Below are 71,806 nucleotides of genomic sequence, written 5' to 3' on the forward strand. Positions count from 1 at the left end.
CATCGGATTTGGCTACCTTGCAAGGATCGCCGCAAAAGCACATGGGTATTGGAACACCACTAGGCAGAGGCAATGGATCGAAGGCATTTCTGATCATCCGGCTATAACTACAATTTAGTCATTTTCGTTGTAAGAACCGAAAGCAATTAACATTAAACCTACATATAGGGTTTTCCATTCGATCCACAACAATGAACCCATAACATAACAACGTGCGCTACTGAGGTTACCTTGGTTTCCTAGCTTTTCCATGCCTTGACAACCTACGGTTGCATGAAACCCTAAGTTAAAAAATCCGACTATTATATACTGAATCGACGTGAAAAAAACTATGAAGGAGCGATGATACCTTGCTCTTGAAGATCCACGGAGCAAATCAAAGTTTCCAAGGTCCCATAGGGCAATTTGTGATGCATGGCAAAGTGGGGAGATAAAAAAAACCGAGAGGAGGAGAAAGAAAAGGAGGAAGGCTCGGGCAGGAAGGAGGTGGGTGGTAGGAATTCAAAACTTGGCGCCATCGTCATATCAGCATCCAGGTCAGCAGCTGTGCAAGGATCTAGACGCCAGCGGCTCTAGCGCCGAGGCGTGTATGCTTGGCACCACCAATGCTAGCACCAACCTAAGGGTCCATTTTCCGAAATGTTTTCACCAGGAGCCTATTTGTGAGAACCTTTTTAAAAAAAAAAGTCGGCAAGTTTGGACAGGACAACAAGCAGACCCAAAAGGAAACGCCGAACACGTAGTGTTTCCAATACGCTTCCTCCTTGCTGATACGTCTCACTACCTTGGCGCTACCACGCAAGCACAGCACGAGCTAAGCACCTGCACCGCTGCGAAATTTTTTTTATTTTTAACCCTTTTTTTTCTTTATTTTTAAAAATAACCTCAGCGGGGGTTTATTTGCGCGTCGTGACCCTTTTGGCCGCGCCAGACCGCCTGGCGCGGCAGGAACATGCTGCCGCGCCACATGCACTGGCGCGGCAGCCCCCTGCCACGCTGGCGCGTCGACCCGCGGCGCCAGGCGGGCGCTGACGTGGTCCGCGCTTTCGCCGCGCCAGCCCGCCTGGCGCGGCAGCTGCCGCGCCAGCCCGCCTGGCGTGGCAGGGCCGACACTTAGGCCGCGCGCCGGCTCCCTTCCTCCTCCCTCCCTCCTTTCTTCCTCCTCCAGAAACCTGCGCCCGAAGCTCCTGCGCCGCCTCCCGTCGCCCCACCCCCAAATCCACCCAAAATCCGGCGTTTTCGGTGGGGGAAAGTAGTGGGAATCGATCCCTGCTTCGTGTGGAAGGTATTCCCCTACTTATTCTCGTGTTTTACCGTTGCATTTGGTAGATCGGAGGATGTTTAGGTGACTTAGGGTTAGGTTAGTGATTTGAAATTTCAATGAAATGCAATGATGTTTTGTGTTAGATGATACGTAGTTCATACGCAATTGAGTTTCTGCCCGCGATATTGACGTGTAGAACTTATTGATTTAAGGATATATTCATTGAATCGTATAGTGCAATGTATATGTGTATATTTTGTTTGCAATTTGTCCAATATATGTAATGTGTGTAGTTGATATGTCGAATATGTGCAATGTGTAGTGTATATGACATGGTGAAATGTTTGTATTTTGTAGATGGATCGTTTAGTTCGATTTTTTCATGGTGGTGTTGTGAAACAAAATGGGGAGTTAGAGAATATGAATGAGTCAATTGAAATATTTGATGGTCCTCCAAGTTTTAGTGATTTAGTTGACCGTGTAATGACGAAGTATGGATGTAGAGTGGATGAGATAAGTTTGAGAGGTCGTTTTGATTGTGGGAAAGCTAGAGCTCATTATGTTCTCATGAAGTTAGCATCCGATGCGAATTGGAAGCACTATAAGGATGTTGTGCACGAAGCTAATGTTGCATGTTTGGAGGTTATAGTCGAAATTGTTCGTATGCCTGGCCCAAATGTTGTCATGAGGGAGGAAGTGACGGTAGTGAACCATAATGGTACCCAGGAGTCAGAAATGTTGCATCACGTGTTAGGTGAAACAGAACGTGATTTTGACTTGGCTATTGCCAATGATGATTTTCCCAATAACTTTTTTGAGAGGGATGAAGCAAATATAGATGTTGATAATGTCTCTATGGGTTCCGAAGATTGTGAATTGGAGGAAGATGGGGTAGTAGGTGAGGAGGTAGAGGAGGAATCACTATTTGAGAGTGGTGGGCATGAATATGAGAACGTCGGGGTAGAAAATGAAGAGGATGGACTGCAATTTGACACCGCAACCGTACATGATGTAGAAGGCATTCGTCGTATGGACGATTGTTTTTCTTACACCCAGTGTGAGTTGCGGATGTTAAAAGAACGTGATGTCGAACTGCCATCCGTTCCCAATGATAAGGACATAAGTATGGTTCACAAAGCAATTTGTGAATCTAGTATGGTGAATGCAGAAGGGACGTCCATTGGTGAGAGTCCAGTGATTAAGAAGGGGATGAAGTTCAATAGTCTTGAGGAGCTGAAGTTTTTCTTGGCTGACTACGCGGTGAGGTTACATAGACCTTTTAGCGTAGTTCACTCTGACAAGAACTTAAGATACAATGTGATGTGCAAGCAAGGATGCCATTGGCGTGTATGGTCTCGGCTAATATCAAGCACCGGACAATGGAGAATTTCAAATGTTGTGCAACCGCATACTTGTCGGTCGTCACAGCCGAAGCGAGAGCATGTACAGTGCACAGCAAAGTACCTTGGACGGCGTATCCTAGGCATTATCCGTAAAGACAGCGAGACATCGGTGCCATCACTCGTGGAGTCCATCTTCATCTTTAGTGGGTACCGTGTGAAGTATTCCAAGGCTTGGCGGGCGAAGCAACACGCTGTTGCCCTGCTTTGGGGCGACTGGAAGGAGTCGTACGGCATGGTTCCTAGGGTACTCTCAGCTATAACCTACTACAATCCCGGAGTTAAATGGTGGATCGACTCATGTGGCATGATGGTTCCTGACAATGGAGTGTTGAAGCATATACTGCAACGGGTATTTTGGTGCTTCCCTCAATGTAGTGAGGCATTTCAACATTGCCGTCCTGTGATACTGGTGGACGGTACATTCTTGACTGGCAAGTACAAGGGTACATTAATGATAGCAGTTGCTGTAGATCCAGAGCAACAGATTGTGCCTCTTGCTTTTGCCTTGGTCGAGAGTGAGAATAATGAGAGTTGGTCATGGTTTATGAAACTTGTTCGGGTAAATGTTCTTGGACCTTCACGGATAGTGTGTATGATATCAGATAGGCATCATGGGCTTCTAAATTGTGCAAGGGACCACATTGATGGTTTTCCACCGCTTGTGCATAGGTGGTGCATGAGGCACTTTGCTGCCAACATGTCGCGTCGGCAGAAGAGCAAGGGTGTGATTGGAAAATTGAAATTATTATGCACGGTTCATACAGAGAGTGAATTTCGTGAGAAGTTAGAAGATTTAGTGAAGGACTTGAACGACGACGCAAAAGAATGGTTGAAGGGTGAAATGAGGGACAAGGATAAATGGGCGCAGGCTTTCGATGAGGGAGGGATGCGGTGGGGTATTATGACCACGAACTTCTCGGAATCAATCAACGGAGTTTTCAAAGGCATCCGAAGTAGGCCCGTCGCTGGAATTATTGAATACACATTCGAAAAATGCAACGCCTACTTTGTGAACCGATGGGGAAAGGCGCGTGATATGTTAGATCAAGGCTATAGAATTGGGCAAGTTGCAGATAATTATTTATCAGAGGCTGAGCTTAGATCCGTGCACCACTTAGCAGATCCGTACGGGCCAGAAAGGATGGTGTATTCTATAAGAAGTTACGGTTCGACTAACATTGGGGGTGAGAGTCATGGAGGCCGACACTATAGAGTGGATCTGCACGAAGTTTCGTGCACCTGCAATGTTCCTCAATTGTTGCACCTTCCATGTTCACACTTCATTACAGCTTGCAAGGCAAGAGGTCTTAACTTTGAAAGCCCCATGTACTTGTCACCGTTGTACTCTAGGGAGCACACCATCAAAATTTGGGAATCAAGCTTTCAACCTTACCTAGATCCGTCGCAATGGACGGCATATGAAGGGGTAGGGTACGTGCCTAACCCCAATTTAATGAGAAATAAAGTAGGAAGGTGGAAGAAGAAGCGTTTCACAGGCGAGATGGACGTGTCGGAAGGGAGGCTTTCTGCAGATTATGATACTGGTGATTTTGATATTGACAAGTCGGAAAATCGTTGCTCCAAGTGCCACAAGATTATTAGGAATTGCACATGCCGCACTAGAAAATCAAAAGGCACTAAATCTAGACCGAGCAGTAATGGGCCGGGTAATTCGAACAATTGGGTATGCGCGTTGCCTATCATATTTTCCGTACATTATCATATTTTCCGTACATTATCATATTTTCCGTACTTATCATGTAATGAAGTTTTTTACTAACGATCATTTATGTTGTTTTTTTAGGATGGCGGCCCCGGGATACCCTCTTCTTGAGGCTGCTTACGATTTGCACCACCGTGCCCACCACCTCGCGGACAATAATGAGGTATGACAATGGTTGCTATTTTTTGCTGATGAATGCATACCTTAGGATGAGAATTGCAAGATTTTCGTATGAAATGTTCTTATAAATTAATTAAGGATGTGCCTTTCGTTACTATTCGCTTGTGTAGAGTGTAAACAATTTCATACTGAAAATGTCATTTGTATCATATTTGTGTTACTTACCACTTTAGAAGCCCGTTATTCACAATTGGTAAGACTTCTCATACTGAAATGTTCTTATAATATTTTGCAGAATTTGACACCACTGAGGGCTAGGGTGCACTCACCACTTAGGTGGGATGAGCGGTACGCCCAGTACCTGCAGAGAGCAGGTTTCTTGGATATCGCTGTTCAGGTCGTGGGGGGTCTCCCTCCAATGGACGGACCACTGTTGACTGCTATGGTCGACAGGTGGCGTCCGGAGACTCACACGTTCCACATGCCCTTCGGAGAAATGACTATCACAATGCAGGATGCGGCTATGATACTCGGCCTTCCACTGCATGGGCTGCCAGTGACAGGTATTATCCAGAATGAGAATTGGCGTGATATGGTCGAGATGCATATTGGGATTAGGCCGCCAGAGCCAGAGGGCGGAGATAGCTCGAAGAAGACGTCCGGTGTTAGCTCGGCATGGTTGAGGGAGCACTTCGAGGTGTGTCCTCCGGGAGCAGATGACGAGGTCGTGCAGCGCTTTGCTCGAGTGTGGCTATGGCACTTTGTCAGTACTTTCCTCCTTCCAGATGCTGCTGGGAACACAGTATCGTGGATGGTTCTTCCCATTCTAGGTCAAGTTTGGGAAAACATAGCCACTTACAGTTGGGGCTCAGCGGCTCTTGCCTGGCTGTACAGACAGTTATGTGAGGCTTGCCGGCGCACAGCGAGAGATTCTAATGTTGGAGGGTGCACTTATATGCTCCAGATATGGATTTGGGAGCGAATGCCCGTGGGTCGACCTTCCCGCCTCCGTGTCGATGTAAGTGACAACGGCTAATTCCTTTTTCTACGTTAATGTTCGAAAAACTATTGTATCATGTGACCAATTGGATTTACTTGCAATTTCAGCCATGGCATCGACACGATTCTCTTCCCACGTTCTATCACGTGTGGAAGCATGTGCGGCCCGTTCGTGGCAATCCCGACAGGCGCTACAGGGCCTACACGAACGAGTTTGATGTTCTCACGCAGTACCAGGTAATTTGGTAACCATAATAGTTTTTTAAGGTAACTTGCATATAATGGTAGATGAAATAAGTATTGCGTGAAAATTTTTGAAGGTGGAATGGAAACCGTATGATCGTCAGCAGCTTAGCGATATCGTCTTTTCACCGATGTGCTACAGAGATAGAGAGCTGTGGAGGTGCACAACCCCCATGATAATGTACTTCGTGGTAGAGTTTCATATGCCGCATAGGGTGATGCGGCAGTTTGGGAGGATGCAACCGTGCCCTCCTTTGGAATTATCGACTTCGCAGCAGCTGCACAGGTACGCAGGAATAAATAACTATTGGAGGGTATTCAATTAACGCAATTAACGTGTTATACTAATACTTCACTAATTTCTGATGCAGTATCGACCGCAGAAAGCGGTACAAGGAAAATGATTGGAGGGTGAAGCATGACCGGTACATCCACATGTGGAACAACAAGGAAGGATGCGATCCTGAAGGTGGACCGTACTGGCGACCCAACAATGAGTACATAAGATGGTATTGTACTTCGACGAGAACCAAAGTGAAACCATCTTGGACTAATGTGCCCATTGAGGATGTACCGTCTGAAGATGACGCTGACATAGCTGACGCGTACGACACCGTGACACGCCATGGGACACAGCCTGAGCGTGCACCTCTCCACGACTATATGGTAAGCTTTCGGTTTGTAATTATAGTATCGTCACATTGATCACTTATGGAATGAAAAATACTGCGTGCAGGGACAACAGCTTGCAAGGCTCTCTAACGAGGCGGGCGTGATTATGGAGCACGCTGTTGGGGAAGGTGATAGTCTGCTTCGTGCTTTTGCAGAGGTAGAAGTCCAAACAAATTTTCACTTACGCTCGTATTATCTTTGTAGCCATTAATAACATAGTCGTGAATATATGGCAGAGGGTTCGTAAAAGTTGCAGGCGAATGGCGCAGAGGATGAACTGCATGACATCCTCAGATGCGCACGACGGGGCCAATGTCCAGGGTACTTCTTCAGGATCACGTCGGACTGCATTGGTGACTACCCCCAGGGCTGCAACACCGTCCACTGCGGCAGGTCCTAGCAGGAGATCGCGAGGTAAGGAACCCGCATCCCCTCAGGAAAGCGAGGACTCGGAAGGTGAGCAGTCCGAGGATGATGACCCGACGTATGGTGAGGAACTCGAGATTTCTCACGATGCTCCACCTGTGACTCAGACGCAGGGAGAGTCCAGCCAGGTATATTCAGAAGCTCCTCCAATTTCAATTATACATTTTAATGTTCGCTCCCGAATTGTCATACAAATTTTATGATTTGTGCCCAATTATTCAATAGGAACCTGCAACTCATACCCGGTTGCCACGCCGACGTCGTCGTTCCCGGGACCACACCGACGTTGGCAGCGCCAATGTGCTGCCCACGCATCCAAGGAGGGAGCGTCGCCCAAGAGATCCTTTTAGTCCTCCGGATGAGCGGCGGTCACGCCACTGAACCTATCATGTGCCCAATTATTCCATGTCACGTTTATTCATGTCACGTTTGTAAAAGACTAAGTTGGTAAAAGACTAAGCATGTTAGGTTTATTCATGTCACGTTTGTAAAAGACTAAGTTGCTTGTATTTCGTGTATTTTTCCGTAAATGTTTAGCACAAAAAAACGTTTCGGCGAAACCTACTGAAATTGGCTCCGCCGCGCACCCTTGCCGCCACCACCCCCCGGCGAAACCTACTGAAATTGGGTTGCTGCCACCACCCCACGGCGAAACCAACTGAAATTGGGTTGTATTTGGCGCGGCACGGCACCCCTGCCGCGCCAAGCGTACTGGCGCGGCAAGGCCGACCTCACCCGGCGCAACCTACTGAAAGTAGGTTGTGCGTGGCGCGGCAGCTCAGCCCTGCCGCGCCAGGCGTCCTGGCGCGGCAAAGCCGGCCTACCACCCGGCGCAACCTACTGAAAGTAGGTTGCGCGTGGCGCGGCACCCCAGCACTGCCGCGCCAGGCCGCCTGGCGCGGCAGGGGCCTCCCCCCGGGCGACCTACTGAAAGTTGGTTGCGCGTGGCGCGGCAGCCCAGCCCTGCCGCGCCAGGCCGCCTGGCGCGGCAAGGCAGCCCCCCGCGCAACCTACTGAAAGTTGGTTGCGCGTGGCGCGGCAGCCCAGCCCTGCCGCGCCAGGCCGCCTGGCGCGGCAAGGCTGCCCCCCGCGCAAAGAAAAAAGAATATAATTAAAATGGAATTGGCAATATAATTTTTATGCACTTTTGAAATGAAAGAAAAAGGAAGGATTTTTTGCAATCGTTATTTCTTGCCTCCGTCATATCATGAAAACCTTTCGATTTAGAACGAGGAGAGATGGCTGAGTGGACTAAAGCGGCGGATTGCTAATCCGTTGTACAATTTTTTTGTACCGAGGGTTCGAATCCCTCTCTTTCCGCCCCCTCGGATCATTTGGGACTTTCAAATTGTAAGGAATTCTGACCCCCGGATTTTCTCATCGATAAATGTACGAAATAAATCCAATTTGTAAGAAAAAATTCCTCCGACCTTACCAGTAGATTTCAGTTCAGTACATTTTCGAGTATTTATCTAAATCATAATATTCTTAGATTTTTATATGAAATTCCACTCCATTTAGATCTAAGAAAGAACCCAATACAATGAAATTTCACTAGTACAAAAAAGATAAACAGATACAAACACAAGGTCTCAAACCTTGTTATACAATTTGTGTTTCAAAGAAAAGAAATATCATATATATTCAGCGAATGAAATAGAGTCGGCGAATAAAGCGGTTTCATTAACAACTCAATTTACAGATCACAAATGAAAAAAAATAAAGCATTGCCTTCTTTCCTATACCTTATTCCTTCCGGGTCGGGAAGATGCATGGAGATTGACTACGGTGATCCGTGGACAGGAGTTCAGGAAAACAGCACGCCAAAACCACAAGAAGCCAGTCATATCACGGCAAACTTTAATGCGGCTGAACATAGTTCTCTCGGAAATGAAAATAGTTTTTGACAACTAATTATAGTTCCCAGAATAAACATAAACATAATGTTCTACATTGTTTTCACAGCTACAGAGAAACATGATCCAGCTACATCAACACGTTCATCTAGTCCGAGTCACCTTCATATAGTAACTCGTCATCATCATCATCATCATCAACATCTCCGGCAACAACAACTCCCTTGCCTTTCTTATCGACATTAACCTTACCAACAGGTAAATCGGCAACAAGAGCCTTCATTGCCTCCATCTGTGCCTCTTCCGCTTGTTGTTGTAACTCTTCCATTTGAAGCCTTCTTTTTCTTGCCGCTTTTTGTTGCAAATATTGTTCCCATGAACCCTCAGGGTATTTCACATTCGGATCAACCACATAACCTAAGCGATCTCTTTCCTCCATCAACCTTTGTTTCTCCAAGTCCCTCTCCTCCTGCAACTTCCTCCTATTTTCTCTCTTCTCATTTTCAGTTAGAGGTCGTGGATACTTGGATCTATTTTGCCTCCAATACTTAATAATAGTTTCCCTTGCATAAAGTCCATTAGGTTTCACTCCAGTCTCATGCACCATATCTTGATATATTTTTCCCCAAAGCAAGTCGTCGTCAGGAATAGGCACATCATACTTTTTCCTAATCTTTTCTTTAATTTCTTGTTGTTTCCTTAACTTCCATGGTTCCGATGTATTTCCCAACTTTAATAACAAATCATATCGACCACAAAAATCTTCCCAATCACATGTCCTTCCCTCCTGCAACAACAATTCAATATTCTTACAAATTTGAACCAAGTTACAACCTTCATAAAACATAAGAGACGAGTATTTACTAACCCAGTAATCGCCATGTGCATTTCCACAGAACGAACCATATCCAAGTTCAGAAGGCACCACACCTTCTGTTGCCAATATACCACACTTGCATCTATCACTAGGAGAGGACACACACGGCCACGGTGCATTTTCACTTTCAAACTCCCGCACTTCCTCCTCTGTTGGCCACATTGCCATTGGGCCGTATATATACTCATTGAAATCACACAACGGCCACCCATCCTGCAAAAAACCCATGACGTGAACTACTCAGATGTAAAGTAACTACAAAACGCTTCTCCAACTACCAACGACATACTAATATTCTCGTAATATACTTACATGAGTCTTTAGGGAGCATCGAAAGAATGGAGTAAACTTAGGTGGATCCCCTAAGTTAGGACGCATAAGCTTAGCAGAAACACCACACTTGCACATGGGAGGATCCCTCACACGCCTACAAGCAGCCTCCTGCTTCTCCTCATCGGTCATCCTAGGTGGGTTTGGTGGAGGAGGAACCCAACGCCTAAACTTATGGTATGGTTTAAGCTCTGTGCTATGATATGGGAATAGGCGGATCCTAGGATCATATTTGTCGGGTCCATCGATCCACTGAAAGAAATCGCAAGGTGCGGCAGGCAATGGATCAAAAGTCCATTTGCATACATAGAAGGCTCTTCCGGCTGTCTTTGGATGCCTTGATTGTTTCACCTCTGCTTGCGCGCCACATCTACAAAGTGGTACCGGAAGAGCAGGAGGTACGGGACCAGCAACATTGGACTCGCCCACATAACGCACATACCACCTACGCCGTTTGTATTCAGAACCAAACGACGCCATCTCACCTGTAAATCAAGTGCAATAAATTTAATACACAAATAAACTTTACACACGTAATCCATACTAGCTATATACATCATTTTGATAAAATGTAAACACTCGATCTACAAAATACAAACACTGAAACAAAAATGAGACTAATTAATTGAACATATAAAAAAAATACATGTCATGTAAAGCACACAATTGGATGAATATATACCTAAATCGAAGCATTCAACAAGTTCTACACGTCAATATCGCGGGCAGAGACTCAATTGCGTATGAATTACGTATCATCTAACACAAAACATCATTGCATTTCATTGAAATTTCAAATCACTAACCTAACCCTAAGTCACCTAAACATCCTCCGATCTACCAAATGTAACGGTAAAACACGAGAATAAGTAGGGGAATACCTTCCACACGAAGCAGGGATCGATTCCCACTACTTTCCCCCACCAAAATCGCCGGATTTTTGGTGGATTTGGGGGTGGGGTGGCGGGGGCCGGCGCTGCAAGGTGCTGCTGTGTGGTGTGTCTGGAGGAGGAAGAAAGGAGGGAGGGAGGAGGAAGGGAGCCGGCGCGCGGCCTAAGTGTCGGCCCTGCCGCGCCAGGCGGGCTGGCGCGGCGAAAGCGCGGACCACGTCAGCGCCCGCCTGGCGCCGCGGGTCGACGCGCCAGCGTGGCAGGGGGCTGCCGCGCCAGTGCATGTGGCGCGGCAGCATGTTCCTGCCGCGCCAGGCGGTCTGGCGCGGCTAAAAGGGTCACGACGCGCAAATAAACCCCCGCTGAGGTTATTTTTAAAAATAAAGAAAAAAAAGGTTAAAATAAAAAAAATTTCCACCGCTGCACGGCAGCACCGCGCTCCGCAGCATCCGACCGGGCGACCGGTCATCAATGTCCCCGGAGGCCGGAACCCCGACGGCCAGAGAAAAGAAAAAAAGAAAAAGAAAAGGCTAAACCCTAATCCACACCGAAGCCGGCCCGCCCGCCTCTTCCGGTGATGCCGTCGCCGTCACCGCCGGTGCTGCCGATCTCGGAGCACGAGGACGAGATTGTCGCCGCGGTGGACACGAACCCGGTGGTGGTGGTTATCGGCGAGACCGGCTCTGGCAAGAGCACCCAGCTCTCCCAGATCCTCCACCGCCGCGGATACACCCGCCGGGGCGCCATCGCCGTCACCCAACCCCGCCGCGTCGCCGCCGTCTCCGTCTCCAGGTTCTCCACACCCATTACATCTCTCGTTCTATCCCATGCGCGCGAGGGCGTGTTTTTTCGCGACCGCAGAGGACACGGGTGACTTCGTCATCTGGTGCTTATTTGTTAGTGCCAGAGTATTGCTTCATCTGTGTGGCTTATGTCAATGCTCCCCGATATAGCCTATGTTTTGGTTATGCTTTGCCTTGCTGCCAATTTGTGGGTTGCAATTTGGCAATTGGAGGGCTTTATGAATTGGGATTGGAACTACTCTTGCATTTAGAAAGGAGACTTACTCGACAGCTAAGTGGCCGGGGAAATACCAGAAACCTCATCATATTCTGAGTTGTGAGAGGATCTTTTTGTTGGATAGCCTGCCAAGTGTCATGCAGAACAAGCTTATAAAGAACTGTCATGTGAGGGTTGTCAGGTGGTTCTTCCTGTTTGAGCAACTACTCTCAATTTTGAATGACTTTCTGCCTGGTTGATCAGCTAGCCGTTGTCAATTTAACAGTATGGGATTCTGTTTTAGTTGTTTTACTCACTGTTAAAAGTTATTTCACTTACTGTGTTGTTTACTGCCATCAAATACAAAACATATATGTAACTGAGTTGTGAATAAGAACACTTTTATTTGTTATTTCACAGAAGAGTAGCTCAGGAGCTTGGTGTCCCACTCGGGGATGAAGTGGGTTATGCAATTCGATTTGAGGACAGAACTTCAGAGAGAACATGCATAAAGTAAGCCTCAGAAACATGCAGAAATATTACATTCCAAGTTTAATAACCACTGGATGTGCCCCATGTAATAAACCTTTTGGTTTGGGAACAATATCAACACAAAAGGCTTGTAAGAAATTGATACTGTGGTCCATAGAGTGTTGTAGCTACCAGTGTTAGAAGAAGGTAACACTGCCATTTCCTCTTTTTTTTTTTCATTTTAATTTATCTCCTGTCAGTGTTTTGTCACACTTGTTGCTTGTAACGCAGAGTGATGTTGAAGTTCTATGCATAGGTAGAGTAAAATGAGCACTACATCAAGTCTTGAATTTTGATTTAGTAATCAATTTAAAAGTGATTGCAAGAATTCATCATAAAGAGTAATTGCAGAGCGGAACCCAATAGGGTGATTATGCTTGATGTTTCTACCCTATACCTATGTGCTCAATTTTTGGATTTAAATTCTTCACTTGTTTTATAGATACCTCACGGATGGCGTTCTTCTTCGTGAAAGCCTTTCAAATCCTGATTTGAAGCAATACTCAGTAATCATACTGGACGAAGCTCATGAGCGTAGTCTAAACACGTATGTGTATCTGAACCTTATCTACCCGAGTCAATTTAAAACTAGCTTGGTAGCATGTGTTTTGATATTCATATCTACTGTTTTGCATTTCAGTTACTTGACAGTTGTGTCAACTACTATAATATGAACTCTTGTCTTAAATTTAAATGTATTACGTTACTGTAAGCATTTCATATACTCTGTTTTCTTGTAAGGAAATACCTCCATCAAAGATTCGTTATATGGCCACTGTATTTAGTGTGGCTATTACAAATATTTGTGCAAATGCTAGTCAGTACCACTTGTTACTTATTTTAGAAGAGTTTGCTACACACTACCACAGAATAGATAATAATTTTAGGGCCTACCAGATCATTTGGTGTGCTTAGGTATCTTTGTTGTAGCAGTTCTTGTCATGTTGTGTGTTGGTTATTTCTGTCCTAAGTCCTAACCTGTACCGAGGAAAGGTAGTTGGTAGTTGGCACTTGGCACATGTCTTACTAACAAGCTACTTATGTGCCATCCTGCCACATATTTGGGATTCAGCACAGATGAATTGGAATATTTTTTTTCCTTCCTATACATAACACACACAATACAAACGATAGTTTTGAATCAGGATTACATCTAGCTTAATTTTATTTTTGTCAATGCCTTCTTTCTCTGCTGGTAGGGCATGTAGGACCTACCAAATAATACCACTTACTAGCCTATCTTTTCGGGAAAAGTCTATATAAGCCCCCAACATATCGAGGGTGTACTACATCACCCCATGAAGTATAAAATTGAGTATTTAACCCCTTAAGCTTTGCAAAACCGTTTAAATGACCCCCCGAGGTGGTTCTGCATGGTGGTTTTGCCACGTTGGTGTGCTGAAGTTGGTCGAGAAGCTGACATGGACTGACTGACACGTGGACCCCGCTTATAAGTGGGCAGATCAGAGTCCCCATCTCTTTTCTTCTCCCATGGCCACGGCGAAGTCCTACTTACCATGGGCGTGCAACAATGCTTTGTCACATGCATCTCCCGCCGCGGTGCTTCCCATGACTGCAGCTGCACCGCGATTGGTGTTGCTTGCTGCTCCTCCATACGCATCGTCCTGCTGCCGGTCTGCCGCAGATCTCCTGCTAGGGCCCCTCCGCCCGCTGGCGCTCTCCCACAGCTGCAGCTCATGCCTTGCCCTCGTTCGTCCGCCGGTGGCACTTGCCTGCAGTAGCAGCTTGAGCTCGCAGCGCCCACCCTTGGCCCCATCGATTCCGTCCGCACCGCTGCATACTCCATCCTCGCAAGGCCAATCCTTGTCCGACTGTCATTCTTTTCTGTTGAGTGGCGTTGATTCGATGGCTGTGAGCCTGTTACCTCTGAATTGAAGATTAGAATGATTCAGCCATCCAGGACCAATGGAGTCGCTGATGTGAACTAATATCTACCTGCTGACTGCATGCGAGCCGACGTGAGCTTACGAGGAGCGTGCGCAAGCTTACAAGGAGCGTGCGCAAGCGAGAGTGTTAGAACTAATCTTAATTGTTTCTGCATATGCACGTTTATTATGTTTGTTTTCACGTAGACAAGTAGTACTTGCATGTAGTCAATAATGTCATGTACAGAGTGTAGTAATTTGCATTGCAGCAGTGAGTTGTGCTGAAAGCAATGCAATGGCGATGTGTGTGAAGCGCACAAGCATGGTGGCTTGAGCCGGTGTGTGGAGTGAGTCGTGTGATTTGCGAAGCGGCCGGAGGCTCCAAATATCTGAGGCATGCATGCAATGTGATCTGCATGAGATAGCACGTCAGGAATGCATGGTGCTCTGTTAGTCCGGGTCGAGCCACGATGTGAAGTCTAGGTTTGTGAATAGGTCCTGGCTTGCATGGTCGTTGCACGTTGCGTTATTTTAGGATCATGGCGTGAGTCATGGACAAAGGGAAGCGGCCAGTTGTTATCCCTTGCATTTTGTTAATTTTATATATAATGAGAAAAACGATGAGGCCAGTGGTGGCTGTATCGACAGAAGCTTGTACCTTGTGCTGTGACAAACACAAAGTAGAGAGAGAGGGGTGATGAGGATGAGGATGAAGTTCCTACTGCAAGCCAATGAGGCATGGGGTGCTGTTGATCGTGGGAAGGTACCAGCAACCGAGGATGTCGACGAGGTCCAGGACCAGCTGGCCTTGTTGATCATCTCCCAGTCAGTCGACTACGAGATGCTGCCATGAGTTTCGAAGGAGACCGCCTATGATGTGTGGGAGGCGTTGCGCTCCATGCATGTGGGCGTCGAGTGTGTCCGGGAGGCAAGGGTCCAGTCGTTGCAAGCTGATCTTGATAATCTCGAGACGAGTTATGCGGAATCTATTGATAATTTCGCTGAGAAGTTCACGACGCTATCCGTGAGCTCGGAGATGAGGTGGAGGAGAAGTATGTTGTGAAGAAGCTGCTGCGATCCGTCTCCACCAAGTTCATCAATGTTGCTTCGACGATGGTGCTGTTCGGAGACACCAACAAGATGTCCATGGAGGAGGCCATTAGATGATTTAAGGCTCATGAAGAGCTTCTCAAGGGACGGGAGGTCCGATCTGAGCAGCGGCTCCTCATGGCAAGTGGAGAAATCCGTGCTAAGTGCTAGCGCCTTTTACTATGCTTGCACGCCTCAGCGTCGATGTCGCCACAAGCGTCGAGTTGCTGCCCGGCCAGAATCGTCGCCATTAACGTCATGTGATTAATGTGCTAGCACAGCACCCTCCTCCGACCTGTAAAAGGGCATCATTGAGGTCTCCACCATCCAGTGCTTGCCAAGCCATCCTACTGGCCAGATCGTTCACCATCTCTGAGTCTCTCATTCTCTCCACCAGTGCTCTTTACCACATAAAACATGATGCTGACGGATCTCCTTTCTCAAGACATTCCCCGCTAAGGTGAGACACCAGAGAGCCTCTCCACCATCAACTCCGCCTCTCCATCATCTCTATCCGATCCTCCCTGCTGTACCCGATCTCCTCATGACTCATGAGCTTCCAGAGCTGCAACCATGGCCGCCCATGGCCCCCTCTCTTCCAAGCACCAATGTACATTGTGGGCACCCAAACTGAGTTGTCATCCTCCTCTCTCTCCCTATGCCCTTGGATTCGAAATCCGTGCTTGGATTCGCTGGTCTGGTGGAGCTCCGGCGAGCCCCACGGCTCCGTGCGGCGTCGTGCATGTTGCACCCCTGCAGCGCTGCAAAACCGCTGTGGAAAGCCATGCCAGGGGGTTATTTGAATGGTTTTGCAAAGATGAGGGGGTAAAATATCCAGTTTTATAGTTAGGGGGTTTAATTAGTCCACTTACAATAGGTTGGGGGGGGGGGGTTATACAGACTTCTTCGTATCTTTTCTAGGTGACACTAACTAAACACAGGAGGGCTGTTTGAATGAGAAATGTTTCCCAAGGAATTTTAGGATTTAGAATATAATGAACTGAATCTGAAGGACATGGAATGAAATAACAGGCCCTTAATATTGTTTCTGGTTCGGCAGTGTGTATCCTTAGTGGTGGAATGGAGAATAGAAGAAATCTCATAGGAAATAGTAAGTAGCTGCTAGCTATAGAGTTTGTGCACTGAGGTTCTCATTCTCCATAGTTCACACATTAGATATATTAATAGTGCTAAGCTGCTTTGTGCTACCCTGGAACCTGCAAATACACATTACCCACTATAGTTCTTAGATGATAGACATTCAGTACTGATCTCTTCTTTTTAAAATGGGACTAGTGTTACATGGGATGAGTTGTGTAGGTTCTTGTGGAAACTGTTTGCATACGCTCATTTTAATATTTATCTGGTTATACACAGTGATATCCTTTTAGGTTTGATGAAAAGATTGGTCAAGGACCGAGCTTCAGATTTAAAAGTTCTGATCACCTCTGCGACTCTTGATGGTTTGAAAGTTTCAAAGTTCTTCTCAGGATGCCCTGTGTTAAACATTCCTGGAACTTTATTCCCTGTGGAGAAATTTTACAGCACTGAGCGCCCAACAAATTATATAGAATCTTCACTCAGGACAGCTATAGGTAAGAAGAACCCTCTTTTTTGGTGTAACCTTTTGCATTTTTGTGATCGTCCTGTCAATATTGTTAGTTTATTTGTGTTCTGCATGTGCATTGCGTCACTCAGAAACTTATTCATTATTATCAATGGAGATAATGTTTGTGACAAAGGCCGCATGTTTATTTTGGTATGTGCCATGAAGAATGGTCATTACAGTGGTAAGAGGGAAACTGGGTTGCTGCCATGGGTCCTTATGTTGGACACACTGTCACTATTCTACTATGAAATTGGTCGATAGGGAGGAAAGAGCCAAGGAAGAAATTCTCTTTATGTTTTAGCTGCCTAGTGTAATATAATGTGGAGTGGCGTTACAAATACCAGGGTCTCGCAATCCTGTACGCTTTCCTACAATTCAATTAACTCGGGTCTCCTTTGAGCCTCTCAGTACAAAGGAATATGCTAGCCCCATTTGAATTCTTGTGCATCCACAATAGTACTGCCAAGTTTATCTAATGGATAGTACACTTTATCGCTAAAGTCTTAACACAGAAAACAACTGTGGGTATATGATGATTGGCAGTGATTGTACCATCAGTTTTGCAGTACTTCACAAAGTGAAAAGGTTGACCAACAATAACTTATCTCAAGAACCTTAGTCAATTATGATGGGCTTGAATCATGGTCATCTCAAGGTGGCCCTGTTTGGAGCAGCTTCTGCTTGTGCCAAATCCACTTATGCCGAATCCACTTATGTAGAAGCTTAGATTCTGCTTATTGATAAGCTGCTGCAATTATGTCAAGCACAGCTTTTGCTTTTTATGTGGAGATGCTGAGAAATAAGTTGCGCCCTGCATTGGCTTTTATGAGCCTCCTTTTGAACTTAATTGTTAGCAATATATTTTGGAAACTATGAAAAATCTGAACTATTCATATGTAGTGTCTGGTCACTCTACCTCGCTATTTTGGCCTTTCTTCTCTTTTAATGAAATAATACCTTGGTCTCATGCGTATTCGTGTAAAGAGTCTTAACGAGGGTATGGTTCAAATTAGGTTCATATCTCTTTTTATATCACATATCTATGACATGGGAATATTATAGTTACATTTTTACGTTTTGTTGATTTGTTCAATGTTTGAGTTACTTAATGTTTACAACTTCTTAAACTTTTAAATTCTCATTTCTTTCACTAACAAAACTGAAAAATGTTTGTTATCAGATATCCATGCCAAGGAACCCCCTGGGGATGTCTTAATATTTATGACAGGAAAGGTCAGCACCTCAAGATTTGTCATTGTTTACCCCTTACCCCTTTCTTTCTGCAATTTTTAAGTATATTTTTGTAGTCGCTGGCATCATGGCCTTAATTGACATTTATACTGGAACTGCCGAGAAATATATTACACGGTATCCAATAATGAGTCAAGTAGAACAACCGCTGTAATGGTACCTTATAACCCTCCGCAATCTGTTTACCTTACAATCGCCGAACCAAAAGCTCCTTTTTTATCAATGTAGGAATTTCTCCCCCTTTTTTATCGTAGTGCTGAATATTAATAATTTTGTGGATATTTAATTCCTATTGATATAAGAAGTTCTAGTTTCTTTTTCTTGTAGGATTAATAGGGAAACCTATATTGTATTCCCCGAGTATAATATGTAAAGATAACTTTTATTGGTGCTTATGCTTATTCTTTCCTTTATTAATTATGTTTTGTCTGCTCATGCTGAACTATGATTATTTGAGATTTCTGCAGGATGATATTGACAAGATGGTCTCAAAATTGGAGGAGAGAATTCAAAATCTTGAGGAAGGCTCCTGTATGGATGCTCTTGTCCTTCCTCTTCATGGTTCTTTGCCACCTGAACTGCAGGCAAGTTCCAAGCCATTTTGCTCCTCTCAGCCTTCCAACCAAACTTTGCTATTATATTACAGGATAAATACCATACCCTTGCAGTCCTTCACATTTAGTTTTCTATTTCTTCCTTCTGTTAAACATTTATCATGCTCTGCAGTGTTTCTGATTTTGCACACTTCTCATTTAGGTTAGGGTATTTGCTCCAGCACCTCCGAACTGTCGACGCTTCATTGTTGCAACAAATGTTGCTGAAACTTCTCTGACTGTAGATGGAGTCGTGTAAGCAGCAAACATAATCAGTTGAGGAGCATGTGCTTTTCATTTCCATCTTCAGATCGTAGTTCTTGTATTTAAATTGGAGTGACAAATTTGCTTGGTGTTTTCTGAAGTAGTAATAGAATAGAAAAATAATATGCTAGCAATGGATTATAGTGACATCGACTACTCTGCTAATAAGAAACACTGACATATTTAGTTTATTATTTAGAAGAGACGTGTTATTCAAAAATAAATCATGTAAGCTGTTGTCACCTGAGAATTTTGTGTCACTGTCTAAAATACATGTAGTTTAAAATTTTATAAAAAACTTCAATAACTTTTGAGTGCATGTGGAATTGCTTACAGTTCATGCTGCGATTTTTTAATGTGATTGCATTTAATTATTTTACCATTTATACTAATAGCTGAGTACTCCTTTTTCGTTAGTCCTGTCTATATGATGTCTAGAGACCAAGGTGGTGCTAAAATAAATATATATATTTATTGGAACTAAATCATGCATAGCCCTGTATGACATTTTGGTGTCGCTGGACATCTTTTACGCCACTTATAGCAGCAGTAGAGTGTGCAGAAACTTAAAATCGCCATACTGTAGATCCCCTAACTGGTAAATATTTGAAACAAACATAAACACTATAGCTTTAGAAAAGGAGGGAGAGCTGTAACTAGAAACATTACGTTAATCAGGATGCATGCCAACACTCTCACGGTGCAACTGGTCAGCAGAACATGCCAGAGAAGCGGTTTGCTGAGCCAGCCCGAGTTCGAGTCGCGGCACAATCTTCTTAAGACAAAATCAGGGGGACGTCTCTCCCCCTGGTCGAGATGTTTTGTTAATCAGGATGCATGAAGTGATGCATGAAAGTTTAGCTGTTGACCTGCAAGTGAGCAACTGCCCAACAGAAACTATCAAACTTCTCAATCTTTATTTTGTTGTTGAATACTTAAAATGGCTGTATATTAGTTATTTTTCCTTCAGGTGTTCTATATTTGTATGTTTGCACAGAGATTTTAATGATATTATTTCCTATTTCTTTAGGTTTGTGATTGATTGTGGCTATGTAAAGCAACGTCAATATAATCCATCAAGTGGAATGTATTCTCTTGATGTAGTTCAGATCAGCAGGTAAATAATTTGACATATGCTTATATGTGCCTGCATCTTGTTCACTGTCATATTACTTCCATTCTTATATGTCTAGTTTTAATTGTCAACATGCACTGATGATTTTAATGAATAATTAGAGTGCAGGCTGATCAGCGAGCAGGGCGAGCTGGAAGAACTCGACCCGGCAAGTGCTATAGGCTATACCCAATGTCTATATATCAAAAGGAGTTTCTTGAGGCTACAGTTCCTGAAATTCAACGCTCTTCTCTTGCTGGAAGTGTTTTATATCTGAAATCATTAAATCTTCCAGACATTAATATCCTGAAGTTTGATTTTCTAGATCCACCATCACGTAAGATAACACTTCAACTTCTTACAGTTCTAATTATTCTTCTGGACCTGCCTGAAAACATCTCGTTATTGCCTAGTTACTTATTATGCGCAGAGTTTGATGGATTACTTCTATTTTACTGTCTTCTAAAGCATTGTAAATTTAAATTTGCTATTTTCTATGGAAATAGTAAATTTTGTAATTACTTATTACTATGAAGTCGTGTGAAGAAATTACTTTTGGGACGATTGTTATGGGGCTAGTTGTGGTTGGAGGAGGTGGTTTCTCAGGGTGGATGGTATGGTGGGGGCAATGAGCTTTATCGCCAGCAAAGGCAGCAACCTGTGATGGTTGACGGTCTTCATAGAGGTGGGTGCCTGGGCAGTGGATTTGGCTTGACCAGGGGCGGGCGGTAGCGGAAAGGAGGGTTAGAGGGAGCTTTGAGGGAAAATCAGTTTTCTGGTTAATCCTAATCCATATGGGTACAGCTAAAGATGTAATCTTATGGATATGATCCACCCCGCCTAATACAATTAAAACTTTCCTCAAACCTCTCTTAATCTATAAGATAATGTGCTGGCGGGCCCCACTTGGAGAGGAAGGGAGGCTGCAGAATGCCAGCCGCACCCTCCAGTGGCTGCAAAAGGTAGGTGGTGTTTGTGGCTGCTGCCTCTGGATCGGGTTGGCTGCTTGGCCATGGGCCTTATGCCCATAACATTAATGTTCAAAACTATACTTACAAAAGATATCCATGGCCAAAAGGAAGTAGTTGTGTGCCTTGTAGGTGGTGTTTGTGGCTGCTGCCTCTGGGTCGGGTTGGCTGCTTGGCCCATGGGCCTTATGCCCATAACATTAATGTTCAAAACTATACTTACAAAAGATATCCATGGCCAAAAGGAAGTAGTTGTGTGCCCTGTAATAAATAAAATCGAAAGTATGTTCTGTGGCTTCTGCCTACTTTTTTCTTATTTCACGAATGGTCTGCAGGTGAGTCATTAGAAGATGCTTTGAGGCAATTATACCTTATTGATGCAATTGATGAAAATGGACAAATAACAGATGTTGGACGCATTATGGCAGGTATCCCGGATCTGTCTGCTTCTATTGAAATTAAATGGTTATTCAAAGCCTTCTTGAGCTGTTTATTTGCAGACTATTGTATGTTTAACATCTTTTAACCTGAAATTTGGGCATATCTAATTTAATATTCCTTAACTTTGAAGGATCAAGCCATACAAGTTGTGAATGACACTATAATGTAATGCTGTCATCTTGTTTCCATTCTCTGTAATTTCAGTGCCTTTAGTATTGTGTCCTTGGAATTCCTTACTGATCGAACAACATGGACAGTATGTAGGCATGTATCAGTTGGTGCTTCTACATTGCAATGTTAACATACCTTGAATTCTTGAGACATGATTGTTATTTTGTCTCTGATTTACATGTTTTTGTTTCAAGCATCAGTCAGTATATATCATGTTGATGGTTAATTAGTAATTGAATGGTTAAAATAATTCTAGTCAGAAACATGTCACACGATTTGACTGTTTCCATGTTTGATGAATTCATCTGATTCTAAAATGTGCCCCTTGTGGAACGGTGATTCTATACGCTACAAGTTCTTGTAGCATAATGGAATTGTAGCTTATAGATGAGCACAATAATTACACATAAAAATTTAAGCAATAGGTATTCATAAGAGCTCACGAGTTAGGGATCCAAAAGGGAGCATTTAATGTGTTAGTAGAGTTAAATTTAGTGTGAGCATGAAACATCTATGTGAAGTAGTTGTAGAATGTTGTTTTCTATGATGTGGATGTATGCACTATATAAGCTTCTATGTTGACTCTTTATATGGGATAAGTTTGCTTGGGCCCACTACTGTTGGAATATTTTAATTTCTTTGTCTAAGGATAAAATTCTGTACAGAACTCCCCCTGGAACCTTCTCTTTCAAGGACTTTGATTGAAGCGAATGAATTGGGATGTCTGTCTCAGGCATTAACTGTTGCTGCGATTTTGTCAGCGGAAATAACATTGCGATCAACTAGAAGGTGATCCCCCCTCTTCCTCCTCTCATGCACTCTACTATTCGCAGTCATATGATAGACTTGTACTATATACAGCAAGGACATGGAGGGAAAGAGGAAAAGGCAAGAGCTTCCGGATGGTTCTGGCTGGGGTGACCATATACAATTGCTTCAGATATTCGAAAGCTGGGACCAAACAGGATATGATCCACGATGGTGCTCTGATCATGATTTGCAGGTGACTGAAAAAAACATTTTTCTAATATGTTTAATGAAAAAGACTTAGCCATGCTTGGTAGTTCAGTAAAAGTAAATTCAGTCGTCTTCGATCACTGAAGGAACAAAAGACATCACCTGAATTTTCCACAAAATACCCTAGTGATGGTTGTCCTCATGCAGTTTCATGATAGAAATCATTCCCACACCTTTCATCTGATTTCTCAGGTGGAGAAAAGGGAATGCTGTACAGAAATGAATCAATAAGATAGTAGTAACAATTTTCAGTTATCTGTTCAAACATAAGGATCTTGTAGTTTTTTATTTTATAGTGCTTGAAAGCTTGGGTTTGTACATATTTACGAAAGTCTATTTTATATCAATGCAAGGCTACTCAAAGGCCATCATATTGATGCTACTATCATGACTGTTTGCTTTATTCTGCTTGGTGACTTTTGCCCTCACTCCTACAGCTTTCCAATGCATTCTATGATTTACTACACGCAGGCTCAAAGCTGCCATTGTTATGCTTACGGTCACCTAAGGATACAACTCAGCTTCATAAAGCTGAGTATAGATGAGTTTTTTTTCATCAAATGTATATGTTTTAAAGAAAGTAGTTCTAGTTTGTCACCATATATGTATTATATTGGCTGTCTTTTGCAGGTGCGGGGTATGAAATTGAGCAAAGATGTGAGGAACCAACTATGTCAAATTATTCAAAAAATCGCAAAAGGTCAATTCTCTAGCTTTTGTTTTATCTCAGTCCTGAAATCAATGATAAAGCAGATCCCTTTGAAAGATAAGCGACAAAGTAGTGGCTCAGCTAACTAGTTCATTTTTGTCCCACTTCTGTTGTTTGAAATCTGGATTAGTTCAATTAAATGAGTTTTGTGTCGACCCAATGACCCAGAGGAGGCAAAACTTGCATCCCTAGTGCTGACACTGTTTTTGAGCTTCTTCCTCTTAAGATAATTTGAAGTATCAGTTTTGTTTTGAAGGATTACCTAAAAGAGGTGTTTTGATACAGCAGTTTATGTAGCATAGGTGGTCGCTGTTGATTTTATTAGAGTCTAGGCGACTGGTTTTGTTATTTGATTTGATTTGAAGGTCAGCTTGTAAAACCCGAAGGGGTCATATAAATGTAAAGAACAACTGATGAATTGGTCTTTGGTGCCCAGAACTCAATGTAGTTGTCTGAAATATCTGCTTTTACTAAGGTCTGCTTGTTACTGAAAGTAAGCACAAGGTCAGCCTGTCAGATATTTAAAAAGAATACCCCCCCCCCTCTTTAATGCTGCATCATGAGTTGTCACTTAATGGGATTGCCCTAATTTGTTCATAACTTTGAATCTCAAGTTACCCAAGATCCCTAAAGACATAATGGGAAAACAGGCAAGTTAACTTGAAATTTTATTAAGTTTAGGTCCAACTGATGTGCATGCAAGGAAAAGCCGGAAGAGTGACCCCGACTATAGAAAGTTAAGGAGAGCTCTATGTGTAGGATATGGTAACCAGCTAGCTGAGAGGATGCTGCATCACAATGGGTACCATACTGTTGGCTATAGGACCCAACTTGTACAGGTACTGAATTCTGTAATTTCTTTGCCAGATTTATTTTGTTATGTTATAGCTTGCCAAAATTTAAGGGGGAGTGGAATAGTCCTGAACCATTTTACTTATAAGATCAGCACCACCCTACTGAACATAGAAACTGCTGGTAGCTACTTGAATTGTTTCCTAGGGTGCCTTGTCTTGAGGAAATGCTGCTTGCTGTTATGCTTTCTTGCAGAACAGTACTCTAGATATGCCAAAAACATTCGACAGTTTATAATGAAGAGCACATACCACACTTAATCGTATATATGAGCAATAGTTGGTGGTGTGCAATACAAATGAAGCTTTTAATGGCATATTTAATCTCTTGATGAACTTATTCACGAACATATTTAATCTCTTGATGAGCAATAGTTGGTGGTGTGTAATTTGGGAATTTGAATGGTGAACTTCTTTTGCAGGTGCACCCATCTTCTGTACTGGAAGGTGATGAGTACGGGAAGTTTCCTATGTATGTTGTTTATCATGAGCTGATAAGTACAACTCGTCCGTACATGAGAAACATTTGTGCTGTCGATCAGGCCTGGGTCGAGCCTATATTGAAGAAGCTTGAGAAATTAGATATAAACAGATTAAGGTATATTGAGATTAAAAGCATTATTTCTGAATTATGATCCAGCAAAATTTTGTGATCGATAATGTCATAGCCTTATGTATCTCATTGCAGTGGTGGGAGTGCACTGAAAGATTCTGAACCATTGGAGGATAAGCAAGTAAACATGCCAAAGAAAGCCGTGGATGTTAAACAATCTGAGGTGGACAGTAAAATCCAGGCAGCTCGTGAGCGCTACCTTGCACGGAAAGGCAAGAAATGACATTTTCCTGATACTGAAGATCCTTCTTGTCAGCCTGATGCTTTTCTGGAAGATCATACTAACATTTCTGTCCAGTGGGTTGGTGCATACTTGCTCAACTAAGAACATACATCATTTTTTGACGCGCACAATCAGAGGTTTGCTGGTTATTGACGGAGTGGCAATGCACCTGCTACTGATTGTGTTCTTTGGCTGTATCAGATACAATGAGATGTTGCAGAATTATGTACGGCATATACATCATATGTGATCGAGTGGTTCAGAAACGGAGGAAAAATGGTGGTACCAAGTAACTCATGGTTTTGTCAAGTGGTCGTGTTTTGATCCCCATCTGTCTACAGAATGTGCCTCGGTATACTAAGGTAGGTCGAGTTGCCATTTGGCTAGCTGAGTCGCATATCTTAGAATTGTTTAGTTTTGCAGTTCATAGCCGCGATTCACTTGAAAATGTTAGATTTTATTGCTGAAAAAGGCAGATGCAATAATGTGATCTAGACATACAACAGCTATATGTTAGTCCCTCCTTTCCAATTATAGATCGTTTTGGTGTTTTTAGATTCATAGATTTTGTTACGCACTTAGATATACCGTATGTCTAGATGCATAATAATATTTATGAATCTAGAAAGGTCAAACCGACCTATAATTTAGGACGGAGGGATATAATTTAGGACGGAGGGAGTTGATAACGATGCCACTTGAAATTGAGCACATTAAGATCGTGTTTTCGTGTGAAAGTTCGGAGTTTTCCAGTTTGAGCATTGCTGCAGGCATTCTATGACCCGATGCTCACCTACACAGACACTCTCCATTCGGCTCGGTGTCAGTTTTCTGGGAACATGAAAAGTTTAGGAAACAATATAGGGAACTGTTGGAAACATTTTTTTTTGCCTCTAAATGTTAAAATATTTTAGGGATTCTTTTAGGGAACCCTGCTCTAAATCTTTCTTCAGCGTTACAGCATTGTTGCACTGTTTCATCGTGTTGAGGTACCAAAAGCAGTGTTTCTGGTGTCGACTTTGTTCTGAACTAAAGATGGCAACGCGTGTGGTGCCTGCGGATACTACCTTCTTATATCTGCTCCCGCCAGCTAAATCTCTCGCACGCGCCCTCCACCCGCCGTGGGCAACAAACCACGCCCGTGCCCTCCATCTGCTGGAATTTCATGCCTGCAGGCACGCCCGTGTGCCCGTCAGGTTGAGCATATAGTTTATATAAACTATAGTGCATTACACGTCAGGTTGAGCATATAGTTTATATAAACTATAGTGCATTACAAGAGATGAAGATACAGATTCACAACAAATCGTTCACATTGATAACATTAAACATAGTCATTCAACAGTTCACACAAATACAGATTGTTCACATTGATAACATTAAACATAGTTATTCATCAGTTCATACATTATTTATTTCGCACGCATATATCAAACATAGTCATTCAATAGTTCACACATTATTTGTTTCGCACGCATACGAGAGATGAGATGCAACCAGCCAATCATACATTATTCGACGATAACAGAACATCAATTTCTTCTTCTCCCTCAGATACGTCCAAAACCTCTATCAACGTTAGTATCTGCAGCCACAAGAGGACCGGAGGCACTAGTCCCATGGGAAGCTTGCACTCGGGAGATACTAGGGGTTGCCATTGCAACTGCATGTCAACAAACGACACAAATCAACACTCTAGCTTGCAACAACCCTACACCCAATCTTGTCTACAAAACAAAATTAGTTGAACCATTGAAGTGAATGGCAAGAAATTACCTAGATCTGGCGGCTGGCACAGACAGCTACAAGTAGATCTGGCCGTCCACCAAGGAGCAAGAGGTGCTGCTTGAATGGAGGAAAGCCGCCGGCCGGAGAACAGCTCGACGGAGACAGGGAGGGTTGTGGTCACAAGGCTTGGACGTTAGGGGCAGGCGACTGGCCGGGGACAGGGGAGGAGGGCGGCAGAGATCACGCAGGGGCACCCTCGTGGTCGTGGCCTCGCCCGCATGATGGTTCGAGGCGGCGAGGGCAGCTGCTGGCCGAGCGCAGCGCAAGGCGAGAATCCAAGTCTCCGAGAGACCAAGATGAAGGGGTGGCGGCGGGGATTGGGGTGGCTGGGTGGGGTGGGTTGTGGATTGAATCAGGAAAAAATCCTAGAATTGTGTATATATACATATTTTCTTGTAGGTCCCACATGTCAAACCTGTAGAGTGGGTCTGGCGGATACGCGGGCGAGGATAGCAAATTTCTTTGTCCGTGAAGAACTATCCTTTGGGTTCAGGATGGTGTCCGCGCCCGTGCTCGTGGGCAACAAGTGGCGCCCGTATCCTTGCTTATCAGGTTCCATACCTGCGGGCATGCGGGCATTCAGTGCCTGTTGCCGTCTTTATTCTGAACCATTTTTTCCCTTCGTAACACTCACCCATGAATACACCTGCCTTATCATATGCAACCCAAGGTAATTAGATAATTCTATTTAGTTGTCGAGCACCAATGTCGTTGCGCGATTTCATGCCTCACACATATTAGACCAACGGTAATCATTTATGAATCCAGCTTATTTACCACTCTACTCCCTCTGTCTCGAAATAAGTGTTCTTTTAGCTTTCAAATTTTGTGCGACAAAGAGTGGCCCAGCCCAGCATTCATCCGCAAATCCTGTAGTGAGCACCTTTTTGTTGCCGTATGGGAGACATCTTCTTAATCTATATCTAATATTAAAGTGCAGTTGTTTCTTCCAACCATCGTGGTTGTTTTGTTTAAAGTCCCGTAGTCTGTGCATGTGGGCCCGTGGTGGCTGGGTGGCTAGGCACGGGTGCACAGCTTGACCCTGCTGTGCTGCTGCAGCCGGTGCTCTGCTAATGAGGAAGAAGAAAGAGGAGATACGGCCATACAGGAGGAAGAAGACGCTAATGCTGCTGCTTCAATCACTGCTAGCAGGTAGCGACCAACACTCGCCCAATAATGCCCTCCCTAGACAGCATCTGAACAGAGTTATTAGAACCTCCCTAGATTCGTGAGCTCTAGCTAACATGCGGCGAGGGAAACTGAGCATGCTTGAGGAACAAGGGGTTGGTGGTGTCGGAACCAAGCATATGCCCAACAGATAATCGATCAATGCGACCTGGAATCCTATTCGGCTCTGCCGGAATAGATCCTCCCTATTATCATCGGCCCTCAACCTTGCATTATTGCCTCCGCGGCGCAGAGCATTGCTGCAGCCTGCAGAGTAGTATATATCCTCACAGTTTCAGGTTCTAAGGATCAAGAACGAGAAAGGACCAGAGCCGGAGAAAGTTTCAGGTTCTAAGGATCAAGAACGAGAAAGGACCAGAGCCGGAGAAGGATTAGAGAAAGGATACTAGCTCCACTTCGACAGGATCGTGGATGGGGCTGGGAGCCAGAAGAGATCACTGCCAAGGGCAAGCTGATTAGGCGAACTACAATAGGGGAAAAGGAAAAAGGTTGGTAGATTGGATTCATTATATTGGAATTGGATAATTGCTGTATAGAATGTGTGGGATATGATTTCTCACTACTGACTACAAATCAAATGCACGTTACTCATGTTTTGATGTTTTAGATGTATTTTCTAGATGCACTCAAGTTTTATTTGATAATTGATAGTTGTGAGCTTCCAGGATATGATCACAAGAATTTTGAAGCACGCTCTTTTTCATGCCATAAAAAATAGTAGAATGATTTTACCCCGGTCCCCTCGCTGCAATTGGCTATGTGGTGTGCTTAATTATTATTTCATGTTTACAATTGTTTTTTATCACTTAGTTATGATGTTTTCATAACTCCATGTCTGGTTTTCTTAGTTTTATTTGTGCCGAGTGCCTCCTTGCAATCAACCAAGTAGAGCCATGTGCCATTGAGGACATGGCGCCAGGGAGGGGGGCATCTAGCAGTTGGGGGCTCGATTTTGCACTTGATTGGAACGATTTGGAGTGGATTATAGAAGGGAGGTGGATGGAAATGAGAAGAAGAGGAGGACGCGCTCCTGCTCATGGCGGCCAGAGGCGTTGTGGCCTAGCGCTCGAAGCGGGAATGAGGCTAGGCACGGGGAGGACGAGCGCTTGCCTGGGCGACGGTGAGGACGGTAAGGTGCACAACGCCTAGGTGACGGCGAGGATGGGGCAAGATGCGGGTGGCGCCGATGGACGAAGAGGTAGCGACTGGCGCCGATGGACGAAGAGGCACCTACTGGCTGGATAATGATGAGAACCGGGGAAATCGAATGAATGGATAGAGCGGAGGTTAAGCAGTGAACTTTTTTTATTTCCATGTGTGGGTCCCACATAATAAACAGACGACATCAAACTACCCACAAATATCTTCTACTACTATACTTGCAAAGAGAGGACTACTAGGGACAACACACCAGTATATTATGAAGCGAAACAAACATATTAGAAACAAGCGAATAATAATGTGAGAGCAAGGACGCGTAGCAACGCACGGGTATTTCTGCTAGTTGAATTCTAAAGAAAGGAAACGTGAGTTTCAAATCACTTCCATTGGGGTCTTTTAACCCCACCGTCACTTTGAATTTCGTGGGCACTGCGCGCCTAGGAGGGCACCGCGCTTGGGACGCAAAAATAAACTCTTTAGTGGGTTCATTAGAGTGAACTTGAAAATCAGCTTGTTGTTTTAGGTCCCGGTAAATCTCATCTAATTAAAGCAACACTCACACCAATAAAGAAAGTGTATAGAGAAGCGTGTAGAGCTAAACAAATGATTAATTGATTTTATTTCTTTGGTTCCAATGTACATGCATTTATTCAGAATTTAGAAAAACTAAATAGACAGCATAAGTTTCAATCACAATTAGTATTAGTTATTAGGGACAACATAGACATTTCTCACAACTACTAATGTGTCTGAAATTTTCTAAACAAACATTTATTTTGAGATGGAGGGAGTACGTGCGTGGCTCGCAGTGAGAGGGGTGCAATAAATGGATGCGGTGGAAGAGAATAATGGAGTTACTCGCTCCGGTTTTCTTTAGATGTCGATATTTTGTTTTTGAAAATAGTCGAAAAAGCACGTGGCATTTGTGTCTGGAGTCTGCCAAGCTTCAGTGGAAGAGATATGGCCAATCTCAGTGCATGGTTTCATGATACTGTTACCAAAATTATCATGTCATATTTTTTCATTCTTTTCAATGAAATGAAACTGTCAGTTTTAGTACATAATTTCATTGCACAGTTTCATAGACATCATGCATCATTTAATTTTTACATAAAGTTATGATCAAATAAGTCATGGATGAAACTATAACATCCTTGATGCAAGTTTCATTAGGTTTCATAAGACCTGGTAACTGTGCCAACTGAGTTTCATGAGGATGAAACTCCCATCTCCTCTCTCCAAATAATTAGGTTGCCAAGTCAGGACAACTGCTGATGTAGCATAGGATTTAATGCCCATGAAATCTCACATGACACCCCACTGAGGCTGGTCTTAGGACGTTGCAGCTACGCCTCGACTGTGTTGAGAATTTAATTGGCATGTGATGGGTACCTGTACCAGGGGTACCCTTGAAAGAGAATTTAAGGTGACCGAACAAGAAAAGGCCGGGGGCCAACAACGAGAAGCAACTTGAAGGCAGCCCATGCAACGTCGTGGCTCACCTCTCGACCTCCTTTGGTTGGAAGCTGGAGGCCATGAGTCGCCTCACCAGCCGACTCGGGGATGGGGCCCGAAGGAGGCCCTCAGTGCCCCGCCTACTCCTTGACCAAGGGCGACCAATACCGTACCAAAAGCATTAAATGCGGAACGTGGCTTCCCTGACCGCCCCCGCGAAGACGTGACCTGGTGAAGGGAGCCGACCTTTGGCCAGGGGGTCCAAGGGTGAATCTACACCCTTCGGACCGCTTGGAACAACCTGCAGGACAAGGCCACACGGCCTGTACGTGCCCACGCGCCACGACTTCATCATCACCCTCACCGCTGTGGTGATCCGTCGCAATCAAGACCAGGCCACCACGACGGGTCTGGTGTGGGCTCACAGGCGAGGCGGGACCCAGCGTCAAGTGTCATGATGTGGAGTGGCCGTGAGCACACTAAAGAGGTCGGGGAAAGTCAGGAGAAGCGGCACGCCCCATCCCGGCCACTAGCCTGTGGCAGAACCACCCAAGTTAACCCGGCTAAAGTGTACTCAACATCACATCAAATGCGAATAGACACTTTAATCAAATTAAAATGGTGATCTATCAGGTTTCCCCCGATGCAACCACGTGTTCTGGATCAAAACAAGCATACTCGCACGAAGACGAGTGAAGAGATTACAACAATCCAGATACATTATTACAGGTCCCAAATTAATTTATTACAAACTAAGAGTTCACAACGTAAAGAGTGTTCAGGGTTCAAAAGTAGCAAAAAAAATGATACAACTAACGTCGATCCAAAATACCATGGTGAAGCCTGCCATGATATCAATCACCACAATCCTCGCCGACCGAGGACGGGTCCCACTCAACCGTCCATCCCGAAGGGAGCTGAGACGGCCAAGTCAAACTGGCAACCAAGTCATGCACATCAACATTACCTGAAAGCATAGCCACAAGCAAGGCTGAGTATACTAATACTCCGCAAGACTCCAAGATATGCAAGGCTTTTTGGCTGAGGGGTTTGTTTTGCCAAAAGCAACTAAAGTGGATCCTTACTTTCAAGTTTTAGCATCAGGTTCTAGTTGATTATCCATTCTAGGTAAGCACATATACTAAGCAAGCACGGTGAAACAAACAAAATTAATCAAGCACCAATATTAATCATCAACCTTTGTTCTCTTCTTACTCAGTGCAACATAGTGATCAAGCAGTCCCAAATTGTGAGAGGCAGATGATTCGAATCAAGTTTCTTAACCTTGCAAGGTGGATCTAAACACACAACATATGCTACTACCGTGATGGGTTCACATATATCAGCGGTTCCCATCAATCACAACGTTTGTCTAGAGCCCACTTCCCTTGGATACAATGCCCCAATGGTCCCGGAACGACGCCGTACCGAGGGTGCACTTGTACCAACATGGTGCACCATGGGAACCCAGTTCCAGAGAGAGCAGGGAAAAGGTCCACGCCGGTTCAATTAGATACTAGGCTTCCCGATCCCATACTCAGTATGTGCTCAGTACTTTTAAACACTTGACCACAATCACCATCCCGGTTCGACCTTAGCACATTTATCGCTAGACAGATGGGGCAATCCACCCATTCAGAAGCAAAAGCCCGACCCCGCCCATCATTCTTATGGTTCCAACATAAGTTACAGGCAACTCCTATAACTTGCGAGTGATAGGAAATCACTCGACTTTTACTGACTCCATATTTAGCATTGCAGCTACTCGACCTATCATACTAGTATTCAAACATAGGTACTTAATGTTGGTATACGAGGTAGGCTACGCTAGCGCAAAACAAAATTTTTCTACCGCGTAAACTAGGAAAACTACCGTATATGGATCATGGGATTACCACTCGATGCACTGGTGCGGAAGATGTAGAATCGCGTCGGGCAGCGAAGTTGATCAGCGTAGTCGAACACGTAGTCAATCACGTCGACGTCGAGCAGCTCCTCAGCAGCTCGTCCACGTGCAGCAAGGTCGCCCTCGTGCCGCGGCTCGTCATCGGCTCGTTGTGGCTCGTTGGCGGCTCATCGTGGCTCGTCCAAGTGTTGCAGGTGCAACACCTCCAAGGTATCCACACGTGCAGGGAGGAAGCGTCGCAAACCAGACTGCTAGGTCCACGAGTTGCAACAGGGCGAGGGCGTGGGAGGTGTGGCGGCTATGCTTTGGCCAAAAAGGTACAAAACCCTAGGGCACCCCCACCCCTCTATTTATAGAGGTTCCTGACAGGCCTCTGGGTCCGAGGCCCATTAGTACTCCTAAACCTGATCCAATTAAGATCATATCTGAATTGGGCTTCCAGCCCCTTAAGTGTGTGACCCTATGGGTTCGGATACGTATAGACATGGCCCGAGTACTCCTACTCAGCCCAATAGTCGGTAACGGCCTCTAGCAAGACGTGCCAACTCCTATACGCACACGAAGATCATATCAGACGAACCGTCACAACATCATGTACATGCTATTCCCTTTGCCTCACGATATTGGGTCTAGCTTCAAGCCGACCGCTATTTCTCGATCATGTTGGGTTAGTCCTAGCACGTCTCTACACATGCCCACATTATTAGTTTGAGATCTCCAAGTCCATGACTTGTGAAACATAGTCATCAATTAATACATGTGCTAATCTAATATTCATGTGTGTCCTCACATGAACTCCGACTAGGGACAACTTTAGAATAACCATACAAGTAAAGAGTTTCACATACAATTCACATAATTGCAAATCAATTCAAGTAGCCTTTAATGGATATTCAAGGAACACAATATAAATCATGGATACAAATGGAATATCATCATCTCTATGATTGCCTCTAGGGCATACCTCCAACACTTAAGATCATGCAGCTAAGGCTTCAAGCGACTCCTATGAACTTAAATGCGCAAACATAAGCATCATAGATATTGTATGAACTTTCAAAAAAATCAGGGTTATGCTCCGGGGCTTGCCTTCCTGAACTAGGTTAGTCTGCGGATCGTTGGAAGCTTGGCTGGGGTCTTGCTCAGCCTCGATCTGATGTAGCTTTGCAAAAGGTTCCTCCTTGGCTATTGGAAGTAGCTCGTATGTCCCGTCAACAAGGTTCGCTTCTGCACGAGATGCATATGCAAGAGTGCAAGATTTCATTATTTCATAAGCAGAATGCATTTCAGATGATATTGCAGAAGTATAAGAATAATGACCAGATTCACCTAGATAAGGATTTATGTTTGTTTTCTTCGTGAAGTAAAGTACTTTTGCGATTTAAACCTCAGGCTTGATTTGATGGTGATTGTGTACACAAATAAGGTTTTGACATTTTAGCCTTCACAAAGAAAGGTGGGGGTCATTTCTGGGTTGCTCAACATTCAATTGGAAAGTTATCTTGTTTCTGAATTTTTGAACAACTTAAATTAACATTTACCATTTCACCCTTCTTATTTAACATTTGTTATTATTCCATTTAACTAGATATTACTTCAATAACTGTTCCTAGAAGAACCTGGTAAGATATGGTTCTGAAATTTTTACAGAAGGTTCATTATTACTCAAGTGATCTACTGAAAAAATTTAAGGTGCATTTGACTTCTACAAAATTTTCTGAAAACCAAACAACATTAGATTGCAAAACATGAAGAAAGATTTTTATCTAGAGCTTCATCATCAGTGTGGTTCCACAAAATTTACAGAAGGGTTACCAACACTAACAGAGGCTACTGTAAAAAAAAAATTCCAGGATTTAAAGAGCATGAAAACTATTTATCACATAAAAAGTACATTAAACCACATGCATTTATTTAAGCAAGGTAAAACATGTATTTTACAGAAGCAAGTATTTTTCCTAGTTATTCATGTGCATCAGGAGTGTAACAAAATTGATTTCACATTTTTACCATTTTTCTAAAAATTCCTACAAATTTCCAAAGTTTCAGCCATTTTAACGCCAAAACAAAACGGAAAAGGAAAAATGTTTCGTGGAGAGGCCCCTGGAACTGTTAAACTATCACAGATCAGTCTTAGCTTTTTACGTGATAGCCCCTGGAAAGAAAAGGGGACTTGCAATGTCACCCCTAGGGCTCAGCCGGCGGCTTGCCGGTGTAAATCTGGCGAGCGGCGGCGCTGCTAAGGTTAGGAAAGGGCACGGGGGTGCTCAGGGGCTCACCGCAAAGAGATACACTGAGGGGCTCGGGGGCGGAGGCGGCTCGACAGCGAAGGTTCACGGCGAGGTCTCTGGCGCGGCGGCGGAGCTTTTTCTCCGGCGACGCCAGAGGTGCGGGTGGCCAAGGGGTGGTTTGGAAGGCTCGAGTGGAGTGTGCGTGGTGCACCTACAGGCTCAGCGAGCGGCAGGGATGGCCGGAGGGTGGAGCTCGGCGGTGAGGTGCGTGATGGCGCTCTGGTTTTGCTAGTGGTGGGAGAGGTGGCACGGTGAGGCACCAACGAGGCTTGGGGTGCCTTTTATAGGCCAGGAGAGGTGCGAGGAGGCGATAAGGATGTCGTGGGAGAGCTCGACCCCCTCGGGGTGCACGGAGGTGGCCGAGCATTGGCGGCGCAGAAGGAAGATGCGTCGGAGTGGCTGTAGCGGTGCACGCGCGTGGGCGCTCGACGGTGAGTGGCGGAGTGGGATATGGGGCGATGCGCCATTCCTTTGGTTGCGTGCTGGGACTGGCCGGGAGGGGAGCTCGAGTTGTCACCTCCATGGCGGTGAGTGGTCGGGCGGCTGCCGATGGCGCAACACGTTGTGGTGGTGGTGGTTTTCGGGGCGTGTGGTGCGTGCGAAGGAAATTGGCCGGTGGAAATGCGGCGTGGAAGGGTGGAGATTGTGCGACACGGATTGGGCAAAATCCTGGGGACGAATTGTCCCATCGCTAGTGAACATTGGCTGGGGGGCTGCGCTGGTCGGGCGGCGCCGCGTGGTGACGGCGCGCGCGAGACGCGCGGTGACCGTGCACCGGGCAGAAGGGTGGGAATGCGATGGCGTGCAAAGCAACTGGGTTTGAGCCAGTTTTTCTCCAAAAATTTAAAAAGTTTCCAAAAGTTGGGATTTGGTCTTTTGAATGTTTTCTACCTTCCCAACCTAGTTTGCTTGTTTTTCACACTTAGCTGCTTATTTGGTCTTGTTTGACTTTAATTTGCCCTTTTTGGTGAGATTTCATGTTTCAAGTTCATTTTGCATTTCAAACATAACAAGGTTTAAGTTCTAAGTGTGATTTTAACTGTTGATTACTCTAATTAGCCTTTGAAAGACACACTAAACTAGGGATGTTACATGGCCAAGGCTTACCCACTCATCTACGGTACGGATGTCAATGGTAGCTAATGTCCCGTTCACTGCCATGGGGTTGGCGGACGGGGTGGGGGCACATCCTGGAGTAGGCCAAGCCAGGACTCGGAGCTAGCCACACTAAACTAGGGATGTTATAGCCTACCTCCCTTAAAAAAGAATCTGACCCCGAGATTCAAGTGAAGAAAGCTAGTGTGGCTCTGCACGTACCTCCCTAATCGAAAAGAAAACCGCGGAAATGCTAATAGAGATACTCCTCTGTTTCCCATGTAGCTTCATCCTCAGTATGATGGCTCCACTTTACTTTGAACATTTTCACCACTTGCCTACAGGTTCTCCTCTCCTTACGATCAAGGATCTTAATTGGGTATTCCACGTAGGAGAGATCTGGTTCTACCCATACATCTTCATGCTCAATGATCTCAGTTGGGACTTCTTGAGTTGAGACACATGAAAGATATCATGGATAGCAGCAGCCACCGGACGCGAAGCACAGGTCCAGCCAATGGACGCGAAGCGCAGGTGGCCCCCAAGCTTGCCGCACGTCGGCCACAACCACAGCTGGACGCCAAGGAGCCGGCCAGCACGAGGAAGGGGCAACAGCACTGCGGCAACCCGCCGCCTCAGTGCATAGTCACCTGGGCGGTGCCCACAATGCGTAGTGCACCATAGTGGCTTGATGCCGTGATTGTGCGGAGTTCGACCGCGATGTCCACCGCGGCCACTGCGGCTGCCACTACAAGCGCTCACGCTCTCTGACCCCTGATAGTCCAGGCCCGAAGGCCTTTAGGAGAAGGATCCGCTTCACACCCTTCCCCGAGCGCATCTGCACCCCGACCAACATTAGCAAATACGCTGGGGACACGAACCCCAGCATTTGGCTGGAGGACTATCGGCTCGCCTGTCGAGCTGGTGGCGCCAACGATGAAAACTTCATCATTCAATACTTGCTGATCTTCCTCGCAGATTCGGCACGACCATGGTTGGAGTATCTCCATACGGACTGCATCCACAGCTGGTCCAACCTTCGCTGGATGTTCATCGGCAATTTCCAGGGTACGTACACCTGACCGGGCAACTCTTGGGAGCTCAAGAGCTACATATGCTGTTTATCCCGGTAGTGCAACGAGCTACACGACGTGGTCGACACCAACGTGATCGGGGCATTCATCTTGGGGACCACTTGCAAGATGCTCATCCACAAGCTCGGGTGCGCCAAACCTCACCCTTGGATGATGAGTGATTGACAACATTGTGTTGGATTGATGTGCTCTTGGTTTGTGATGCGAAGGTGTGGAGCTCGAAGGCGGTGATCAATGGCAAGGTGAAGGTCAAGTAGAGATGGGCCATGCCGATGGACTCGGAGCGGTGAAGGATGGACGTGAGACTTGGACTGAGGGACCAGAGCGTCAGAGGATCAGCCGCGGTGGCTAACAATTGGGGACATCGACAAGCGCAAGTGTACATGGAGGAGTGACCGTGTTGACCAAGTCAATATGGTGGACGTGCAAGTCAAGCAAGGGCGCTAGAAGACTTGGCGGCCGGGCGGTCGAGGACGGTGGTGACACGTGTCGAGGAGCAGGTTTGGTGGTTATGGCCGAAAAAACCATAGGCGGATGGTTTCCGGGTTTGGGCCGCAAAACCCGTGCGGAGGTTCTGAGGAGGAACACGGAGGCACATGGTGGAATCACAGAGGTTGCGTCGAGGCGAAGCAAGTCTGTGCAGGAAGCGTGGCCGTCCGATCGACCAAACACACAGATGGACCAAAATGCCCCTGCGCAGGTAGTTATCTTAATTTTAAGTTGTAGGGGTAACTTAGTCATTAGGGGAGTCTCTAAATAGAGATGGGGGGCTGGTTGTTTCAGTACCTCTCTAAGCACTTCATCTATCTAGGGTTTTAGAAATTCATTAGTCTACTCTCTCTCTCTCTCTACTTTATCTCTCTAGAGGTCCTCAGATGTTTTGAGCACCGAGTCATTCTATTGAACTGAGTTTTAGTTGCGGGAATGGAGGCCCTAACCTCCTCGTGTCCTCCTTGTGTTGGGGGATGACGATTTGTGCAACTCTCGCTTGAGTTCTTTGCGTTCTTAGTTTCTCCCATTTTTCCCTTCTCACGTTTTTGTTTGATTCGTGATTTATGAGGAGTCTTGGCTCAAACCGATCATTGGGAAATGAACTAGAATGTGAGGGAAGCCTTTCCACCAAAGGAATTCATCTAACTCCTCACGAGTTCATAGATCGGGACGATTCAAGCTCTAGGGTTGAAAAATCAGCATTCCTCACAAGATATTTAATTCCCTTTGATTGGCTGATCTTTTTGAGGAGATCTTTTGGGAACATGTTTGTTATGTTGTTGGAAAACTATGGTTAAAATTTCATGATTTTTGGAGGTCGTTTGATCAAGTTTTCGATTTTTCTTCTCTCCTTACGAAGGCTGATTTTTTTGCTTTTGGAAGTTCCGACATAACTTTGTTCCGACACTGTGTCACAAGTTCCAATAGGAAATTTGCTGAAACGACAGAGACTTCCTGTCGGGAGTTTCCCAGTACTTCCGATAGGTATCGGAACTTCCAATAGGGTGTTGGAAGTTCCGACAGGAGCATTTTGAGTCCTGTTTTAACTCAGATCTTTGGAGTTTGCTTTTCGGAGCTTTGGAGTTTGCTTCCAATTGTTTCCTGAGAATCCCATTGTGTTATCGGTCATCACCATAGACACCCAGCCACCCAGTTGGCTCATGGATCTCTCATCTTCCGCTCGCTTTGGTTTTGGGGTTGAGATTTGGGACAGAAGCCTAAGATTTCAGAAGAAATATTTGAGGCTCCCATTCAGCCCTCCTCTGGTCGCCCTTTCGGTCCTTCAATTGGTATCAGAGCCAGCTAAGGTTTCATGATAGCTTAATCAGTTTCGAAACCCATGATAGCGACCTCTGAGCATTCTTCCTCGACCGCTGCCTCCTACTTTGATGGTTCTGATTATCGGTACTGGAAAACTCTCATGAGATCCCGTCTTAATAGTAAGGGAGCAGGGGTTTGGGAAATCACTCAGGATGTGAACTATGTGATTCCTGTGACTCGTGTGACTTAAGATGATAGAGATAAGTATCACGCAAACAACAAGGATTTGGATATCCTGTTTGCGAGTCTGAGTCATGCTAAGTTTGATCGAGTCGAGGATCTCACTCTTGCTCATGTGATTTGGTCCCGACTTCAGAGTTTCCATGAGGGAAATAGCCAGGTGAAGGCTAGGCTCTTCGAGACCTACAGGCGTGAGTATGAGAATTTTGTTCATTTGCCTGGCGAGTCTGCCGATGCTTTGTTTCAGCGATTCTTGGCTATCGTGAATAAGATGAAAGCAAACATCACCGTTCTACCCTACAGTGATCACGATAGAGCTTTGAAGCTCCTTCATGCTTTGGATCATGAGGTGTGGGGTACGAAGGTTGATGCAATCATCGAGTCACCAAATTATGAAACACTTTCCACTGACGAACTCTTTGCCAAGTGGAAGTCCACTGAAGTTGACAAGAGGCTCCGAGCAAAATAAGGGAGCCCTACTGATCCAAGTAGTATGGTTCTCATGTCTGGCTTTGGACAACCTAAGTATTTGGGGAACTCTTCTTCTATGTCGTTTGCCTTGTCTTCCTTGGTTTCTGTTTCAGAGGAGCAGGTGGAGGTCCTTGACGATGATGAGCTCGCCTTGATCACACGACGGTTCATGCGCTTCAACGACAACCGCACGAACAGGCGAAGGAACAACAACACCTGCTTCGACTGTGGCAAGCCAGGCCACTTCGCCACCGACTGCCTCGACAAGAACAAATCCAAGAGCGGGTACGACTACAACAAGCATAAGAACAAGGACGGCACCAAGAAGAAGAATAAGTACACCGATCGTGAAAGAAGGAGTATCGCAAGAAGGCGAAAGCACGTGCCTTCATCGCCTCCCTCAGCAACGTTGACTCCAACACTGACGACCACACCAACTCAAGCTCAAGTGAGGAGGACGACGACCGCAAGGCAAAGAAGAAGGACGACAAGAACTTCAACGGCCTCTGCTTCTACTCCGGCAAGAACCGCAACGAGTACTGTGTCATGGCCCTCAACTCCAAGAAGGATGACAAGGAAAGCGACTCCAACACAGAAACTGAGGTAAAGCCTACTCCAGAACAACTTGCTCTAGAAGTAGAAGAACTTAATGATTGCCTGATCAATCAAGATAAACTGCTTAAGAAGGTTGCTAGAGAGCGAGTTGAGCTTAAGGCTAAGTTAGAAAGTGCCTTGATTGAGATTGATATGCTCAAGTCCGCTCCTCCTATTTTTGATGTTGTTGAGTGTAATGAATAGTCTTGCATCTTTACAATCTAAGCATGCTTTGTTAGTAGATGAATTGGATTTGACTAGGGCTGCTTTAGATGAGGTCAAGACTAGGCCTGTTTTGCTTGGTGCATGTAAGTCTTGCCCCGCTTTGCAAGTTCAGTTGGACGATGCATGTGCTAAGCTTAGTGCTTTAGGGAAGTCTGAGTTCATTGCTAGATCTAAACTTCCTAAATGCACTGATTGTCCTGAACTCAAGCTTAGTTTGCAACATGCTGAGGATGAAAACTCTTACTTGTGCACGGTTTTTAGTTGGGTGTCAAGTAGGGAACCTCAGCTAGGCATGATGATTCAGGAGTTCAAAAGGGCTGATGGTTTTGGGCTTGGGTCTGTTATGAAGGGTTGTCATTTTAATGGGTTGCACAAGTTCTTTGATGGGTTGTATGAGAAGGTGGGTCAAAACAATGGTGAGAGAAAGAAATGAAACTATAACTAGTGTGAACCACCAGCTGACTACACCCCTCGAGAGTCATCCACTAAAAATAGAGAGCAACCTAATATAGCTTGTGAGAAAAACTTGTCTGAGTGTGTGAGAGATGGAGTTTTCATTGAGACACCACCCAAAGCACCCAAGAAAGCCATTTGGGTGGAAAAGCCAAACCACCTAAAGAACAAGCTTGACACACTTCCAGAAATTTCTCCTAAGAAACCTCCACCAAAACCCCAAGCCAAGCCACAATCTAGAGTGAATCCACAACCAAAACAACCATCTAGATTCCACTGTGAGCATTGCAAGAAAGGGGGTCACCTTGAGGAGTTTTGTTTTCGCAAGAAGGCTTTGAGGCGTCAGCGTGAGTGGGGCAATAGGGATATATACTACCCTTCTCATGGTGTAATGTGCCTAGATCAGTCCCTCCACCTCGTCGTGTGGATAGTGTGCATTTTGCTCCTTTGCATGTTGTTGCCAGGCATGCCCCTCGCCATGATCAATATGGCCCAGGACAGCATGGTCATGGTTTTGAGTCTCGGAGCTACAACGGACCACATTTTCCCCCTAGCGTTGGCCGTAGTCCTCCTGTGAGACGAGAGATGGTTGATTTTGCTAAACCCACTCTTGAGCAAATGGTTCGACACTAGTATTCTACTTGTTTTTCTAACCCCAGTGTTGAGTCATTTTCTCATCCTTGGTCCTCTTTTGCTTGAGCAGGTCGGAGGCCTGGAGAACACGTGGCTCATTGATTCCGGTTGCTCTCAACACATGACCGGTGATCACAGATGGTTCTCCAGCCTTACCCCCGTGATGACCAAGGAGTACATCACTTTTGGGGATAACAGCAAAGGTAAGGTAATGTCTGAAGGTACCATCAAGGTGAGTGAGAACTTCATGCTTAAGCGAGTTGCCCTTGTAGATTCTCTTGGCTTTAATTTGCTTTCGGTTTCTCAACTCCTTGACGATGGCTTTGAGGTGCGTTTCAAGCATGGGTCCTCAAAGATCTTGGACTCTCGGGGGCGATCTTGTGTGTGTGATCATCCCCGAGGGTCAAGTGTTTCAGGTTGATTTTTCCAAATCATTTGGTCTTTCTTGATGTCTTGTGGCTGGCTCATCTTCTGAACTTTGGAAATGGCACAGAAGATTGGGCCATTTGAGCTTTGACTTGCTTTCCCGATTGAGTGCTTTGGATTTGATTCGAGGTTTACCAAAATTGAAATTTGAGAAAGATTTGGTTTGAGCTTTTCCCATGTGCCTCTTCTTTGTGACAGCACGAGTGCCATAAGTGTAGCCAAGAACCCTATTCTCCATTCACAAACCAAACATATAGATGTGAGATACCATTTTCTGAGAGATCATGTTAAGAGAGGAGACATTGACCTTGGCTATGTTGCTACCCAAAACCAACTCGCTGACATTTTCACCAAACCCCTGGATCAAGCCTCTTTTGCTCGTTTGCGGGGGGAGTTGGGTGTTTGGTTTCCTTTCTGAGTTGGTTTTTGGTGCTTCTCTTGTATCATATATGTATAGTCATTTTTCTTGTTTGGCATTCATTGCATCCGTATCATGTTGCATTTGTATCATATTGCATTAGATGAGCTTCTCTTATATGCCCTGTATACTACCTTATGCTACTTGTGAGATAGTGCTTTGGTTGGTTATTTTGATGCAATGTGCAGTTATGCTCTTGATGATCTTGTTTACTTAATGAGATAACTGCTTTCTAAAATCTAATGCTATATCACCCATGAGTTGATCCTTAGTTATGATTTGCCCCTATTTGAATGCTAGTTCCATTTTTTAGCTTATGTTTGGAATGCATGTTCTTTACAATCGGGTCAAAGATCTAGGTATCATTGCAAATGTTTAGCCCATGATGCACCCCTTGGAGAATCATGGCTTCTTTGTGCCGCAAAGGCACTTCATGTACTTTACCTTGTGTGAATCATGAAAAGAAAAATTCAAGAAATTCACCAAGTATTTATACTTAATTGTTTATATTTTGGCTTGCTTAGTTGTTACAAGATGTCTACCAAAAGAAGTAGGCACTTGATTTCAACAAAGCTTCACATGACAAGAGATGCGTATGTGGGTGTCTGCACTGATCTTTTGTCAAGAATGGTTGTTCCTTGTATGAGTTTTTAATGGCCTAGTTATTCTTGCTTGGGTATTTCTTAACAAGGTATTTGCTCATGTGGTGATCTTTTTCAACATTGCTAAAACTGCTTCTCATACTTGCTCTAGCATGATTTCATCTTGCTAGCGATGCAGTTGCTTCCTGTAATACTCCAAGCTTATCTCTCTTGTAGCCTTTGAGACTATTTCATGGTATATCTGAGAAGCTTGTTCGTTTCTGCATTTCCATGTCATGATTTTCGACTTTCATGCTTATCTTGATGCTTGCATTGCCAACAAGGGGTAGAGATTTCACACAAACTCATTCTTTTGTCGAGGGGGAAGTTTTTTCATGCACTTGTTCAGGGGGAGTCCTGATTTCAGGGAGTTTTTATGCTCTTGTGCTCATTTGCTCTTTTGCCGGTCGCGTTGAGCTGTTGTACCTCTTCTTGAGTAGCCGGATTTTGATTTTCATGTGATTGGTGTTGAGCCCATTTTTTTGCCTCTTCTTGAGGGATCACATGTTTTTATCTTAGTTGTGTCGAGCCTTTGCCTTTTATCTTAGGGGGTTGAGACTTTGCAGTTTGAGTTTTTTTTCTTTTCTTATCAAACTATGAATTTGTGTTGGGTGTTGTCAATGCACTCATCAAGGAGAAGATTGAGGACAAATGGATGGTCACCTTTGGATGATGAGTGATTGACAATGTTGTGTTGGATTGATGTGCTCTTGGTTTGTGATGCGCAGGTGTGGAGCTCAGAGGCGGTGATCAATGGCGAGGAGAAGGTCAAGTAGAGACGGGCCGTGCCGATGGACTGGGAGCGGTGAAGGATGGACGTGAGACTTGGACTGAGGCACCAGAGCATCGGAGGATCAGCCGCGGTGGCTAACACTTGGGGACATCGACAAGTGCAAGTGTACATGGAGGAGTGACCGTGTTGACCAAGTCAAGATGGTGGACATGCAAGTCAAGCAAGGACGCTAGAAGACTTGGCGGCCGGGCGGTCGAGGACGGTGGTGACACATGTCGAGGAGCGGGTTTGGTGGTTTGGGCCGAAAAAACCACAGGCGGATGGTTTCCGGGTTTGGGCCGCAAAACCCGGGCGGAGGTTCCGAGGAGGAACACGGAGGCACGTGGCGGAATCACAGAGGTTGCGTCGAGGCGAAGCAAGTCTGTGCAGGAAGCGTGGCTGTCCGATTGACCGAACACATAAATGGACCAAAATGCCCCTGCGCGGGTCTTAATTTTAAATTGTAGGGGTAATTTAGTCATTAGGGGAGTCTCAGAATAGAGATGAGGGGCTGGATGTTTCAGTACCTCTCTAAGCACTTCATCTATCTAGGGTTTTAGAAATTCATTAGTCTACTCTCTCTCTCTAGTTTATCTCTCTAGAGGTCCTCGGATGTTTTGAGCACCGAGTCATTGTATTGAACTGAGTTTTAGTTGCGGGAATTGAGGCCCTAACCTCCTCGTGTCCTCCTTGTGTTGGGGGATGACGATTTGTGCAACTCTCGCTCGAGTTCTTTGCGTTCTTAGTTTCTCCCATTTTTCCCTTCTCACGTTTTTGTTTGATTCGTGATTTATGAGGAGTCTTGGATCAAACTGATTATTGGGAAATGAACTAGAATGTGAGGGAAGCCTTTCACCAAAGGAATTCATCGAACTCCTCACGAGTTCATAGATCAGGACGATTCAAGCTCTAGGATTGAAAAATCGGCATTCCTCACAAGATATTTAATTCCCTTTGATTTGCTGATCTTTTTTAGGAGATCTTTTTGGAACATGTTTGCTATGTTGTTGGAAAACTATGGTTAAAATTTCATGATTTTTGGAGGTCGTTTGATCGAGTTTTGGATTTTTCTTCTATCCTCACGAAGGCTGATTTCTGTGCTGTCAGAAGTTCCAACATAATTTTGTTCCGACACTGTGTCGGAAGTTCCAATGGGAAAATTGCTGAAACGACAGAGACTTCCCGTCGGGAGTTTACCGGTACTTTCGATAGGTATCGGAACTTCCGATAGGGTGTTGGAAGTTCCGACAGGAGCATTTTGAGTCCTGTTTTGACTCAGATCTTTGGAGTTTGCTTTTCGGAGCTTTGGAGTTTGCTTCCAGTTGTTTCCTGAGAGTCCCACTGTGTTATCGGTCATCACATTAGACACCCAGCCACCCAGTTGGCTCGTGGATCTCTCGTCTTCCGCTCGCTTCGGTTTTGGGGTTGAAATTTGGGACAGAAGCCTAAGATTTTAGAAGAAATATTTGAGGCTCCCATTCCCCCCCCCTCTGGTTGCCCTTTCGGTCCTTCACAAGGGGAAAGAGCCCCTGGATGTCGATGTCAACGCCGGGGAGGAGGACACCTTTCCCGAGTCTCAGGATTGCCTTATGATCTTCGGCAGCTTGGACTTCTATGGGACTCGTAAGAGAAAAAACACGGCTAGGCAGGTATTAAGTGCTGACCCCGTTGTTCTGACCTACTTGAAGTGGTCAGACATGGCTATCATCTTCAACAGGACCGACCACCTCGACAACATCGGGGCACCACGGAGGCTTCCCCTCATGGTGGCCCTGATCATCATGACCTTCCGCTTGCTCAAGGTCGGAGCTCTGACCAAAGGGGGCGTCTTTCCATGGGGTCATCCCAGAGAAGCAGGCGATCCCCCTAGGGCAGATTGACCTGCCCATCACCTTTGGCACCTCGGCCAACTTCCGCACGGAGATCCTTACATTTGAGGTGGTTGATTTCGTGGGGTCTTACCACGCGATATTTGGGAGACCAGGCTACGAGAAGTTCATGGTGATCCCGAACTATACATACCTCAAGCTCAAGATTCCTAGGCCCTGCGGCGTGATCACGGTTAGCGCCAACCATGAGTTCACACTTCTCTGTGACGTAGAGAACTGCGAGTTAGCAACGCAAACCATTTGCTCCCTCGAGTTCTTCAAGATCCAATAGATCACGCAGGAGGTCGCCCGGACTCCAACAAAGTTTCAACCTCGGGAGTCTTCAAGCCCACAAAGGACACCAAGGCGGTCTGCGAGCATGCATCGCCAGGAGTCTTCGTCAACAATTCCCACGAGTCATCAATCAAGCTCGCCAAGGCACCCACCCCTGCACCTGATGCAGCCCACCCTGACCTAGCAACAGGGCCAGCTGCGGGGGCCGAGCAGAGCACTCCCGACCTTGAGGTCGCAGCGCTCGAGCCAAACTGGACCACGCCTTTCCTTGAGCACCTCCTACGGGACACCCTTCCCACTAACGCCACTGAGGTGTGCCTCCTCGCTAGACGTGCGAAGGCCTTTGTGATCCTCAGGGATGAGCTCTACAAGCGCAGCCTGTCGGGCATCCTCCAAAAGTGTATTCCCGCCGACCAGGGGCGGGAGCTGCTCCTGGAGATCCACGCCGGCATCTGTGGCCACCATGCGGCCCTGAGGTCGCTGGTTGGCAAGGCATTCCGACAAGGTTTCTACTGGTCCACGGTGGCAGTAGACGCCTAGCAGATCATCCACTTCTTTGAGGGGTGCCAGTACTATGCATGACAGATGCATGTGCCAGCTCAAGAGCTGCAGACCATCCCGATCCCATAGCCCTTTGTAGTGTGGGGCCTTGACCTAGTCGGGCCCTTCAAAAGAGCGTCTGGGGCTACACCCACCTCCTCGTGGTAGTGGACAAATTCACCAAATGGATCGAGGCAAAGCCCATTACCAAGGTCAAGTTAGCAGCCGCAGTTGAGTTCTTCCTCAACATCATCTATAGGTTTAGGGTCCCGAACTCCATCATCACCGACAACGACACACAGTTCACGGGGAGAAAATTCCTATGCTTCTGCTATGACTACCACATCCGGGTTGACTGGGCCTCCATGGCCCACCCACGCACCAATGGGTAGGTCAAGTGGGCCAATGACATGGTCCTGCAGGGCCTCAAGCCTCGCATCCTCGACAGGCTCAAGAAGTTTGTAGGACAATGGGCTGGAGAGGTGCCCGCGGTGCTCTGGAGCGTAAGGACCACCCCAAATTGATCCACAGGCTCAAGAAGTTTGTAGGACAATGGGCCGGAGAGGTGCCCGCGGTGTACGACGTTAAGGCTGTCCTCCCAACCAACGTTGACTGCGGGGTGCCCCGCATCAAGGTTTATGATGAGGCAAGGTCAGAAGAGGCTCGCCAGGACGTGCTCGACCAGCTCGATGAGGCACGTGACGTGGTGCTCCTCTGATCAGCCAAGTACCAGCAAGCCTTACGACACTACCATAGCAAAAGCGTGAGGGGCCATGCTTTTCAGGTTGGTGACCTGGTCCTCCGGAGGGTCCAATCGACCAAAGGAAGGAACAAGCTCACACCACCATGGGAGGGACCCTACACCGTAGCTGAGGTCCTATGCCCGGGGGCTTACCGCCTTAAGGACAAGGATGGCGATGTCCTCACCAACTCCTAGAACATAGAGTGGCTACGTCTCTTCTACCTTTAGACCTTTCTCAAGTTTGTACAAACATTTCGCACCACGGCAATAAAAAAGAACAACATGATCGGCTAAGTTTGCAATTTCTAATGGCTTTCCTAGCCGAGTAGGCCACGACGACCCACAAATGCAATCAACATGACATTCTTACAGGGTCTACTTGCATACATATGCATTCCTCGGTCGCACCTGTGTACGCCTCTCACAATCCCAACCAGCGTCACCCGGCCGACTAGGGCAAAACAAAGACCTTCGTGGGCTAGTCCCCAGACTTCGTTGTGTGGAGAAAATGACAAAGGCAAAAACAACATGCAAAAGAGGAACTAAAATTCTAAACAAATCTGCGATAAAAAAACATTCAAGTTCATTACATAGTTCTGGACTTAATGTGAGAAAGGGGAAAAAATATAAGCATCTACTCCGCAGGGGCTTCACGAGGGGTTTTGCATCGAATGACAGCCGGCGAGATCTGCCCGACCAGTTCTTTTGCTCTAGGGGCCACCATCTCCCCAAGTTGCATCAGCTCCTCAGAGGTGCGATCCCTCGCATAGACACTTCCAACGGTGGCGAAGTTCACACCATTATAGTGCATGGTCACCGAGGTGAAAGCAGTGTGGGCACCCTGGTAGAGCGCCTCCGCGATCAGGTCATCCACCTGACCTTGCGCTGTCTCGAGCTACGATGCGCCCCGAAGTGCCTCAAGCTCCTCAGTCATCTCCTGCAGATGGGTGTCGTTCACTGCTGCCTCTGAGGGCGAGGAGTCGCCCAAGTCCACCACTTCTACCATCGCGGTCGCTGTCCGCCCCGCCGCTCAGGCCTCTGCGGTCACGGAGCTTTCGACTTTTGGCTTCGTCATGTTGGCCATGCCTGAAGCGACGATGGGCACTGCTGGCATCCTTATGTCCATGCCTCTTCCCACTGATTGAGATAGTCGGATGATAGGGTTCACGAACCCCAATGTGGTGGGAGCAACGCTCATCCCCAGAATGAAACCCCTGGAGAGCCAAACAGCGGGTGAGGGCTGGAGCCCCTGCAGCCCCAAAAAAGACCAAAGATGAAGAGAGGCTAGGAACCCTCACCTGCCGGAATGATGCAGGGGAAGCGGCTCCGTGCGCCGCAACATCACCAAGGCTACAGTCAACCCTGACCCAGGGGGCGCAGCGACAGGCGCTGCATGCCGGGCCACATCCGACCCGTCCGCCACGACCCCAAGATCTAGGACGCGGCCTCCCACTGCCATCGGTGTTGATGAGTCGGGGTAGCCGAGGTCACCTTCTGTTCCCAATCCGCCCCACTGAATGGGGTCGGGGCAACAAACTCCCCCGCCGTGCTTGGTGGCCTATCAGGTGGGGGCAGCGGGGGATGCTTGGAGATTGCTGGCCCTCAGCCTCCGAGCACGAGCAAGCCCAACCTCGATGCATCCCGCGTGTCAGAGCGCGGAGTGGTTCGGGGGTGCTTCAAGCTGGACTCCGTGCTAAAGTCTCCATCCCCTCGCTTCTGAGCCAAATGGTCTGATGCGGGAGTTCCACTCTCACCCGCCACCGTGGGAGCACCACGACCGCCTCCCACCATTGAGGAGCTTCCATCCCCCGCAGCGGTGCCACTAATCTCCTTGTCGTCAGGCTTTTCGGGAAGAGGCTCGGGAAGACCTGCCTGATGAATAAGGGCTGTGCCATCAACCTCTCATTCTCATCCAATGGCTGACCCCAAATTGCTGATGGGATTACGAGCTTCCAACGTCGACCGGCCAAGCCCAGGCGTGCCCGTAGCGGCTCGGGCCCCCACGTGCACGTGAACAAAAAAGACAATATTAAGAATAAAAGGGACAAGGTCGCACTACAAGTGTGTTGATCTATGATGAAAATTTTATGACACATTTATTCTCGTCATAGATCTATGATGTTTCTAGATGAAAACATCATAAAGTTTGACATCCGAGCAAATTTAGTGACAAATTAACGGAACGTCATAAAATGTGCCGCTGTAGCCAAAAATAAATCGTAACTTCCTGTTAAATGGTGGTTTTATGATGACATAAGGTCCGCGAAAATGTCATAAACCAACTAGGGTCGCACATGTAAGTTTAAGTTGATAAAGATGGTTGTAAAATAAAAAGTAAATCATGCTCCTCCCGTGGGTTGAACCTGTTACTGATCGAATGGGAAGTCTTTACTTCAACAGGGTCCCACATGTAAGATTTAGGTGAGTTGGTGGCAGAAGTTTTGGTAAGTTATGTTAGTCTGAGATGAAAAAAAGAATGGAAAATAAAGAGGAAATAGTGTCGATAGCAAGGCTCAAACCTTTGACCTCTTGAAAGTGCGGAGACAGCACTACCACTGAGATATAAACTATGTATGTTTTTTTTGAAAGGACACAATTTATATATGTTGGTTCTAATAAGTGTGGTCCACATGCCAGTTGCATGCCCAAGTATGGGGTATATTTCTCATTTCTCGACACAGCGTACACTACTGCAAGAGACTCGCCGGCACCACACTCCTGTTGGCTGTGGCAAAGACTATAGCTAGCATCAGTGAAGGGAGGATGAGGAGGATCTTCGGTCAGGTTAGTCCCCTGTTTTGTGCCGCTACTTTCCCTTATTGTCCTAGGGAAGGGGATTCTAAATTTGGGGATCTGGGTTGAAGATACTAGATTCTAATTTCATCGTACCCTTAGATTTTCATTCCGATTGGTGTTAGAAATTGATAGGCTATAGTTTATGAAGTTAAGAGTTTATGCTAGAGAATCAAAAGAATCACTTGCAGCCACAAAATCACTTCTCTCAGAAAATCAACTCCCATAGGTGCACAGCAAAAATCATGTATCTAGTTTATAATTTGATAGGTTCATGTGTTTTATTAGCTTCCACAGGTGCTTGGAGTTACTGATAGCTATAGATCGCCGTTGCCTGATCATGATGTTATCGTTGTGGATTCTAAAAACAAGTGCAAGCATTGCCTTTCTATGTGAGGTATAATTGGACATTTGACCACCCTAGGCACCAGTATGCATGCTGTTGCGAGGTAAATGATAACTTGTTTCGATTCTAATAAACCTTGGTTCTACTTTTGATGTTATTAGTGTTCTAAATGTCGAATTGTATGAATGTAATCGGTGTCTATAGAATGAAGGGATGAAATGCGTGTCGTTTAGGTGGGTAGATATTGAATGGGATGCTAGGACTTAAAAAGTTCTGGTGAATCTGATGAAGAGGAAGGAAAAAGCTGAAGAGGAAGCAAGGTCGTGGGAAGAGGCATGGAGAATTGCTAGGAAGGAGGCCAATGACACAACCAATGAGCTGCACTTGATGAAGCAATACTTTGGGGAGGCAACCAATTCCTTGATGAGCACAAGGAACAAAATGAGAAACGATGCAGTGCTGAAGTAGATAAAAATGGAAAACCCTTACAATGATTACGATGCAAGGAAGTGGAAGGAGGAATAGACAAAGGCTTGCATGGAGCTTCTGTAACGACCGACCCCTAAACCTTCCCGAGTTAGTCTTGATCAGAGCCCTTGATCCTAGTCATCTGTCTTGCTTGACCGCGCCTAAGTGCTCAGCTTTCCGCCCGGTCCCGACCCCTGAGATCCGACCCCTTCCCGCTTCGCTCCTCTCCCGACCCCGGCGAGCGCAGCCCACCGTCGGATCCTGTTAATTTTCCCCAACCATCCGATCTATCCACCGGTGGACCCGCGAGATCTTTTCCCAGATCCTCCGCGACATCCGCACTCGAGTTGCATGGCCGCCTCAGAGTCTTCCTGTCGTGTGGCTCGTCTTCTCTGACGCCGCCGCTCAGTTTTGTCTCTGGCAAGCAACCGAGTGGGTTCTCGCGCCCCCTTCCCCCAATGGCAGCGGAAGCCCTCTGCACCCCTTTCTGCAGAGCCTCGCCTCCCGCGCTCATCATCACGCCACCAGATCCCGGCCCCAGAGCCCGATGTCGCCCGTCTTTTCCGTCCCTTCAGCCACAGTCGTGCCGCCCGGTCGCCGCTACACGACGATTCCTCCACCGCCAACCCCGACCGCGGCCATGACAGTTCCTTTCCCCCGCTCTGTCAGAAGCCGCCCGACAATCTGTTGTTCCGCGCTCGCCCACGCGCCCGCGTCCGCCTGTCTTCTCACCTGTGCGCCCTCGATTCTAGCGCCTTTAAACCGGTCGCTTCTATCAAATCTTCCGCACGACGACGCCCGCTTTCCGCCAAATCTCAACCACCAGTCTACCCGCTCCTACGCCGCCCTGACGGCGGAACGCAATGATCGCTGGCGTCACCCCCGGAGTTCTGCACCACCGCCCTCTTCGCTCAATCGCCGCCCCGGCAGAGCACTCCATTGTTTCTCCCCGGCCTTCACGCCGCTCCCCTTCTCTCTCTCTCCCGCGCCGTTTCCTTTCCTCTGCTCCAGCAGCTATAAAAGGAATGCCCCCATCGCCGGAGTTCCCTCCGCCCTTGTTGCCTTCAGCCTTCTCTAGCTCCCTGCTCAAGCTCCTAGCACCACCCACCCAGTTCTTGAGGAGTTCTTCTCTCAGATTCTCTCTCAGTTTTCTCCAAGTCACCCAGCAGCTTGCTCCTCCGTGCTGCATAAAAGCTCTCTTGTGATCCGCAAGAAGCAGCGCCGCCGCCGGAGCATTGCCGGTCTTAGCTTCTGTTCAAACCTTAGTCCCTCTGCCCAAAGTCCGCTTCTTTCCGACCCCAAGCTTTCCTTTCAGGAAGAAGGTGAGTTGCCGACCCTAGTCCGCCTCGCCCGACCCCTCCTATCCGCCCGACCCCGGTTCCGTCTCGCCCGACCCTATCTGTTCCGTCGACCCTTATCCGCCTCGCCCGAGGGCTTGGCTGTGATCTTTTTCTTCAACCCGAGGGTGTATGTGTAAAACTTGGGAACCCTTCAGCGCTTGCGTCTAAGGACCCTTGGTATATCGCATCCTCTAGTTCAAGAATCAGATCACGAGTTCCTTTCCTACCCTTGCCTCTTGATCATCACCAGCTCTCTTGAACCACCATAACCTCCTGCTCTTTGTCGCAAGTTTCTGGGCTCCGGCGAACCAGTGTGCTGTTGAAATAACTGTCTAAGCTAACCCTTGCATTGCATTCGTGCAGAGCTGCACCTCGCCGACGGCTTCTACGAGTTGCACCCGGCGCCAGAAGAAGAAGCTGTAGCCGAGTTCCTACCCGCGGAAGCCGAAGTCACCCCAGAAGTCGAGCAGTTCCCGTCCTCTTTGTTTGAAGGCAAGCCCCGGTTGCATGAAAGTCCTATGTGTTTTACCAGACTTGCGCATGCCTTCTGTATCATGCTTGTGCATTTACGTATAGGAGTTGTGTGAAACCCTAGATGCATGAATTAGTCATGCCAATGATCTGAGCACTAGCTGTTGGACCGAGTAGACGCATTGCTTAACTAGGAAACGGTAAAAGTCGAGTGATTTCCTGTCACTCGCGAGTTGTAGGAGTTGCATGTTTACTCTCCTGTTACAACTATAAGGACGATGGACGGGGCAGGGTTGGGTAACTCTTTGGTGGATGGATGGTTGCCCCGTCTGTCTATGGAAACTTGCTAAGGCCCGACAGTGGTGGTGTTCGTGATCAAGTGTTTGAAAGTACTAGCCTCATACTTAGTATGGGATGAGGAAGCCTAGTACCGGATTGAACCTAGACGTGAGCGGTCGCCCCATTGTTCTTGGAACGGAGTTTCCCCTGCTGGTTGTCGCACGTGGTGGCAAGCGTGGACACAGAACGGCAGAGGCCGGGTCTATGGAACCTTGCAACAAAGGAAATGGGCCCGACACGGGTTAGGGGATTGATGGGGAAGGCCGACACAGGAAGCGACCTGCGGGTGCGCGGATGTCGTGAGGCTAGGTTCACCATGCATGGTTAAAGAACTCGAATCGATTCATCTGCCTCTCACAGTTTGAGATTGCTTGATCGCTATGTCACCCTGAGTAAATGAGGAATCTGATGATGGCAATGTTGTTGTTATATCTACACATCTTTCTTGGTTCTATGAATGCTTAGAATAGGCGGCACAACCCAGATTGGTAAATGAACCTAGAACCGGAGCTAAAACTTAAAAATAGGGTTACTTAGTGCTTTTGGCAAACAAACCCTTCCGCCAAAAAGCCTTGCATGTCTAGATAGAGGAGTAGCTAACTCCTATCGGTTAAGTCTTGTTGAGCTTAGTAGCTCAGCCTTGTTGTGGCTCCTGTTTTTCAGGTGAGGTTGCTGCGTCCGACCCCTCTCTGGTTGGTGCTTGGCCGCCCCAGCTTCCGCCTGGCTGGACGGTCGAGTGGGATCCTTCCTCGGACGGCGAGGAGAGGAGCCGGTGATGTCCCGGTTGGCCTTACCAGGGATGTCCGACCCCGACGAAGTCTTCCGCTAGTGTTTCCCTGTTGTTTTCTTGAAAACTTGTAAAACTCTGATGTTGGATTTTATGGCCGAACTAAATGGGTAAAAACTTGCTCAACTCAGTGGACTTGTTGTATTCTCTGTAACCACTCACCTTCGCGTGGGTTTGCTAAACTCAATCCTATTTCAGTGGTTAAATCGGATGAAATCCGACGGCACTTCGTGTTAGCTCGGTTTAGGCAGGAGTGTCGCATGTTAGGCGGCTTAACCCTGCTTAATCAAGCTAACCCGAGGTGGTTCCGCCACAGCTGGTATCAGAGCCGTGTTTAGCATTTCAGAGAACCCAACAAGCCCTAAACACTTCTTGGAAAGGATAAAAGTTGCAAGAAACTTTTGAAAATCTCGTACGATCGTTAAGGATGACTTAGTGCGAGAGGCCCTAGGGGATCTTGGGGTTGTTTTAGGTGACTAGTAAGTAATTGGTTATTTTGCTAACCCTTCCAGCACTTCGCCACGTCTATCATACGTGTGCCGAGTTCCGCATCGCGAGCATGCGAGGGTTGATAGGGAGATCCATTCAAAGGACCCTATCTTCGCGGTTGTTTTCGCCCACGTCTATCACACGTGCGCAAGTTCCGTATGTGGTCCATACGAAGGTTGGTACGGTTCGATTCCACCGGACCTATCAGCACGGTTGGTTCGCCACGTTTGCCATACGTGCGCCGATCCCGCATCGCGAGTATGCGAAGGGTTATATGGTTCCATTCAAAGGGGACCTATTTCCACGGTTGAGTGCTGTCCATGCAGCCTTGAACGCATGGGTGCCGTTCCTATAGTGAGCGGTAATGTTTGGGAATGCTTTCGTGGGTGCTGGCACGAAAGGTTCGTGTGTGGTGTTTTTCTGCAGGTACGCTAACCGCGTTCGTATAGGGGACGTTACTAGAACCGACTAGTTATTATAGGGAGAGACGTATTGTTGCCTTGTCACCGGCACTGACCGCGTAAGACCCGAGTTTCGGGCAGTTGTTTTTGGTTAAGTGTAAGGTAGGCCGTGCATGCGTCATACCTAAAAATCTATAATGTTTCCCTCTCAACAGTAACCTTGTTCGGAAGAGTTCTTTTGGATCTAAGGATTTCTAGTTTCTTTTAGTGCTCTCAGTTAAAACCGTATGCTTCTCTATCCGACCCCTGACCCTTGGAGTTTATCCCATGTGGTTTTCGGTTTTCTTGGTTCCAGATGGCTGTTCCCGGACATGTCCTTTTTGGAGCGGATAGTACCTTCCAGTCAACGTGCCTGCATTTCGAGGGGTTTCCCGCGATTCTGTGGGATACGCTGAAGTGGTTTGGGTACCAGTCCCCGCCCTTGTATGCCGGGCGGTTATATCTGGAACAGGGCATTCAGACGTGCCAAGTGCAAGCGTTGGTACCACCTCCCCCTGCATGGCCTGACTGGCCCTCTCTTGGCATAATAGCCTATGGTCTCGCTCCGGAAGATACCTGGGAGTCCGCCGCCCTTCAGTTGCTCACCCAGTTCTGTCAGCTGCATCCCGTGGAGATCGCGCTCGACCCAATCGGCCTCTTCCCCGTCAGGAACCGGCTGGACCCGGCATGGCTTGACCGCGTCGGGAACATCGAGGTGTTAGCCACCACCTGCGCTATGGTCACCATCTCCACCAACATCCGGTGCATGGCCGCCCTCTACCGGTTGATAGAGCTTCAGGGAAGAGCCATGACCCTCTTCGCCTAGACGGCAGCAGATACCCACGGGTACCTCCAGGCAGCAAGAAGAGATATGGTAGGCCAAACCTACCAGCTGATCCAACGGGGTGTCCAGATCCACGATATGCAAGATCGGATCTCCGAGCTAGAAGGAGAAGTCGCCGACCTCGTGGACGGCATGATAGAGCTCTCGGAGGAAAAGATGGAGGTGGAAATGGAATTGGCAGTTGCCAATGCCCATCTGGAGGAGCACCAAGCTGAGCTCGATGATATGCATGCCCTCAACATGCAGCTCGAAGCTCAGGAGGACCCTGAGGAAGACGAGGGAGCGTCCAGCATGGATATAGAGGAAGATGGCGCCCCTTCTCCGACTCATAGTGTCCATTGGTAGATTAAGGGTTCTCAGGGAACTATCTTTTTGTTGTACTCCTCGGTAGCCTAGATTTTGGAAAAGTTGTAATAGGTTAGCCTCGAGTTGAGTGCTCCCTGTGTTGAAACATCGTTGTATATAAAGTTGATCCTGGTGCATAGCTTTCTCATCTTTGTATGGTGTGGATGCTAGGTTAAGTAAGTTGCGCCATATGCTGTTTTCGGGGAGCCTGTTCAGTTGGCCGACCCTAGTTTGCGAGCCAGAGTGCGCCGACCCTTGATGCGGTTTCCGCCCCGTCCGACCTTTTAAGTAGGGATCGTTGCCGACCCCTGTTCTCTCGGAAGGACCGCCCAATCCGACCCCTTAGTTTGAGTGGAACATAGGAGTTGGATATGACATGTTCGCCTGGAGTTGAGTACCAGGTCAAGATAGAGGTTATCTACTCTGAGAATGAGAGGAATGTGCTTCCTCTATGAGGACGTGTGATGCACCATTGGCAAGAGTCGCATTAAGGGATTTAATTCATACGTTCCATTTGTTGGAGTACACCTAAGGTTATGAAATTAATGGGGCGTTAACTCTTGCAGATGGCGCACCGCACTAGGTCTGGTTCTGTGCCCAGTGGTAGCGATCAGCGGCAAGATCTTCCCCCGCCTCTACCCCCATCGCCATTGGAGGCAATCCTAGCAACTCAAACTGAGCTGCTAAGGCATCTGGTGCAAGGACAACAGCAACCGCCACAGGGTGGAAGAGCTCAGCAGCAGCCGCATATCGCGCGGTATGAGGACTTTCTGGGGACACAGCCCCCTCTGTTCCAAAAGACACAAGAACCGCTCGATGCTGATGCCTGGGTTCGTACGATCGAATCCAAGTTCGAGCTTCTCACCGCTCCATGCCCCGACAACAACAAGGCTCGGTTTGCAGCTCAGCAGCTGCGTGGCTCCGCACGGCTTTGGTGGGATCACTACCATGCCATGCTGCCAGCTGGCCACGTGGTCAGTTGGAACGAGTTCAAGATGGCGTTTAAGGCGCATCACATTCCAGAAGGTCTCCTGGAGCGCAAGCTCAACGAGTTTCTGGCCCTCACCCAAGGAACTCGGGATGTGCTGCATTACGCCCAAGCTTTCAATGACCTATGCCGTTATGCTGGCTATCATGCGGACACAGACGAGAAGAAGCGGGACAGATTCCGCCGAGGACTGAGCTTGGAGCTCAGGGAAAGGTTGAACCCCATAAAGGTGGACACCTACAATGAGTTGGTCAATCTGGCCATCTCTCAGGAGGACTGCATGCAAGCTCTCAAGGCCGACCAGAAGAGGAAGGCCTCTGTGGCATTTCCGAGTCCGCCGACTCGAAAGTTCCGGATGGTCCCTCCACAAGCCCCTGGCCGACCCCAGCAGTCAGGGAAATGGATCGCCCGACCCCCGCCGGCAACAACGCCTCGTTTTCAGGCTTCCAACCGCAAGTGCCCCGGCCGACCCTGCCAACGCCACCTCGCCGGGCAGCCAGTAACCGTTGTTTTACCTGCGGTAATGAAGGACATTTTGCAAAGGACTGCCCCAGGAACAAGAATCAACAGCAAGGTCAGAACCCCATGGCAGCCAGAGGAAGAAGGCCCAAGGTGCAAGTCCGACAAGGCTGACTCAACTACACCAGCTTAACCGAGCTCCCCGAAGGTGCGCCAGTAATGACGGGTACTTTCCTTGTTTTAAATCAAGCTGTTGTTGTGTTGTTTTATTCAGGAGCCTCTCATAGCTTTATCGGGAGTAAGGCAAGGGAAAGATGTGGGCTAAGTGTCGGTCACACTAAGGAACCCTATGTGATCGCCACTCCTGGAGGAAGGATAACGTCGGATCAGGTCGTTATTCTTGTACCTCTCCAGCTAGGTCCCACCCTCTTCAAGGAAAACCTTATCATCCTTGACCTAGAAGGCATAGATGTCATCCTTGGTATGGATTGGATGGCCCAATATCATGTTGTTCTAGATACATCAGCCCGATCTCTTTACATCAGCTCACCCTCCCATGGCAGTTCTACCATACCCTTGACCCATCCTGAGTCTTCGCTTCCTTGTGCCTACCCTCTCTTGGGAGCCTGTCTAGAAGACCTCCCTGTTATCTGTGAGTAGTCTGATGTGTTTCCAGAAGATTTGCCGGGTATGCCACCTGATAGAGAAGTTGAGTTTTCCATAGAGTTGATCCCTGGCACAGCCCCTATATCTAAGAGACCCTATCGGATGCCACCCGCTGAGTTAGCCGTGTTGAAGACCCAGTTGCATGATCTGTTGGAAAAGGGCTTCATTCGACCCAGTACATCATCTTGGGGTTGCCTCGCCCTGTTTGTGAAGAAGAAAGATGGCAGTCTACGTATGTGTGTGGATTACCGACCCCTCAATGCTGTGACAGTCAAGAACAAGTACCCGCTGCCACGCATTGATGTCTTGTTCGATCAGTTAGCCGGAGCAAAAGTGTTCTCCAAGATCGATCTTCGTTCTGGTTATCACCAAATAAAGATTCGACCCTGCGACATACCCAAGACAACTTTCTCTACCAGATATGGACTGTACGAGTACCTAGTCATGTCCTTTGGACTCACCAATGCACCCGCCTATTTCATGTACCTCATGAACTCGGTGTTTATGCCCGAGCTGGACAAGTTTGTAGTGGTGTTCATTGATGATATCCTAGTGTACTCAAAGAGCAAAGAAGAGAATGCCGACCATCTTCAGGTAGTTCTCCAACGGCTAAGAGATCACCAGCTTTATGCCAAGTTCTCCAAGTGTGAGTTTTGGTTAGATAGTGTCAAGTTTTTGGGACACACTATCTCCAAGGATGGTATCGCCGTGGATCCCAGTAAGGTACAAGAAGTCATGGAATGGAAGCCTCTTGCCTCAGTGCACCAGATCAGGAGTTTCCTTGGACTGGCAGGTTACTATCGGCGTTTCATACCGGATTTCTCCAAGATAGCTAAGCCGATGACCGAGTTGCTGAAGAAAGAGGTCAAATTTGTGTGGGACACCAAGTGTGAAGAGGCCTTCAAGACCCTGAAGCACTTGCTGACCACAGCCCCAGTTTTGGCTCAGCCCGACCCCTCTAGGCCGTATGACGTATACTGTGACGCCTCTGGCACTGGACTTGGGTGTGTTCTTATGCAAGACAACCGAGTCATTGCCTATGCCTCATGGGCGTTACGACCTCATGAGCTAAGCTACCCAACCCATGATCTCGAGTTGGCAGCAGTGATACATGCCTTAAACATATGGAGGCATTACCTGATGGGAGCCCACTGCAACATCTACACCGACCACAAGAGCCTCAAGTACATCTTCACTCAAGCCGACCTCAACATGCGTCAGAGAAGATGGCTGGAGTTGATAAAGGATTATGAATTGGAAGTGCACTATCATCCTGGCAAAGCCAATGTGGTAGCCGATGCCCTCAGTCGCAAACCCCATTGCAACTGCTTGGTGTCAACAGCCTTCACCAAGACCTTGTGCCACGAGATGGGAAAACTCCGTTTGGAGATTGTTCCTCAAGGAACCCTTGGTCACATCATCCTTGACTCAGTTTTGGAAGACCGAATCCGGTCAGCACAAGTAAGAGATATGGAAGTACAACGGATCATCGGTAAGATCTCAGTAAAGGATGAGGGATATAAGCATTTCCGTCAAGACAAAACAAGAGGTGTGTATTATGGAAACCGGCTAGTAGTACCCACCGACCCCGAGTTGAGGAAGCAAATCCTAGATGAAGCTCATCTCTCCAAGTTCTCGATCCATCCTGGCAGCAATAAGATGTACCATGATCTTCGTCAAACCTTTTGGTGGAGTGGAATGAAACCAGAGATAGCTCGTTATGTTTCAGAATGTGACACCTGTCAACGTGTCAAGGCCAGTCATTTGAAGGTAGCAGGAACCTTGCAGCCGCTACCTATTCCCTCTTGGAAATGGGAAGACATCAGCATGGATTTCATAGTTGGGCTACCCCTTACAGCGCAACGATGTGATTCCATCTGGGTTATGGTGGACCGTTTGACAAAGTCAGCACATTTCCTTCCTGTTCGCACCACCTACACAGTCAAGCAGTATGCAGAGTTGTACCTCGACCGTATAGTTTCCCTGCATGGTGTACCCAAGACTATCGTCTCTGATCGAGGAGTTCAGTTTGTGGCACGTTTTTGGGAGCAGCTACAAGCATCTATGGGCACCAAGCTCATCCGAAGCTCAACCTATCATCCTCAAACCGATGGCCAAACCGAGAGAGTCAACCAGATTCTTGAAGACATGTTAAGAGCTTGTGTTATTCACTATGATAAGAATTGGGACAAGTGCCTGCCCTTAGCGGAGTTCTCCTACAATAACAGCTACCAGGCCAGTTTGAAGATGGCACCGTTCGAAGCCCTGTATGGCCGGAGATGCAGGACACCCTTGAACTGGTCCCAACCAGGGGAAAGACAGGTCTATGGCCCTGACTTAGTGGCAGAAGCCGAAGAGCAAATGAAGGTAATTCAAGCTAATCTCAAGGCTGCCCAATCTCGACAGAAGAGTTACTCCGACTGGCGGAGAAGACCTCTGCAGTTCAACCTTGGTGATCAGGTGTACCTTCGAGTATCCCCGACCAAAGGAGTGCAACGGTTTGGAATAAAAGGGAAGTTAGCTCCTCGCTATGTTGGCCCTTATGAGATTGTGGAGATATGTGGACCTGTTGCTTACCGGATCCAACTCCCAGAACAGCTATCGGCCATACGTGATGTTTTCCATGTGTCTCAACTGAAGAAATGTGTCCGAGTTCCAGCAGAGATCTTAGAGCAAGAACAGCTTCAGGTAGAGCCCGACCTGACCTACGCCGAATACCCAGATCGAATTCTTTACCAAAAGGAAAGGCACACCCGACGCCAAGTGGTAAAGATGTACAAGATCCTCTGGAGAAACCACACCGAGGAGGAAGCAACATGGGAAACGGACGAGTATTTGAACAAGCGTTTCCCAGGTTTTCTATCCCATCAAGGAGGTAAGGACAGCACACCCCCTTGATCTCTGAATCTCGGGACGAGATTCTTTTTAAGAGGGGTAGGCTGTAACGACCGACCCCTAAACCTTCCCGAGTTAGTCTTGATCAGAGCCCTTGATCCTAGTCATCTGTCTTGCTTGACCGCGCCTAAGTGCTCAGCTTTCCGCCCGGTCCCGACCCCTGAGATCCGACCCCTTCCCGCTTCGCTCCTATCCCGACCCCGGCGAGCGCAGTCCACGTTGGATCCTGTTAATCTTCCCCAACCATCGGATCTATCCACCGGTGGACCCGCGAGATCTTTTCCCAGATCCTCCGCGACAGCCGCACTCGAGTTGCATGGCCGCCTCAGAGTCTTCCTGCCGCGTGGCTCGTCTTCTCCGACGCCGCCGCTCAGTTTTGTCTCTGGCAAGCAACCGAGTGGGTTCTCGCGCCCCCTTCCCCCAATGGCAGCGGAAGCCCTCTGCACCCCTTTCTGCAGAGCCTCGCCTCCCGCGCTCATCATCACGCCACCAGATCCCGGCCCCAGAGCCCGATGTCGCCCGTCTTTTCCGTCCCTTCAACCACAGTCGCGCCGCCCGGTCGCCGCTACACGACGATTCCTCCACCGCCAACCCCGACCGCGGCCGCGACAGTTCCTTTCCCCCGCTCTGTCAGAAGCCGCCCGACAATCTGTTGTTCCGCGCTCGCCCGCGCGCCCGCGTCCGCCTGTCTTCTCACCTGTGCGCCCTCGATTCTAGCGCCGTTAAACCGGTCGCTTCTTTCAAATCTTCCGCACGGCGACGCCCGCTTTCCGCCAAATCTCAACCACCAGTCTACCCACTCCTACGCCGCCCTGACGGCGGAACGCAATGATCGCTGGCGTCACCCCCGGAGTTCTGCACCACCGCCCTCTTCGCTCAATCGCCGCCCCAGCAGAGCACTCCATTGTTTCTCCCCGGCCTTCGCGCTGCTCCCCTTCTCTCTCTCCCGCGCCGTTTCCTTTCCTCTGCTCCAGCAGCTATAAAAGGAATGCCCCCGTCGCCGGAGTTCCCTCCGCCCTTGTTGCCTTCAGCCTTCTCTAGCTCCTTGCTCAAGCTCCTAGCGCCACCCACCCAGTTCTTGAGGAGTTCTTCTCTCAGATTCTCTCTCAGTTTTCTCCAAGTCACGCAGCAGCTTGCTCCTCCGTGCTGCGTAAAAACTCTCTTGTGATCCGCAAGAAGCAGCGCCGCCGCCGGAGCATTGCTGGTCTTAGCTTCTGTTCAAACCTTAGTCCCTCCGCCCAAAGTCCGCTTCTTTCCGACCCCAAGCTTTCCTTTCAGGAAGAAGGTGAGTTGCCGACCCTAGTCCGCCTTGCCCGACCCCTCCTATCCGCCCGACCCCGGTTCCGTCTCGCCCGACCCTATCTGTTCCGTCGACCGTTATCCGCCTCGCCCGAGGGCTTGGCTGTGATCTTTTTCTTCAACTCGAGGGTGTATGTGTAAAACTTGGGAACCCTTCAGTGCTTGCGTCTAAGGACCCTTGGTATATCGCATCCTCTAGTTGAAGAATCAGATCACGAGTTCCATTCCTACCCTTGCCTCTTGATCATCACCAGCTCTCTTGAACCACCATAATGGGTTTTCATGATCCATGGTACCCATTAGTAGGACTAAAAGGAATTTCCTTCATCCTCATTCTGATGAACAATGCACAAAAGGTAGGTGTCTCATTGCTATGCATACACATGCTCACATATACGCTCCAATGGTCAACCCTATGAATGCTTGCACGTAGGTACAAGTCTTGTTCCATGCGGTAGCTGGAGACGCAACGGATTATGTTGATATGTTTTGAGTTCAAGATTTAAAGGAACTTGAATTTAGGAATGTGAATCTAGAATATGGCTTTAACTGCCTCATGGGGCATCATGAGATTGAGCTTGTGTGGGACCATTCTGGTTGCATAAACATATCCTGCATTGTTACAGTACTAGAGGATGACTGCATGGAAGCTCCACCTCCATTAGTAGGTAGAAGCATATGCACAACAATTGCAGCCCAAGCCCTTGTGGACGTCGTCTTCGACATAGGCGGCCAGGTGATTCGAGCAAGAAATACTGATGTGGCAGCACTATCTCATGTGATGGAGGCATTTCTCTATGGCAGCAGAGTGGAGTCCAAGTTAGAAACTGTTTCAATTAAAGACACTAACCCTGCTGGCTTCTTGCTGCTGATCAAATACGCCTGCGATGGATCACTCCCAGAGGAGGCTGATTTAGGGGACACCCCTGTCAATGCCTAGCCTATGTTACTCTCACTCGCCGACATGTACTACGTCGAACGGTTGAAGCTACATTGTGCGTCAAATATGTGGGACATGGCGTGTGAGAAAACTGTGACCACATTTCTACAATGAGAATTTGAGACTAACTGCAGCCAATTGAAGGAGAAGTGCATGTCTCTCATAGTACTAATCTCGCCGGATAGAATTCTCATAGAGGATTTTGTGTTCGTGTGTCACCACCATCCCGAAGTTATCAAGAGGATACACGTGCTTGCTTTAAAGAACGTCAAGTAGAGATTAGGAGGTCGCCGCTAGGGTCCACCATAGTTTTAATGTATTATTTAAGTGTTCTATCATTTAAATAGGTGAAACGGTACATTAATTTGTTGCACTGAAGTACATTTGTAATGCAATAGTCGGATCATCCTGCAGATATAAATCTACCAAGGAGGATAATTTGTGGAGTTCTCATCAATGCCATGATGCCACGGACTGTCCTAGACTACCTTCTGGAACTGCTCATCTACGTAAGGTCATTGACGCTTGGGTTCGAGTCCCAAGCGGTCCAACGTGCTAGTGACCCATGTCTTGTGGTGGTTTCCAAAGAGTTTCGTCTCCCGCTACCGTGCACAAAGGCGGGATCTGAAATTTTGAATTCCCCGCTCATCCTTCGAGTCCTCCCCCGTTATTTATAAATAAAAGAGGGGAGGCAGGTGTCGATGTTTAAACTCGGCAACCTACCGGGAGGGGGGGGTGCCCAAGGTAGTGTTTCGGTTATTGGGGCTCATCGAGATCAGAAACTCGAAGGTAAACACAGACACACAATTTAGATAGGTTCGGGCTGCTAGATTGCGTAATACTCTACGTCCAGTGTGTTGATTGGATTTAATTGCTTTGGAGGGGGTCCCTGCCCCACCATTTATTGCAGGCATGGTTACAGGTCGGTTGGTTACAAGAAGACAAGAGGAGTTCTACTCTTATTACAACGAGTATTTTCCTAAACCTTGACTAGTTTCTATCTTTCCATGTAGACTACGCCGTCCTATGCTATGGTCTCCATGTTAGATGTGTCTCGATGTCTAGCCCCATATTTAGGATTGTCCAAACCTTCTGGTGGAGCCATAGATGTTTGTACGACAAGCCCTCGAGTACTTTTTAGTCAAATGCAGCAGTTCCGAGTACTTTTGCAGACTTCACCGACTAGTTTTTGTGCTCTTCGAGTACTTCATCTGGTTGAATCTTCAAAGGTACCCAAAAACTTCCATGCGGCTAGAATGTGCTCAAGCCTCATTTAACTCAGTCTCACATCCTTCAATCTTGAATTTTATGTCGTAGTGCGATGAAAGTCGCACTCCATATGGAGTATCCCCCGAGCCTCGGTTGAATTGAAGAACTAGGCTGAGGTTCAATCTGTAATTTGCATCACTTTTTTCTTAAAACCCGAAGAAAAAACTTTTTGTTGATGGACACGTGGCACGCAGCCCCAGAGCCTTTAGTCGACTAGTTTGGTGGGTATAAGGGTCAACCTTTGGTCAACATGACCATCTCTGGAAGGAGATCTTATCTCCTTTTGAAATAAAGGTAATTGCCAATCAGGTGTCCAAAATTCTAGGGATCCTTTAAATAAAAAATCTCTTTATTAGCACCGTTGTTACTGCGCCATTGTGATAAAAATGGAGGAAGTTATCCCTTCCGTTATGCCTTTGCCAGTTGCCATTCCAACTTCCACACTTTAGCCCTAGCACCGCCGCCATTGTTTGATCTTCGAACACTTGCGCCACCATCTCCCCACCAAGCAGCCCCACGAGTGTATGTGACTGAAAATGCTCGTGACATCAAAAGATGGGAAGGAAGACTGCTGCGTCCAAAGCGGGCGAGGGTGAGAAGAAGAAAAGGTCCAACAAGAAGAAAGAGCCATAGTCGTCGGTGCCCAAGTACGGGAAGACCAGTCAGACCGTACTGCCAAATCTCGTCTGTGCCTGGAAACAGTCAGCTCTGAAAGAGGAGGAAGTCAAGGCACTCGTAGCCGCCAAGTTGCTCCGAGATCAGAACTTCGTCAACTGGAGATCTGCTTATGGCAACGCCTGCCTATTAGAGACCTATCCCAATGAGATAGAAATATTTTCATACTTCATTGAGCGGGGTCTCACATTGTCAACTTCTAATTTCTTCTAGGGCTTGCTAGATTTCTATAAGTTGGAGTTGGTCCATCTGAACCCCAATGGGATCTTCCACACTGCTATTTCCATGCACTTATATGAAACCTTCCTGGGCATTAGGTCGCATTTTCAATTGTTCTAGAATTTTTCTGTGTGAAGCCACAACCATCGAGGGAACACACGCTTTTCGTTGGGGGCACCGGAATTCAGATGCGGGTGACAGTTGGCAGCCAATATTTGGATTATGAGTTGATAGACTCCAATGTCGGATGGAAGGAACTGCAGACTTGTTATTACAAGCCACGACTAGACAGATTTGTCTTGTGGATAGTCTCTCAAGTAGTTAGTTAACTCCTGAGGTACTAATGGCTTCTTTTTTGCAAGCGGCCGAAGGACAGATGTGTCCAATGAGTTAGCTAGCTCATGAAGTTTACTGCAGACTTGCTTTGCATGCCGCGATTGGACGATTTTTCCAATGAGTGGAATGACTCATAGACTTGTTATTACAAGCCATATTTGGGAGGTTTTGCCCAGGGAGCTCAATAGCTCATTAGAATTTTGCAAACTTGTTATTACAAGCCATGATTGGGTGATTTTTCCCAGGCAGCTGACAGCTCATTAGGAGTACTTATTTCTAAAGCAGAAATAAGTAGTCAAATTACGACAAGGATATGACTGCTTTATTGAATTGTAAATCTACAACTATGGCCAATGGTCAGTTTACATGAATATGTAAATCTAAATTAAGGATAAAATCGACAAAGATGCTCGATATTCGACGAGTTGTTGACGTTTTCACTAGAGAGATGTTGGAGCCTATACGACCAAGGTCTAGTGACCTTGGAGATGACGAAAGTCCCTCCCATGGTGAGCTTTTGCAATCATGATAGCGGCAGATTCCTTCAAGGTACCTTGTAGACTGGACGAGTGCTGCACAATGAGCTTCTTTGAGGTTGTCTAAGTCTAGATGCCTTGTTTCTTCTGCTGCACCTTCCTCGTACTGCTCGACTCTTGGAGATTTCCACATGACATCGGGAGGTAAGGAAGCTTCGGATCCGTAGACTAGGAAGTAGGGCAATTGCCCTGTAGGCTTGCATTGCTGGGTACAGAGCCCCCTAAGGACACCCCTTTGAGCCACTTGCCTCCTTTCATGTTTCAGATATCGTGCAACCTTTTCTTGAGAGCTTCAAGTACCATCCCATTGGGGCGCTCAACTTGGCCATTGGCCTGCGGATGAGTGACAAAGACATACCGGACATCGATCCCATTGTTCTTGCAGTATTCCCAGAACTTGTTATTGATGAAGTTGGAGCCTAGGTCTGTGATAATGCGATTGGGGAAGCCGTAGCGGTGGACAATTTCTCGAGGAAGTCAAGTACTCTATCTGCCTTTGGGCATGTTACTAGCTTCACCTCGATCCACTTGGTAAACTTGTCAATTGCCACCAGTACTCAGTTGAATCCTCCAGGCATCATGGGCAGTAGGCCAACATGTTGAGCCCCTAGCATGCGAAGGCCCAGGAGGGTGGTATGGTGATCAGCTTGTGGGTATGGACGTGCTACTATTTGGTGAAGAATTGGCATCCTCAGCATTGGCGGACTAGTTCCTCAGTGTCAGCAAGAGCTGTAGGCCAATAGAACCCTGATCTGAAAGCTTTACCCATGATTATGCGTGAGGATGTGTGGTTATCGCAAATGCCTTCTAGTATGTCCTTGCCATCTTGCCATGAGACGCACTTCATGAGCATCCTTGACGATGTGCCTCTTCTGTAAAGCTTGTCTCCAACTAGAACATAGTTCTTGCTGCATCGTAGGGCTTGCTCTACTTATGTCTTGTCTGAGGGTAACTTGTGCTCCTTGATGTAGTCGATGAAGGGGACTCTCCAATCTACGTGGATCATTATGACCTCCCGATTGAGGGATATGGGTACCCCGAAGGTCCCCACCGACTAGGATGCTGGCCAGACTTGACAAGTAGGCCCACCCAACTAGGGCATGTGGGCTAAGGACATGAAGTAACTTGGAGTGCATGAAGGCAACTAGACTATCCAAATCTACCCGGATATTACGGGATGTGTATTGTAATCTGACTTAGAATACCTTCCATGTAAAGACTGAGTAGATTAGATCCAAACTGACTTGTAACTCTTGGCCGTCAGCCTATATAAGGCGGCCAAGGGCTCCACCTCGAGGACATCAATTCTCATACCAAGCAATACAATCCATGCATACAGGACGTACGGTGTTCCTCTTTGGAGGCCCGAACCTGTCTAAAATCCCTTGTCTCTTTTTCATGCTCTCGTGATCACTTTCGAGTTTTTGGTCTTGCAACCACCCTCACCTACAAATCAACCACTTGGGCCTAGGTGGACTGTTGGATCTGTAACTCCGATAGTTGGTGCACCAGGTAGGGGAGGTTGCGAGATCCACTTTTGTGACCTCGATGGCATCCCATCCCGATGTTGTTTTCCTGAGAGCATGAAGGACTTCCTCGACAACCTGGTCTAGATTCAATTCAAGACCATGCCAGCGGATTCTATTCCGACCACTTTCTCCATCGACTCGGTGACTTTTGCCAACTCAGCGTCCAGCTCCAACTCGACTTCCATTGGATCTGCTCCGGCGGAATGGATTCTCCACCCAAGGGTCATCATGCCACTTGCCCAGCAAGTCGGTGAACTTTTCCTCTTTGAGAGGGTTCCAGATCTGGTTATCGGCTCCTGCCCACCCATGCCCTCTAACCTGATCGTAGGGTTAGATCACATCCAGCACTATCGCCGAGTGCATAGAGCTGTCTGAGGCGGCGCTGCGTGAATCCAGGTCGGCGCAGGGTCCGTCCTGCATCCCCTTCGGTCTATGGAACTCGGCCTCCGAGTACTGCACCAGACTTGACCAAGCTTTCCAGTTCCAATCTGGAGACCCACCTGAACCCGCCCAGTCTCTAGATTGTGGTGAATTCTAGGTGCCCTACATCGTCCTGACGCAAAACCCTTATGGAAGCGACAATGAGAGCAACTCTTCCACACCAAATCGTGAAGCATTTGTTGTCTCCATTGATGAGCCACCTTCCGTTGGCAAGACAGAGTCTCAAGAGGAAGGTTGTAACGCCAGAAACCGCAACCATGCTGAACGACACCAACATGAACAAGTCGGCACCTAGCAGCAACCTGCTGCTGACGCAAATGCAACAGGTGACCATGTGGCAGAACCACCTAGATTAATCCGGCTAAAGTGTACTCAACTTCGCCTCACATGTGAACCGACACTTTAATCAAGTTAAAATGGTAGTCTGTCGGGTTATACTCGATAAACCACTTGTCTCGGATTGAAATGAAAAGCATCTCACACGAAGGTGAGTCTAGAGATTACAACATTCCAGTACTTAATACATAAATTTGAATTTAGTTATTACACAACTGTAGTTCAAAAGTGCATAAGGTAAAATTGTTTCAGAGTTTAAGCAGTGGAAAAAGTCACGATGCAACTAACATCGATACATAATACCATGACGTAGCCGACCATGGTATCAATCCCCACAATGCTCACTGTCTAAGGATGGTTTCCACTTGACTGTCCAACCGGGAGGGAGTTGGGTTAGCAAGTCAAACTGGCAACCATTTCCTCAAAATCAGCACTACCTGAAAACATAGCCACAAGCAAGGTTTATTTTGCCAAAAGCATCTAAGGTGGGTCCTTACTTTCAAGTTTTAGCATCGGGTTCGAGTTGATTATCCATTCTAGGTAAGCACCTATCCTAAGCAAACATGTGATCAAACAATTTAATTCAAGCATCAATATTAAATAATCATCCTTTGTTCCACTTCTTACTCAGTGCAGAAGCGCAGTCAAGTAGTCTCAAACTATGAGATGCAGACACTTCAAATCGAGTTTCTTAACCTTACAAGGTGAACCTAACCCCATGATATATGATGTTGCCACGCCGGGTTCACATATATCAGCCGTCCCCATCAATTCGCGGCATTTGTCCAGAGTCCACTTCCCTTGGAATACAATGCCACACCGGTCCCGGATCATCACCGTACTGTGGCTGCCCTTGTACCCACATGCGGCCGCATGGGAACCTAGGTCCAGAGAGAGTGGGGTAAAGGTCCACACCGATTCAATGAGGTACTAATCTTCCCCATCCCATACTAGGTATGAGATTATTTCTTTCAAACACTTGACCACTATTCTAACACATCTCGACCTTAGCAGTTTTCCACTAGATAGACGGGACAATCCAACATCCACCAAAACAGAACATATAGCCCAGCCCCACCGGTCAATCCTTATGGTTGCAACAAAAATAATCAGGCAACTCCTATAGCTTGTGAGTGACAGGAAATCATTCGACTTTTACTGTGTCCCTATTTAGCATAGCAACTACATGACTTAACATACTAGTATTCAGCACATAGGTACCTAGGATCATGCAACTAAGGTATCAAGCAACTCCTATAAACTTAATGCACAAACATAACTGTCGGGGAGAAATATTAATGACCTCCTTACGCTCCCTAATCAACGGTCGTAAGGGCCAGGGCCCACCCCCAGCACCTGTAATCTCCACCGACCAAACACACTCTGGAGGTACCTTGCTCCACCTCGCCTGACCCCAGGCGCAAGGGGTCGGACGCACCTGACCCCTCAAAGCAAGATTCCGCCTCGCCCGACCCCAGGCACAAGGGGTCGGACGTGCCCGACCCCTCGAAGCAAGATTCCGCTTTGCCCGACCCCGGGCAGAAGGGGTCGGACACACCCGATCCCTCGAAGCAAGACTCTGCCTCGCCCGAAGGCATGTACATGCCATCAACGGAGGCACATGTCTTGTGGGTCCCTCAGATCTTGCCAAAACATAACCGATAGGACGCGCACGCTCCAGGATACAGTTCTAACGTGTGGAGAGGCGCCCGCATTCCTTGGCATGACCTGTTGGAATGTCAGACTGCATCGTGCTACGACGACAATACAGGGCTACGGCTGAACCATCTTATCCCTCTACGACACTTCTCATAGGGCACTCATTGGCCATACTGTCTAAATGAAGGAGGGCAAACCACCTGGTTTCCTACGCAGCCTGGCAAGAAGTACACATCAACCGCACCGCTCTGTCAGAACATATGGCTACAGTGGTCAGCTGCCTCCTGCCACTTACACGGTTATAGTGGCTGGTCGTCACCACCAACTTGCGCGGCTACAGTGGTTAGCCGCCATATGTGGCTTGCATGCTCGGCTACAGTGGCCGACCACCAAATCATCGATGGGACCCAACGGCAACTGCCCTTTCCCAGTAGCAGTACCTACAAGACGCAGAGACAAGAAAGGAGGACGGCGTCTCCAGTAGCTCCTCCCCCTTTCTTGTTTTACCTTTTTACCTTTTTACCTTTCTTACTCCCGACTCATTTTTGTAACCCCTGTGTCCTCCTTACACTATAAAAGGGGACCAGGGGCCCGAGGGAAGGGAGGGGCTAAGAAAATGGAACAACACCGAATGCACACAACAGCTCTCGTAGAACCATAGCGCTCAATGCACTTTGAGCATCGGCAAACACCCACAGAGACATGGGAACCAGCTTCCCTCTCTCGCCCATTTGTAGCCCCTATTGCAAACTTGGTATGAGTAACGTGACCAGCCACCCACATTGGACGTAGGGCTATTCCTGCCCGAACCAGTCTAATCCTCGTGTCCTCCCGTACAACCATCCGAGCCTAATGCGCAGAGAAAACAAATTTACTAAGCCAGTAGTCTCGACCCGTGATTCTTGACACCGACAATAACTAGCATAAGTAGTGCATAATTTTAGAAATCAGGGTTATGCTCCAGGACTTGCCTTCCTTAACTATGTTAGTGACAAAGTCACTGGCAGCTTCTGGGATGTCCTGCTCGGCCTCGACATGGTGCAGCTCTGCAGATCCTTCCTCGGCAGCAGGTGTCAACTCGTAGGTAGGTTCGCTTATACACGAGATGCATATGCAATGTTCAAGTTTCATGAGTTTGCGAGCAAGATGCATTTCAAGTTAAAAAGACATATTAAGTGCATTGACCACTACACTTAGACAAACATTAAACTTTATACACTAGATGAGTAATTTCGTGTTTTAATCCTCTGGTATATTTGATGGTGATTGTGTACACATATAATATTTTACAACTTAGACTTCACAAGAGAGGTGGGGTCACTCTAGGGTTGCTCAAGGTTCATTTGGAAAGTTATCCTGTTTCCGAATGTTTTTTTGTACCTCTTCCAAAATTCCTATTTTACCCTTACTATTACCTAATGGTTTTTATTCATTTCCTTTTACGGGTTTAACTTTCATAAATGTTTCTGGTAGCTTTTGATAATATATGGTTCTAAAAATTTTGCAGAGGCTTTCTAATCAAATTAGTGAGCTACTGTAAAATTTTGGGATGCATTGAACTTCTAGAAAATTAATTAAAATTAAAACAGTACCCTATGGCAGATTATAGGGATCTATTTTTAACTCAAGTTCCAGTAATTGTTTGGCTCTGATATTTTTATAGGAGGTTACACTAGTGTGACAGAGGTTTCTGTGATTTTTCCATAATTTTTGGTGAA

The 71,806-nt window shown here is 46.9% G+C and overlaps 2 protein-coding genes and 1 non-coding gene across 3 annotated transcripts; all 3 read left to right on the forward strand.

The window, feature by feature from the left end:
* The first annotated feature begins 8,082 nt into the window (after positions 1-8,082).
* TRNAS-GCU lies at positions 8,083-8,170 on the forward strand. Its single transcript has one exon. It is a non-coding gene; the product is annotated as a tRNA-Ser (tRNA).
* A 3,107-nt stretch (positions 8,171-11,277) lies between these two features.
* On the forward strand, positions 11,278-25,637 carry LOC101770641 (probable pre-mRNA-splicing factor ATP-dependent RNA helicase DEAH4). The gene is made up of 16 exons (XM_004979143.2): positions 11,278-11,595; positions 12,223-12,315; positions 12,776-12,880; positions 16,686-16,903; positions 18,098-18,150; positions 18,636-18,752; positions 18,925-19,016; positions 20,056-20,142; positions 20,262-20,476; positions 21,443-21,535; positions 22,385-22,508; positions 22,581-22,722; positions 23,367-23,436; positions 24,127-24,284; positions 24,719-24,894; positions 24,985-25,637. Exons 1-16 carry the CDS (start codon positions 11,381-11,383, stop codon positions 25,130-25,132), a joined length of 2,106 nt encoding a protein of 701 aa, XP_004979200.1. The 5' UTR covers positions 11,278-11,380; the 3' UTR covers positions 25,133-25,637.
* A 14,012-nt stretch (positions 25,638-39,649) lies between these two features.
* Positions 39,650-40,371, forward strand: LOC106804463 (putative uncharacterized protein DDB_G0282133). Its single transcript, XM_014805629.1, has 2 exons — positions 39,650-39,909; positions 39,978-40,371. Exons 1-2 carry the CDS (start codon positions 39,650-39,652, stop codon positions 40,369-40,371), a joined length of 654 nt encoding a protein of 217 aa, XP_014661115.1.
* The last annotated feature ends 31,435 nt before the right edge of the window (positions 40,372-71,806 follow it).

Source organism: Setaria italica, chromosome VIII, assembly GCF_000263155.2.
Source record: "Setaria italica strain Yugu1 chromosome VIII, Setaria_italica_v2.0, whole genome shotgun sequence".
In the NCBI taxonomy this organism is placed as follows: Eukaryota; Viridiplantae; Streptophyta; class Magnoliopsida; order Poales; family Poaceae; genus Setaria; species Setaria italica.

What these genes read in the sequence shown, in the direction of transcription:
- LOC101770641 (XM_004979143.2), top strand. Translation starts at nt 11,381, where the DNA reads ATGCCGTCGCCGTCACCGCCGGTGCTGCCGATCTCGGAGCACGAGGAC. An exon ending in CTTTGCCACCTGAACTGCAG is followed by an intron (nt 18,753 to 18,924) that starts GCAAGTTCCAAG and finishes CTTCTCATTTAG; the next exon opens with GTTAGGGTATTTGCTCCAGC. An exon ending in TTAGATATAAACAGATTAAG is followed by an intron (nt 24,895 to 24,984) that starts GTATATTGAGAT and finishes ATCTCATTGCAG; the next exon opens with TGGTGGGAGTGCACTGAAAG.
- LOC106804463 (XM_014805629.1), top strand. Translation starts at nt 39,650, where the DNA reads ATGTCGTTTGCCTTGTCTTCCTTGGTTTCTGTTTCAGAGGAGCAGGTG. An exon ending in GGCACCAAGAAGAAGAATAA is followed by an intron (nt 39,910 to 39,977) that starts GTACACCGATCG and finishes CGCCTCCCTCAG; the next exon opens with CAACGTTGACTCCAACACTG.